Source organism: Pelophylax lessonae (genome assembly GCF_965119305.1).
Source record: "Pelophylax lessonae genome assembly, chromosome: 3".
In the NCBI taxonomy this organism is placed as follows: Eukaryota; Metazoa; Chordata; class Amphibia; order Anura; family Ranidae; genus Pelophylax; species Pelophylax lessonae.
In genome coordinates, this window is record NC_138770.1 from 414778879 (window position 1) to 414850967 (window position 72089).

At 40.1% G+C, this 72089-nt stretch overlaps 2 protein-coding genes across 2 annotated transcripts; both read left to right on the forward strand.

Annotated features, from left to right (window-relative positions):
- The first annotated feature begins 21360 nt into the window (after nt 1-21360).
- GJA1 (gap junction protein alpha 1) lies at nt 21361-30198 on the forward strand. Its single transcript, XM_082252115.1, has 2 exons — nt 21361-21498; nt 28680-30198. The coding sequence occupies exon 2, from the start codon at nt 28696-28698 to the stop codon at nt 29836-29838; it is 1143 nt and encodes a 380-aa protein (XP_082108241.1). The 5' UTR covers nt 21361-21498; nt 28680-28695; the 3' UTR covers nt 29839-30198.
- A 23252-nt stretch (nt 30199-53450) lies between these two features.
- LOC309549314 (gap junction alpha-1 protein-like) lies at nt 53451-60658 on the forward strand. The gene is made up of 2 exons (XM_082249507.1): nt 53451-53577; nt 59164-60658. The coding sequence occupies exon 2, from the start codon at nt 59180-59182 to the stop codon at nt 60320-60322; it is 1143 nt and encodes a 380-aa protein (XP_082105633.1). The 5' UTR covers nt 53451-53577; nt 59164-59179; the 3' UTR covers nt 60323-60658.
- Nucleotides 60659-72089: the final 11431 nt, after the last annotated feature.

The window sequence follows — 72089 nt, forward strand, 5'->3', positions numbered from 1 at the left end:
TCTTTGTACATGATTAGGTATTCTTTAAAAAGTGAAACTTCCCCACATTCAGTAAGCTCTGGGGCACATTCAGTGAGCTACTGAAACAAACTGATATACAGAGCAATTGCGTTAGGACTTGTTTGCACTTTCTTCAACTTTAACACACATTAAAACATCTACCGCTTCAACTTGCTTTTTTTATGTGTTTTAATGTGTTTGTGATGCTTCTGTGATGCTTTAATGAATCTCAGCAAAAGCCCTCTGTGTGTGTTGATTTTCTATTTGTTTTAAAGGGGCCCAATAGAAACCCAACTCATTAGTACTCCCATTCAGCAGATTCCCAGCTCACTACTATCCCCGTTAAGCAGATCCCCAGCTTATTAATACCCTCATTCAGCAGATCCTTAGCTTGTTAGTAACTTCCTTCAGCAGATCCCTTGCTTAGTAGTGCCCCCAACTCTGCTGATGCCCCATTCAGTAATACTCCCAGCTTTGCTAATCCTTCGCTTAGTAGTAACCCCCAGCTCTGCTGATCCCCCACTTAGTAGTAAACCCAGCTCTTCTGATCTCCTGTTCAGTAGTAACCCCAACTCTGCTGATCCCCGACTCAGTAGTAAACCCCAGCTCTGTTGATCCTCCGGTTTTCTGATCCTTCTCTCTCTCCGATCCCACTCACCAACTATATTTCTCCCATGCTGTGCACTGCTCTGCTGATCCTCCGCTGCTCAGTCTTCACTCTTCAGTCCAGTTCACCTTCCGCTATAGCGTTCCCATGTTGCACACAACATGTGCCATCTGCTAGTTGCTCACGCTGCACACCAGTTGTGACGTCTGCACCAGACACTGCCAGTATATATGCATATGAACTGGAAGTGACTGCTGATGACGTCTTTCTGGTTCACTTGTTGGTTCCCCAGTGCATCCTGGGATATCTCATACCTTCAATACCTTCAAAACAAAGCTATCTCTGAATAAAATCCTCTCAAAAGCTGCAGGTGCTGTTGGCAAGTGTTTTCATAGACTTCTATAGAGGCTTTAGAGGCACCAAGAAAGTGAGATGGGGTATAACTTTTGAAACAAAGCAAACACAACGCGTAAACAGGATTGTAAGCTCACCATTTTATTTAGTGACAGGTGCTTTGATTGGCATTCAGAGTGCTTTAAAAAGCATGTCAAATGCCACATTTTTAAGCAAGTGTAAACAAGCTCTTAAAGTCTGAAAGTTTTCAAAATGTACTTTTATCTGTTGTTCTGTTCAGCGCAAGCATAGAAAGCTCTACAGGGAAAAGGGAGGGAAACAGGGGTATATCTACTGAACCCTGTGCTGCCTAAATTCCCCTGCATTCGTAACCAATCACAGATTGAGACAAGGTCATTTCAATGCAATTTGTGGCTGTGATAAATTGAGACTAGTGCTGATATTTTTTAATCTGACTTTCTGTGTGTAAAAGGCAAAATGTAGGGTGTTCTAGTATGACTAGCAGATGTGTTCCAGGATCCCCAGATTACAGACAATAATTACATGGGTGGACTGATTTAATGCAGCAATATCCAAATAAAGAATAGAACTACTAACAAAGTAGGCTTTGCTTCCTGCATGTATCTCAATGTTTACTGTTCAAATATGGCTAGAATTTACCTTTAAAGGAGTTGTAAAGTCAGAAGGTTTTTTTTATCCTAATGCATTCTATTCTTAAGATAAAAAGCCTTCTGTGTGCAGCAGTCCCCCTAATACTTACCTGAGCCCATCTCTATCCAGCGATGTCCACGAATGCCTCAGCCATCCCGGGACTCTCCCTCCTGATTGGCTGAGACATAGCAGCGACTCCATTGTCTCCCGCTGCTGTCAATCAAAGTCAGTCAGCCAATGAGAAGAGAAAAGGGGCGGGCCTGGCCCCAGCTCCATGTCTAAATGGACACAAGGAGCTGAGACTCCGCTTGGTTTCCCTCATAGCACGCTGCTTGCTGTAGGGGCCCTCACCAGGAGGAAGGCTCCAGGAGAGCAGAAGGGGGACCCGAGAAGAGGAGGCTTTGGGCAAATCCACTGCACAGAGGAGGTAAGTATAACACGTTTGTTATTTTTATTTAAAAAAAAAAAAAAAAAACAAGAGGAAGAGAGTACTAACGGAAATCTGTATTTTACCTTTCAAGTTAACTTTGCCATTTTTCATGCTTCAAATTAATATTATTGGCCTAAAAAAATTATCTAAAGAAAGCAAAAAACTGTATTTAAAAAAAAAAAAAAATAGAGCACCTATTGAATCAAAAGGTATGTTTATAAAGCATATACTGAAATGTATTCAATATGATGTAATGTAATGACAAAATAACATTTTATAATATAAAATACAATCTAATCTTCAAAGTTTTATCGAAATATAAATTATGAGAGTTATATATTAAATATTAAATTATATATTAAATATATATTAAAAGGTAAATATAATTAGTGATTTTTTAAGAGACTTTTAAGATCAGTAGACATATACATCAAACGGATAATCAATATTACTTTTTTTTTTTTTATAAAAACAGTGGCCTGGAAAGTGATGAACCTATTTAGTTCAATAACTGCCTTTGAGAATAGGAAAAGCAATGAAAATGTAAAGTGGTATTAAGCCCAAAAGCAAACATTTATTATATTGCAGCTTACTAATTCTTAGAAGTGATGGCTGCATTAATTTTCTTTTTTTTTACTTTCTTTCTTTCTTCAGTGGTGATCCAGCCTTTAGGTCTGTTGTTATTCAACAAAGCAAGGTATTCCACAGATATAGAAGTTAGATGTTTGAGACATACTATTTACCACTGACAGTGATCAGCTTTCATTTATGTAAAACCTTTATTCCAACAAGAAAAAAAAAACTGTTGCTGTAACTGTTCATAAAGTATTTAAATCTGTTTGTGCATCTAACACTACCCTCCCCCTAGACTAACAATGCTGCTGCCCAAGGGTGTTTCTATTGCTCCTTCATCCAGAGTGGGGCACTCTAATACGGGTGTGTTACTAACCAGATCACCTGGTGAAAACAGAGTCTAAAAAAGAAAATGAATGCAGCCACCACATCTAGTGATTAGTAAGCTGTAATATATTACATTTTTAGTTTTGGTATTAATACCAATTTAAAGAACAACCTATATCAGCCAATAATATTTGAATTCTGCATTGGTTAGTACAGCTAGAACAGAGGAGGAATTTACATCATGTGCTATGCATTACCACTTGCAGCATACTACCTTTTCCACAATGGTGCAGTGTCAAGAACTAAAAAAGATTTAATCTGCACATGAAAAAGCTGTTACAGTGGTATTATCAGCATTATTTATTACATCAATCCAGATATATAGCTACGATACTTCCCTTATTTCCGTAGTGTATGGACATTCTCTTTTTGTACAGAAGATGGAGCTACAAGCAAATTTATATACACAGTTTATGTTTTGGAAATGTAAAGAAATTTAAATGTGTAGGGCTTTTTCTTGATGATTAGGTATGAATGACTAGTATATAATGATCAGCAACATTTTATGGGCTTATTTTAAATGTGGTAGGTCTAATGTGGTAGGTCTAATTAAAAAAAAAAAATGGAGGAAAAAATGTGTTGTAGCATCCATTCAGATCCCAGGTGTTTTTTTTAAGGTGGCTTAAAAATAAAACCAGACTTCTGTTTGGATGCTTTTGGGAAAAAAAAAAACATTTTATTTCAATAGTTTTGATAGGTCTAAGCCATTGCATTAAGAATGCACAGTGGCACTACTGCCTGGTAGCACTTGGGTCGTCAGTGGGAATCCCAACCATGACACTACTTGCATGGAGTTTGCGTGTTCTCACTTGATTGCTTGGGTTTTCTCACACACTTCAAATAAATGCTAGTGGGAAAATTGGCCCCTGTCTAAATTGGCCCTTGTATGTGTATGTATGAATGTGAGTTAGGAATCTTAGATTGTAAGCTCCTTGAGAGACAGGACTGGTGTGAATGTACTATATATTATATATGTAAAGTACTACATACATTGCCTATGTTATATCAATACATAATAAAATTATACATTTTAATGCTATGCTAAATAAAAAACAGTGGTACGGTGCTAAATTCTATTTTTTTACCATCCCGGCAAGTTGCACCCTAGATCAGGAACAGCAGAGCCTGATTTCTATCATCATAGGTGCAAAGCCATTGGTGTCCAAAACTAAAATCCTGTGTGAGAATTCTACTTTTACCTAGAACATTTTTTAAAGAAAAAAGATTGGGACTTTAGATGAGTTGCGTGAGAACAACCAGCCCTAAGTAAACCATACTCACCGACCTGTCTGCTAACAAACCGAATCAACCTGTCCAACAATATAGGTTAAAAACAGGGGTTTAGTTAACACACATTTGCAAACGCATGTGTAAGCTGCAAGGCCCCTTCACAGCACCCTGTATTACTTGCAGTCCTAACACTACTAATTTATAAGTGTCTCCACAGTGGGAGCACATGCTAGCTAATGGATAGATGAGGGACAGGTGGGCATGGAGGTAGCCCAAGCATCCCCCAACCTGCCCCCATGACTGGCCTTCAATGTATATTACAAAATCACAAGTAAATACAATCCAATGGCTATGTGATAGCCTTAGGGTTGAAACTAAGAATGACCAGCTGAGGAGCACCTCCATCCCTGATTGTAGGTTAAGTATGGGCAGTTTTGGGACATTGAAAGAGACACAAGCCGGGGAAGGCTCTGCGTCTCCATCCCTGTGATGGAAATTAAGGAAAATAGATTGGGACTTTAGATGAGGTGCGTAAGAACAACCAGCCCTAAGTAAACCTACTCACCGACCAGTCTGCTAACAAAGCAAATGAACCTGTCTAACAATATAGGTTAAAAACAGGGGTTTAGTTTACACATATTTTCAACGCTTAGGGCTGGTTGTTCTCACGCACCTCATCTAAAGTCCCAATCTTTTTTCCTTAATTTCCATCACAGGGATGGAGACGCAGAGCCTTACCCAGCTTGTGTCTCATTCAAAGTCCCAAAACTGCCCATACTTAACTAGAACATTTTTTGTTTTACTGGTCCTACTCCTAACTTCCCTGATTGATATAAAGATTAGGTCCAGTTTATTAGTGCTTAATGTATAAGCTTAACAATATTTAGCCTTTCAAAGGGACCCTGTCACACTGGGGCTCCCCTATATGAGAAACAGTTTCTCCTATGGCAACTTTCACTGTTAACACTAGATCTGAATCATGCTTTTCATAAAAAAAAAACTACAACACAGCCCAGGGTTGCAGCTGTCAAGAAAGGATTAAACTTGCTTCTTCCACAGGTGAACTCTATTATAACAAAGTCCTTTTAATGAGATATCGATGAAATATCAAAGAACTATACTTCCCAAGACATCCTCTTGTGTTCTACTCAGCAGGGCCGAAATCAACTCCTTCTAAAAATCAGAAAGTATAATATATGTCTACGTATCCCAGCTGTGCCAGGAAAGTCCTTCCAATTCATTCTCCTAATATTTCACAAGGCTAAACACCAAAACTTTCCAGAAAGATTAGGACAGTAAGCCAAGAGTATCTGTGTTTTGACAGAGCTTTCCTGAGAATTAGTAGAGAAGAGAATTAGTTCATCAAATAGCTTTAGCAAATTTATTACAGCTGGATCCCGTAGTAAAATATGTACTTATTATATTGTGTGATATTTGGCCTATCAAATAATGCAGTACTTTGCTAATAAATGTATCCTTGTAGAAGACATGTTGTTTTTATAAAATCCATTTAATCGTGTACTGGTATCTTAAGGGTTCCCTTCGAATTTTAGGTACTGTATACCAGACAAATATATTTTAAAAACAAAGGCTGAAAGGTCTTTGAACTGTTCTCTTCAGGGACCATACACTATAGATAGATGCTCTGAACTCTAAACACAGAAATGACCAAGTTCGCTTGGATGTTATGTATGGATACTGAACGTATGCATTGTTTTGTATTGCAAGGGCACGGATTGCAGCCAAGGGCATTATTTCATCCACTGGTGTGTGTGACAGTGCTGACCTCCATTATATGATGTCTCTGTCCACCATGGAGGCTATAGCATAAAGAAAAGGAACATAGTTCCTTAGCGCTAAAAACTGTGGATCATGCGTTGATGTATGGCAACCAAAAAGTTATAATTTATCCAGAGCCAGTGCAGCTGACCAAAAACATATGGGAGGATGTAGCATAAAGGAAGAATACTGGGAGACAGCGCTCAGTGGACTGAATATGAAAATGGTAAAAAAAAGTAAATTAGGCCATAGGTAAAGAATGTTTTATTCCATCAATAAACAAAGTCATGGATAAACCATTAAAATGAAAATAAAAAGAGCCAACGATACCACTATGGATCCAATGGGTTAACACCATCTGAAGGGCCAGCTGGTGGAGCATGGAGGTGTGCCAATGTCCATGTTGTAAAAGATGAAAACCTGGTCCGGGGGAAAAAAACAAACCTGCTCATCCATGTCTTTATGGACCTTGCTTGAGATAGAGGAACTTGACTGGCCTGCACAGAGTCTTGACCTCAATCCAATAGAACACCTTTGGGATGAATTTGAGCGGAGACTGCGAGCTAAGCCTTCTCGTCCAACATCAGTGCCTGACCTCACATGCGCTTCTGGAAGAATGGTCAAATATTCCCATAGACACACTCCTAAACCTTGTGGACAGCCTTCCCAAAAAAGTTGAAGCTGTTGTAGCTGCAGAGGGTGGGTCAACTCAATATTGAACCCTACGGACTAAGACCGGGATGCCATTAAAGTTCAGGTAAAGGCAGATGTCTCAATACTTTTGACAATATAGTGTATGTGGCATATGTAGACATGTGGATCCTAAAATTTACTAATTGTTAAAAAGGGATTAGAAGGTGTCATACAAAGGTGTTATACATATACATGAGCAGTCATTTTTTAACTACCGCTTTGTCTGTCTGTTATCCATTCAAATATAGATTGGCCTCAAAGACACTCAATTCAATATCCCATTTAATAAATATTATATTTTAAAGTGCTTAAAAAATATAAAGTTAATATATAATAGCTCACCACAAGTTGTCTACTTCTAGCTTTATCATTCAGAAAATCTTTATTTGCCTGCCTTTGAATATCCTGGCTTTGAGACTAAATCCTGTCTGATTGCCCAGTAAGAGCATTCAGTGTCAAGTAGGTGGATGGGCTTTGCCCAGACATGAGAGTAGCAGGGCAAGATCTAGCCTGTCTGATATGGGGTGCTGTAAATAAATGTTAGGGGGTAGAGGATGGGAAGTCAGCAGGGCAGTGTTCAAAAGTCAGTAGGGTGTACAGGGGGTCAGCAGAATAGAGGACAGGGGTCATCAGTTTGTATGGTTGTGTACAGTGGTCAGCAGGGCAGAGGTATGGAGTCAGCTGGGCAGAGGCCAGGGGCCAGCAGATCTGGGGATAGGGGTTAGCAGGACAGAAGACAAGGGTCGGCAGGGTATAAATGATTGGTTCAGTAGGGCAGTGTACAGGGGGCAGCAGATCTCAAGATAGAAGTCAGCAGGGCAGAGGATAGGGGTTCAGCAGATCCAAGAATAGGGTCAGCAGTGCAGAGGACAGGCTCAGCAGATCCAAGGATTGGGGTCAGCAGGGCAGAGGACAAGATTTACCAGAGCAGAGCACAGGGGTCACCATTTCAGAGGACAGGGGTCGGCAGTGCAGACGAGAGGGGTCAACAGGACAAAGGACAGAGGTCAGCAGGGCAGAGGACAGGGGTCCATAGGACACTGCACAGAGATCAGCAGGGCATTGTATAGGGTTCAGTAGGACGCTGTACAAGGTTCAGCAGAGCTCCTCCTGCTCACATAATTAATATTCACTTACAGACATAGCCTTGATCTGCACAGTGTGTAGCTGGCTACAGCAGCTGCACTGCCATTCTGAATTGGAAATTTCACAGGTCAGAGCTTCAACATAGTGGCCAACTACACGTTGTGCAGATTGAGACTGTGTCTGTAGGAGAATTTGATCTTTGTTATGTGCTGTGTGGAGAGAAGGAGCTCTGCCACATGCTCTGATGCCGGTCTTTGTGCAGTGTGGGGATAGGAGAAGGAACTTAGCAGGCCAGGCACAGCGTCTATGGGAGGGCACATCTGAAATCTTCGGGACACAGCCCACCCCAGCAGGCCCCTGTAATTTGGGAACACCTAATTACTTAAATATTAACTCTACCCAATACCACAATATCAAGAAATGGTGGATTTTCTACTGTAGGATTATACTTCTACTTAGGGCTGAATTTCCATCACTAAAGTATATAGGTACACAATCTTAGGTGCCCAAAGTGATACCACCTTGTTGAGACCAACTCTTTATCTTGTTTTTGATTATTATGACAATGCATAACACTAAGACCCGTTTCACACTAGCCCGACTTGTCAGGCGACTTGGTCGCGGTGGGCCGCCTGCCATAGATTAGCACAGGACCCGTTCTAATTGGAGCGACACAAGTCGCTCCGACTTAGAAAAAGGGTCCTGTACTACTTTGGGGCGACCTGGAGGCGACCTGCATTGACTTCAATGATATGAAGTCCGTGCATGTCGCCCCGAGGTCGCGGTTCACAGGTTGCCCCAGCAAGTAGCGTTATGTCATTTTTATTGTTTTCTTTTTTACTAGTAATGGCGGCGATCTGCGATTTTTAGCAGGACTGTGACATTGCGGTAGACAGATCGGACCCCTCACTGACATTTTTGACACTTTTGGGAGGACCAGTGACATTACTGCAGTAATCAGTCCTAAAAATATGCACTGTTACTGTAATAATGACATTGGCAGGGAAAGGGTTAACACTGTGGGTTAAATGTGAGCCTAGGGAGTGATAATAATTGTTGGGGGGCATGGCTTGTGAAATGATCACAGAGACCTGTGATCCTATATAGAAGGATCACAGGCACTCTGTGATCATTCCAGGGAGAAGAACGGTCAGCTGCGTTTACAACAGCTGCCCATCCTTCTCTCTCAGCGAGGAACGATCGCAGGTGTCAGGCAGCAATCAAAGCCACCTGCCCCGTGCATCAGAGTCCCCGCTGCCAAGTGGGGGCAGGAGTGCACCACCGGCGGCGTGCGCTCGCCCCCTAGCTGTAGGCGTGCGACCGACGTATACCTACGGCGGTTTGTGCAGGAGGGCCAGCCTGCCGCAGTATAACCTTAAGTGGTTAAACATTCTCTTCCCAGTAGTCATTTTAAGAATAGAAAAGAGGATTCCATTTTCCCTAAATTCTGGAGTTCTAACCTACCTTATTGGCCATATGACACTAGACATCATCTAGATAATGACAAATTACCAGAAAAATGCCAGAAAATGTGCAAGATTTCACAGTGCATACATGAGATTTCCCAGGAAGGCACTGAGTGAGGTGACCTTCCCAGAATGCATCTGTAAGACCCTGGCCACATCACCATTGCCTCTAGAATCAAGGAAGTGCAGTGTAGTCAAATGTAAATAACAGATGAATTCCTTTTTTTACCATGGAAACTAGGACTAAGGTGGTTTGATATCAGCATGCAGAGCTGCGTGCAACACTGATTTGTTTTTCAATAATAGGCGACACAGATAGGTGGCACTTATAGGTGGCACTGATGGGCACTGATGGGTGGCACTGAAAGGCCGCACTGACTGGCATCACTCATGGGCACTGATTGGCATCCCTGCTGGGCACTGTTGGGGCTGCACTGATCATCAGTGCCCTGATTATCTGTGAAGGTCTCCCCTATGAGGAAAGGCCAATGATCGTCTCTCCTCTCCTCACACGCTGTCATAGTGAGAAGAGGAAAGCAGATAACCAGCATTTCCTTGTTTACATGTGATCATCAGCTGATCACAAGGGTAAAGAGCCACATCATTGGCTCTTTACCGAGATTGGGGATGCACCGTGTCCCAGGGACACAGCACACCGCAGATAGCCACGCTGTGCGCTCCTGTAGGCCTGGCAAGAGTGGGACAAGGTATTATGATGTTGTTCCAGAATATGTGAGCCAATCCGCTGCCATAATTTGTCTATAAGGCGAGTGGGAGGTGGTTAAAATGACTTCCTCCTTTGCCTATTAAATCCCAGTAAACCCTGTCACTCTCTGGACACCAGATGAAGAGCTTTTTGAGGCACTCAATGTGAAATCCCATGGACCTAGGTGTGCTAATGGGACAGCATTTCCCAAAAAGAGCTTGGATATGTAATCTGTGTTATAGGTGGTAACAGGCTGGGTTGAACTGTAGGCCAGATTCACCATCTCTAGATAAGAACTACAAGGTGATGATAAATAGACCACTTACCCCGCTCACATAGAAAGCAGAGGTGATGGGTCATCATACAGCACTTTGCAAAGCCACTTTGATGCTGCAAGAAAATAAAAAATAATAAATATGGGTAAGCAAAGGCATTGCTTAAACAATAGTCTGATATTTCTGATGACCCAAATTCTGCTTCAATATCCTCTTAACAACTTGGGTCTTCATGTATAATGTTTAATATCTCAAAGTGGTGTGAATGTCATATTTGGGGGGACATGCACCTTTTTGCTGCCTATTTGCAAGTGTAGAAATATTGAAAATATTAAACTTAAAAGATGCATCAATAAAGTAAAAGAGATTTGCTTATATATGTAAACAGGGCTTTTTTTCTCAGACAATAGGTGCAGAAACTCCCCTTTCACCCCTTGTCTCTGCCCCCTTACCCACCTCCTGCACCATTCCTTAGTTCCACCCCCCTAAGTACTGCTCCTTTTAGAGAATACAGAACCACGTAACAGTTGTGGTACTAAGTAATTTGTATGGAATTTGTTAATTATAACAAGAAAAACAGTAAACTAGATCACATGCGCCAGCAACAATAGATCCCCTAAGCAACAATGAACCACCCGGAAGGAAATACCCCCTCCCCCAGCAACAAAAGATCTCCAGCAGCAATAACAGCTCTCCCTGCTGCCAGCACCAATAGACTCTCCAGCAGCCAGCAGCAATAGACCCTCCCCCAGCAACAATGTATCACTCGCAACAAAATACCCACTCCCCTAGCAACAATAGACCCCCAGCAGCAACAACAGATTTCCCTGCAGCCAGCATTACTAGATCCCTCCCAGCAACAACTGACTCCCAGCAACAGTGGAACCCCCACCAACAACAATAGACCTCCTGAGCAACAGTAGACGCCCCTCCCCACCCCGCAACAGTAGATCTCCTGCAGCAAAAATAGATCCCCCCAGCAGCTAGCATTAATAGACCGTGAACCCCTTGCCATTACATACAGTCAGTGCTGGAGGTGCCGGAACTGCATTCCCCAGCGTTCCCCCGCGTTCCCGCTGAAAAAAAGCCCTGTATGTAAATATAAGAGAAGGGTCCAACAGTATTAAGAATATTTATCAAGATGAAGCATAATGCAAAGATGACAACAAAACATGAATTTAACTGTTGTATGTCATTATATTTTAATTTATTATAGACACATCAGTGGCAGATACATTTTTATGGTTTACTAGGTTATTGCTCTCTGTCTTGCTGAATAAGCCTCTATATACACTATTTTACCAAAAATATTGGGACGCCTGCATTTACACACACATGAACTTTAATGGCATCCCAGTCTTAGTCTGAAGGGTTCAATACTGAGTTGACCCACCCTTTGCAGCTATAACAGCTTCAACTCTTCTGGGAAGGCTGTCCACAAGGTTTAGGAGTGTGTCTATGGGAATGTTTGACCGTTCTTCCAGAAGTGCATTTGTGAGGTCAGGCACTGATGTTGAAGTGAAGGCCTGGCTTGCAGTGTCCACTTTAATTCATCCCAAAAGACACACTCCTAAACCTTCTAAGCAGCCTTACTAAAAGAGTTGAAGCTGTTATAGCTGCAAAAGGTGGGCCAACTCAATTTTTAACTCTACAGACTAGGACTGGGATGGCATTAAAGTTCATGACTGTGTAAAGGCAAGCATCCCAATACTTTTTATAATATAGTGTATTTGCTAAAGAACCCTTTACAGATAAGGAGATTAGGAAAAGTTAACACCAATTCCTTGGTGGCAAGTACTTTCACTGTCATGCTTCAGCTGACATTGAAGTAAACTCTTATGTGTCTTAAGATATAACACTCAGCTAAATCCTAGTAAAAACTTTTGTTGGCTGTCAATATAAACTGAACCAGGCATGTGGGAAAATATTTCAAATAAGCTTGGTTTACCTTTTGTTGTTATGAATGCCTTTAAGTGCAATGTGTGTTAAAATGGCAAAGTATTTAACTCTCTTAACAGTTCACATGAAACTATATTAATACTTTCACACATTGCATTAATGATTTCATGCATGGCACAAATAAATAGACCATTTTTTTAAAATATATTTTAATTATAAAACTATCTTAGGTATAAAATTTAAAACTAATGTGTGTATTGTATGTTCCTCTGTGCATCCTTGATCCTGTGAAATCTTCAGCCCCTCTGACACTCAAGGTTCAGACACAATGTGTATACCTTTAAATAAGACACCCACACAATGCAAAACTAATTTAGCCTTTTAAGTTTTTACTTAGTCAGAAAAAGAGGCCAAATAAGAGTGTCAAGTCAGCCAAGTAATGAAAACAGCAATCAAGACTCAGTTGAAGCAAATCTCAGATCAGTGGAATGAAAATAGCAAACACAAGAGGATGACAATAGTATACAAAATGACAGACAGTACAAGCATTAAGCAAATGGATTTTCAAAGAGTCCTTAGTTGATGTCAATACCACCACTAATACTAAAAGGGGAACCCGGGGCCGGCCTATAGTGCCTCTAATCCTAATAAGAGACTGAGTATTATAGGTACCAGTAATGCGTCCCCTTTAAGAGCAAAAGGATAGTGTTCTGAATACAAGGCCTTGCAATTATCATCAATTGGAGCTCAGAGAAGCAAAGGATCCTTAAGTATGGTAAAAGTAATTGACAATCAGTGCAAGGATACTTGATATAACTAATGACATGTCCTATTGACAATCCAAATCTGTAATGTCTGTATATAGTGTTCAAAGTGGAGTGCTAGTGGCTGGCAATAGGACTTTCTATTGGACTCACCAATCCTGATGACACAGCGATTATACTGCAAACTATTCAAGTCTGTTCTCCATCTGATGATCAGGTCGAGACAGCTGCTTGGTCGGTTGGATCAGTGGTCTGTCTGCCACCTCTGCTGTCAGTGATGTCACTAGGAGACCCTTGGCGTGGCAGAGCAAGGTTCGTCCTAGCTGGGCTAGAACTGCGGCAATGGTGAGAGGCATCGTAGGCCGCAATCGACCAGATGGAGTGGTGGACTGATGCTCACTTGATGGACCCCAGGAAGCAAGAGAGCTTAGGCCTGTTCAGCATATCCATTTAAAGCCTCTCCCATAATTCTCCCTCGGAGAGCATGGCCTGCAGGAAAGAGTCGTTCATGGATAGTTTAACAGTTCAGCGATGGCTCATATGGTGCTCCACTCTAGGCTCAGAAATGCAATGCAGATAGTCAGAGCCCAACACTAGAGGGATACAGAAACAGTCGGAAGAATTGGAGGATGTTTGCAATGTCAGGTAAACGTAGTCCGCTCCCAAATACACTAACATTTATTTTGCTTATATATCACTGTCCCTGCCACTCCTCTACTCCAATTAACATGCAACATTTTTTAAATACAACTTTTTCATTTTCATTACATATATTTTCGATCCAATGACCATCTCTGTGTGTTTCATTGCAATGCATGTAGATTATCACTGGTTGGAGCGAGGTGCTGTACATCGCTTCCTGAAAACATTACAGCACCCAAAGTAGTGCGCTAATTTTTGGAAGGAGTTATGCAAATATCAAAATGCTAATGGGTAGATTTTAGTCTACAGGAGTAGGCACTCTTAGGCAGACTGCAATTGCTTGTAGACCATCTTAGATAATGTTCATGTGTAATGCTGAGTCTTCATGACTAAAATAACTAAAACACAATGAATGAATGGGGCAGACCAGGGATAGTAAGCCTTGGAAGGAAAAGGCTAGATGATGCTGGATGTCCTTAAATATAAAGTTTGGGTTTGCCACTGCCATGGGTTTGAGGCAAATCTTGCAAGTTTAAAATTTGCAGTCCAGGAAAACCTATGTGCAGATTCACTCAGGAGAATCTTCTTTTTAACCATAATGCATTGCATGGTCTTTGAACTATCTCCAACAGACTTAGGAGAGCCAGTAAGGGTGTTTTCCATTACGATAGCCCCCTTACTATAAAATGTTTGCTAGCTCTTTGGGCAGTCTCATCTATAGAAAACTTTTTTTTTTTTGCTGCAAGGCTTCTTAAAAGAAAATACCATTTTCAGGAGTAGTATTTTGGGGTTTATATTGTTTTGAGGTGTTTTATCTTTATTTTTGTTGATAGTACCTTTGTTAAAATTCAGATGCCTAAAGTATAGCACTCACTTGTTAATGACTATCTGTTGTTGGAGTTGCCTTTTTTTTCAACATGCCACTGCATTGTTTGAAAGAACAAAGATAAGAATAGTGTGTGTGCATCTCCTCACATTGTATTACTCACCTCCTATACCCATCGATAAATTATAAGTTGGGCACACACCAGTTTAGCCTATTATCCCTGAATAAAACTGTCCTGCTTCTAGTCAGTTTTACACTGCTGTGTCATATGCAGTCTTAAAAATGTTGTACTCTTTTTCTCTAGTACATTTTAGCTAATTCTCCCTCAATAAAAATGTCCTATTGCTGTATCATCTGTGGTCTCCCATTTCTTAATAAAAGCTTGATAGAGATCAGCCAGCAGCAGGATAGTTTTTGCATCAGTGAGATACTGGGACAGCTTCATTGAAATAATGGCCAATATCTATCAGCCAGTCAAAGCAGATCTATTAAACTCTGATGAAAATGTATGTGTTACTGCTAAAGCTACCTAAAAAAAATCCCTTTTTTCCCCAAATAAAAACAAATGAGACTGCAGTGTTACTTCTGTATTTAAGCTAAGCTATTTGTTAGAAAAGAAAAAATCAACTACACAGCCAAATTTGCACTGCCAGTGTACACTGTTGCTGAGGCTGTCAGCAGAAATTATGCTTTTCCGTAACACCCCTTACAGCTTTAAGGCCTGGTTCACACCTATGCATTTTTCACTGCATTTTCAGTTTTGCAGAAATGCTCTACAGTCCATTTAACATGGTTTCCCAAGGCATCATGTTTACAACTGTGCATTATCCACCAGTGCATTTTTTGGAAAGGGTAATGGAGCTTTTTTCTCACAGCAGGTTGTGTGCTTGATTCCATAGACTTCAAAGCGAATGCAGAGGAAATGATCAAAAACGCATTAAAAACGCGTAAAAAATGCATATGAAAAAACACAAAACGTACCAGGAAAATGCATCAATCGCAACCTGCATAAATGTAACCAGATTTAAGGCATCCCCAATCATCTAATTTAAAGGATTAGTATAATTTTAATGCTGGACTTGGTGCATCATGAAAAGACCTTCTCCACACTGCACTGTATTTTTTTTTCTCTGCATTGCCACATTTTCCCCATGGCAGTGCTTGGCTTCCTTTACTTTTTTTATAGTAGTTTTCCAATTAGAATAAATTTATTTCAAGAGTCACCCCCCTAAATTTCATTGGAATCCACCACTAGGTTTGGGTTGACTGCGTTTCGAACATAATTTGCTGAACCCTTGAGGAATTGAACTTGGCCAGATTTTCCTGCCACTATATACAGTATATAAGGTAGGCTCTATCTGGCTTCTAATGCACACTATCAAAAGCTCACATCTTGCAGTGAAATGAGATTCAGTAAATTCAGGACAGGAGATGAGCCTGTAGAAATTTGCAAGACTGAAGGTAAGGCTGGCCATCCATGTTCAATTTTCTTGTACAATTCTCTGTTAGATTTACCAAAATTCATATAATACTAAACTAACTAAAACTAAACAACACTTTCAATTGTATCCAATTAGGCAGACCTTTATACTACATAATTGAAGGTAAATCTAAAGAAAATTGTGCAGAAAATTGTAAGAAAATTGTATAATGTATGGCCAGCCTAAGGCTGAAATTCATCTTTTAAGTGTATGCTCTACAAACAATTTTCTTAGTTTTAGATGACATGGGGAAGCATTAGAACCACTGTCAGGTTTTTACTTCTACCTGGGGCTCGGTTAGATAGATTTTCCTTTCATGGTGACATTTTAGCAAACAGGAAGTGAGGATAACTCTTCAACAGCAAAACAGTCAGAAATAAAAATGCTTTTCTTTATGATTGTGGGGAAAGACTTGAACCCCTGTTCAATTTTCATGTCTGTGTCCCTGTTGCAAATTTTCCCTTAAAATCCTGCAAGACCTCAAAAAGGCTCTCAGCACATAGCGTTCAAACTCAAAGTAATGAAATCTCCAGTAATTAATAGCCTGGAAAAATGTTAGACAAAATCTATAAATATATGCATTTAAAGATCTTTTAAGAGTAGCACTGGATTGTTTAACTGGACCCTGTTTTGGGGGCCTGACATAAAGCTTAAAGAGACCCTGTCACCACAATAAAAATCGCTAGTTTAAAATTACCTTTCAACCCAGTACATTTTATATTCACAGGCATGCCAATTTGGTTGCAAAAACAATTTGCAGCTCTATTCACCATAATCTTCCAGGCTATATAATTGTTGGTTCCCTAAACCCTACTCCATAGAAGCCAAAATTGCCATCCACTGCACTAATGAAGGCCAACTAACAGCTGTATCAAGTTTTGATCAAATGGCTCTATACAATTTGGCTACATCTCTGCTGTAAACCATAGATTTTGCACGTGCATTCCGTCTAGGGCATAGAGAAAAAAATTTGCATAATGAGGTATAAATCTCTTTTTTTGGGGGATTTGTAATGGAATTGAGGACATGAAATACCTTCTATTTTACTTTACTCTCATTGAGCCAGGGATAGCAGGTAGATGAAGCATAGCTTGTGTCCAAAGTTAAAGCAAAAAGATGTTAGCTATAAAGTGAAACCACCATTAGAAGGGCCCACATGTAAATAAACAGACTCTAAATCCTTTTATTAGTTAGTACCTTACCCCTACATTTATTTTGCATTGAGAAATGCATTAAATAATGCAGCAACAAAAGTAATGCAAATGTGTAAAGTGCTGTGGACCAACTCTTTGAATGGGATTGTATAGGCAATTATACAACTATATATATATATATATATATATATATATATATATATATATATATATATATATATATATATATATATATATATATAAAAATATAAATAATTTATTGTCACTTGCAGGTAAAAGATTTTTTAGCATATGCAGAAAGCTAGAAAGTTATACAAAATTCCATGGAATACATTGTGTATAAAGTACCAGAACCTGACATAGTATGCTACATAGAATGAACAGAAATAGTGGTGTTTCCCTACTTACGACTTGGCTCCATCAGTAGGGATAGTAGCCAAGATGACTCCAAGTAAATGGGGAGTATCCAATGCATTTCAAGTACATACAAAAAACTTCTTCTTCAGGGATATCATAGCCACTATCTGTAACATAGAACAAACTGACTTTAAACACAGAAATAGATAAGAATATAAATTCACTTCAAATTGTTTTCTGCAAAGTGTGCTGACCTCAGCTCAAGTACTCCCAGAGCTTTATAAAGTCACTGTATTCTCAATATTTCCAAGGCACAATGATGAACCCGCCATACAGGACCACTGGATAATAATCCAAACAAGGTTTTGACACCCCAACTATGGAAGAAGGAAAGGGGAGTAGCTAACTTGGGGGAATTGTAAATATTTCAATCTAAGCTGCCCCTCTATAAAGAACCACAACTTAAAAGAAATGGGTAAACTTACATACAAGGATATGCCCATTGTCCACCAATGGTGCAGGAAAAAAGAAATCAGTTTTTCAATATGAAGTTCCCACAAGTATTATATAGGTGGGCTCTCCAGAAAAGTATGTCTGACTTCACCCAGCATGTGAATGAAGAAAATGTCGTCAGAGTGCAGTCCATGGCGTCCCAACCATATAGCGCATTGCGCATCGTAATGACGTCATGCGTAACTGTAATGGAAAAGCGCAACTGCGTCACTTCCAGTACGGGAGTGTCCGGAGACCAAGAGCGTCATGTTGGAGATTAAATGTTTTGTAACACAATGTGGACATAAGTGTTGTAACACAGTGGTTCTCAAATCCGGTCCTCGGGACCCACCAACAGGCCAGGTTTGCAAGATAACTAAATTACATCACAGGTGATCTCATTTGCTTCTCAGTGATTGCAGTATTCTAGTCTGCATCCCCCAAGGTAATACTTAAAATCTGGCCTGTTAGTGGGTCCCGAGGACCGGAGTTGAGAACCACTGTTGTAACAGATTGAATAGGAACCAGTCAGAAAGCGTATCTTAATTGATTAGACTTCAGTATTCTGAATTGTGATTCAGTTCTGGAATACTGCACTTTGTTGCACAAACCTTACTGATCAAGACCTATTAAATGGGAATAGGTCAGTCAAACTCCACAAAGAGGAAATATAGAAGAGATGCCTCTTGAAGAAGATTCCTAAAATTAGAAAAGACTCCCCACCAATGTAAAATAGTACCCTGACCTTTTTTTATTCCTGTAGTTATGTGGTACCTACATACTTTGTGGTGCTGAACAGAGTACATGTAACTATACTCTTCATATAAGTCCATACTCCAAAAAGGGTTTAAAGTCTAAGTTGGGCATCATTCAACAGAGAAAACGGCAGCATCTTGTGGTGGAAAGGAATTACCAAGACCATCTCAAGAATGAAGGTTAATATTGCACCAAAAGCCTTGTTAATAATTTTTAAATAGTTTTTACCTAGAGTTCCGCTTTAAAGTGGAGTTCCACCCAAAAGTGGAAGCTCCGCTTATCTGTCTCCTCCCCCCCCTCCAGTGCCACACTTGGCACCTTTTGAGGGGAGCGGGTGCCTGTTTTTGTCAGGTACACATCCCCACTTGCGCTGGACCTCCCTGCGGCAAGGTATGTCAGAAGTTCTGCCCCCTTCCTCTTTCCCTGCAGCCAGACCATTCAAAAAGAGCAGCACACTTTACGGATGCACAGTAGTGAATCGGCTGTGAAGCCACAAGGCTTCACTGCCAGTTTCCCTTACAGGAAATTCATATGTTGCCTAGAGCACTAGGATATACTGTATATAACTCCCACATCACTACTGTTCCAATATTGGAACAAGAGGCATTAATGGCTTATCCATTTTCCACTCTATCCAAAACTAAAATGTAAAAAAATTGGATTGATATTATCTGTCACTAAAATAATGCATAAACATATTTCAACCAAGGCCCCTTTTACATTAGTTCAGATCTGCCTGTAAGTTTTTCAGGTGGATCTGAACGGATGCCCCGTGCATCTCTATGGGGCATCGGATGTCAGCAGAGACATGTCTGCTGACATCCGATCCGTCAAATCTGAATGGATGGAAACCCTATTTTCCATCCGTCCAGAGGATCGGATCGGTTGAGGACGGACAGGCGGTCCGTTCTCATCCGATTCCCCCATAGAGGACAGCGGGGTCCTGACAGCTCTATCTCTGCACACAGCGCGGAGACAGAGCTGTCATCCGCATGCTCAGCGGGAGATCGACGGATCGATCCCCCGCTGAGAAAAACTGAGTCTGCCGACGGACTCCAAGTGTGAAAGGGGCCTAAGGGTTATGGTTTTAAGTTTAATGCTACAATGTAATGCACATCATTCTATATTAACCAATTTCAGCAAAGATGTTCATAAAATGGCACCATGCCTGCTGATTCTCCACTTCTGGATCAGAAATAGCATTATGGAATTATTAAAACAAAACAGTGTCCATGATATGTCTGTCTGCCATACAGCACTCCGCTCTAAACACATGTGTAATAGGGTCCCTTTAAATCAGGGGTGGGGAACCTACGGTTCGGGGGCCGTATGCGGGCCCCGAAGTCATCTGGTCCGGCCCCCCATGCAGCTGAGAATGTGTCTCTCAGCTGATCTGTCAGAATGGAGCCAATGCTTCCTGTATAGTTCCTGCTCCGTTGACAGTCTGAGTGAGTCACAGGCGGAGTGATATCAAATGCACTCCGCCTATGACCAATACAGGAAACATCACCTCTGCCTCCAGCATGGCGCTGCTACACTTCTCCTAGCCAGCATTTCCCGCCAGCAGCACACACAGCAGTACCAGCGAGCCAGCAGTACCAACAGCAGTACCAGCAGTACACACAGCAGTACCAGCCAGAACCAGCAGTACCCACAGCAGAGCCAGCAGTACCAGCCAGAGCCAGCAGTACCAGCCAGAGCCAGCAGTACCAGCCAGAGTCAGCAGTACCTACAACAGTACCAGCCAGCAGTACCTACAGCGCAGTACCCACAGCAATACCAGCCAGCAGTACATGCCAGCAGTACCAGCCTGAGCCAGCAGTACCCACAGCAGTACCTGCCTGAGCCAGCAGTACCAGCCAGCAGTACCCACAGCACAGTACCAGCCAGCAGTACCAGCCTGAGCCAGCAGTACCCACAACAGTACCCACAGCAGTACCCCCAGCAGTATCAGCCTGAGCCAGCAGTACTTACAGCACAGTACAAGCCAGCAGTGCCAGCCTGAGCCAGCAGTACCCACAGCAGTACCAGCCAGCTGTACCCACCAGCAGTACCAGCCAGCTGTACCCACCAGCAGTACCAGCCAGCTATACCCACCAGCAGTTCTTTTCAAAACTTACCACCACAAAAAAGTCGACTGCGCTCCAGACTGACCGACGCAAACCTGGAAAACCTGTTGCGAGTAGCAACATCATCAATACCAGCTAACATCACACATCTCACCAAAGAGAAGCAGTTGCAGCCATCATATCAGGGGTGAGTTAATTAAATTTTTGACCAAATATAACAGGCAAATTTTTAAGGTGATCATTTTGTACGGCCCCCGAATGGTTTTATAAATACCCAAATGGCCCTTGGCAGAAAAAAGGTTACCCACCCCTGCTTTAAATGATCACCTAAGCACTGATATTTTACATAATGCCTTGTATATTTAAACTTTGGGCTCTACATACATTAGGCATGAACAGTTTACTTTTTTTTTAGAAAAGTATACAAACTTCTGTTTAGTTTTTTTTTTTTTTTTAATCATTGTATTGTTTAATCAATAAAGTTCATCCAAGTATATATAATTTTCTCCAAACTTCTTATCTCATTAATCAGAAAAAAAAACCTGATCATTCTTTCGAAACTTTAATATTGTTCACTTCTTTCCTTCTTTCCTCCTCCCTTTCTGTCCAGGCTGTCCATCCTGTAGGTGGAGTTGAACATTGCAAACTTTTTAAAAGCCTTGATAGAGTCAGCTGAAAAAAAAAGTTCAACAGCTTCTTTGGGAGAAGGAAGTCTGGAGTCAGCAAAAGGCTTTTAAACTTTTAAAAGACACGCTGTCACTTTTTCACGCTGCTTTCCAAGGGCTCCCTGGAGTTTGTTTTCAGCACTTTGGACAAGAAAGGTATTGTGCGGCTCCTATAAACCCCTGTCTTTACGTTAGTTGACTTTAAATGAATTGATTTATATTTAGGGGAGAGTGAACCACTTATCCAGAAAGCAACTATTCCTTCAGCAAAGACTTTTGCTACAGTGTACATGGCAGTGCTGAATATAAATACTGGCCATTTACAGTCTATGGATGTAATGGACCAGTGAAATTCACTTCATTTCTCTGATTGCTCAGGATTAAAGGGATTTGTCTTTTCCCCCCTGGGTGCTACCAATGCTGGCGTAAAATACGTTGTACTTGTCTGAGAATGTAGATTTAACATGACATTGTAAAAGATATAGAATAACTGTGTCAAGCTATGTTCTTAGTGATCTATATCGCCATGGTAGTATATATGTGGTATGTAGGGCATTCTGTTTGTGCCAGCTGCATTTTGTTGTTGGCTGTTTTGTATCCTGGCAGTCATCAACCACATCAGACTGCCAACTACTGATGATGCTACAAACAGCTTTGCCAAGGGAAGACTACTATACAAGAAAATAAACCAGTAACTTGTAGCTCTGCTGTTCTGCATAGGAAAGCTACATGTTGTTTGCATAGCTTTCTACTTTTAAACTAATAAGCAAATTTGCTTTTAGAAAGTAGATTTAATTGTGATATTTACTATTTTTCTGAGATTGCATCTTTTCATCTTAACAATTTTGCATGGATAATATATTCCTATGGAAAAAACAATAGCAGATTGTAACCCATAGCAACCAGTTAGACGCCTGCTTTTATAGTAACTATACTGCCTAAAGCTGGCATTGTGTGCTGCTATTGGTTACAGCACTCTACTCTTCTCTTTGCCTCTAATTAAATAAATAGGTTCATATAAACTAGGTTAGTCTCAGGAACAGTTACAAAAAGTTTTCTCAGGTAATACGCCAATGTTTTTTTTTTCCAGATCATGGCTACAGTGTGGTTTCTTTTACTCTATTTAAAGCTATATGCTTGACCTACTGTGTGGTTTCTCCTACTCTGTTAAGAGCTGGATGCTTGCCTTACTTTGTACGGAATTAGATTTTACCAGCTTTAAAACTGGGACAAAACAAAACAGACGTACATGTTTTGCTGTTGTACAGCAGCTTTTTAACAAATCTGATCCAGGTTTATAGATGCCTGAAGTGAGAATATGCATAAGTTGGAATTTTTATATTACTGTGTTCAGGCACTAATTGTCGGTAATCCTGCTGAGTAAGATTTAGCAGTTATTAAGTTCATTGTGCGGTGGCTGTCATGCCCACATTTCCCTGCTGTCCTGGGTAATGAGAGAGGAGACCCAAAGCTGCCCATTGCAAAACACATATCCTCTGCTTCCCTTTTACCAATCACAACTTTTCTCTGTGCTTTGTCATTATAACATCTGTTAAGCATACTTTGCTTTTCAACTACTGAAACTTCCAGACTTTTACCGTGTTTATAAATTTTTTTTTTCTTAGAAAATCAAAAATCTAAATATTGACCCATTTCCATAGAGCCCCTGAGCCTTGGTAATAAACTGGTAGCTATAATGCATTGGGCAATGTAAAATTTCAAACATGCCTACGACCTACCTGAAATCTGAATAAATGTTTAACAAGCACATAATCACAAGGATTTGTCCTGGCAAACTGCAACAGTGCACTGCATATGTACATATGATCAAGTGTTACATTGTCATTATTAGATAAGGTATCATCATCTTATCCTCTCCTAATATCTATCTATCCATCTATCTATCTATCTATCTATCTATCTATCTATCTATCTATCTATCTATCTATCTATCTATCTATCTATCTATCTATCTATCTATCTATCTATCTGTCTGTCTGTCTGTCTGTCTGTCTGTCTGTCTGTCTGTCTGTCTGTCTGTCTGTCTATCTGTCTATCTGTCTGTCTGTCTGTCTGTCTGTCTGTCTGTCTGTCTGTCTATCTATCTATCTATCTATCTATCTATCTATCTATCTATCTATCTATCTATCTATCTATCTATCTATCTATCTATCTATCTATCTATCTATCTATCTATCTATCTATCTATCTATCTATCTATCTATCTATCTATCTATCTATCCATCCATCTATCCATCTATCCATCTATCTATCCTTTCTGTTGTACGTGGCAGTCCTCCTGGCTATCAGCAGTGGAGTAATTAGTTCAGTCTGATTTCAGACAGTTGTTTTCTTTGAGGGAAGCACACAGTATCATCCTTAAATACCACAGGAGATAAATAAAGGAGACTAATATACTGTAAGCTGTATCTTTTGATTTAAGGGAGAATGTAACAATTTTCCTATATGGCGGTCCTTCTACTGAACTAAATCAAAGTTTTTGTGTTTGGTGACCCATTAAAGCAGAATTAAACCCCAAAAGCAAATGTTTATTATATTGCAGTTTATCAATCCTTAGATGTGGTGATTGCATTTGTCTTCCTTTTTCGACTTTCTTTCCTTTATTTTCAACCTGGTGATTCAGCCAGAAAGTCTGTTGTTTTTGAACAGAACAAATGTATTATTTAGAGGCCATTCACATTGAGGCGACACGACTTCGGGGGGCGACCTGTGAAGTCGCGTGCACCGCTGTGCACCATGACTTCGGTGCGACTTGCAGAGACTTCACATAATGGAAGTCTATGCAAGTCGCTCCGAGGTCGCCCCAAAGTAGTACAGGACCCTTTTTCTAAGTCGGAGCGACTTGTGTCGCTCCTATTAGAACGGGTCCTGTACTACTCAATGGACCGCGACATACCGCGACTTGTCAGGCTGACAAGTCACCTGACAAGTCGCGCTAATGTGAATGGGCTCTAAGAGTGTTGAGATGAACCATTCACCACCAACAGGGGGGGCTTGCATTGATCAGCTTTTATTTGTTCATGTAAAACCATTGTAAATGCATTGTGAGCTGGAGTTTGGCTTCAGTTTGTTAATGTATCTAAATCTGATAGTTCATCTAACACACCCCTCCCCCAGACTGACAATACTGCTTTCCAAAAGGTGCCTCTGTGCTCCTTTATCCAGAGTGATCACCAGGTAAAAACAGAGAGAAAAAATCCAAAGAAACGAATGCAACCACCACATCTAATGATTGGTAAGTTGCAATATACAAAATGTTTAGTTTTGGGTTTAATAATGCTTTAACTTAGTGCTTGTTTGTGACTCGTATAGATCTTCATTGTGGTTTAAATAGCACAGAATGTGAGATGCATGAAAATATTTTAGCTCATGCATACCGAGTTCAATTCATTTTTTACCATGGTAAAGTGATATATTCATATAATATGTAAGAAATAGAATCTACTGATCTTTTCATTAACTAATACTATAATGAGGATACTAATGTGATCCCTAGAGTCCTAAGGTCAACAACATAATCTCAAAGAGAAAACTCAGCATTCTTTACTTCATTATTGAATCTTTCTTTTGGAGTTATTGGAGCAGTCATCCATACATGAGTCAAAGATGCAAGCGGCATTTCTTAGTGAACAAAGAAACATGCCCTAAATGTTTCTCGTGTGCTCAAAAGATGCTTTGAATTCATGCATAAAATATTTGGAATGACAGATTTCCTACCCCTCCTCCTTTACTTGCCCACTCCCCCACACTTCTTTCCTTCTTACCCATTTTTCTCTTTTGAACACACTTTTTTTATTCCCTCTTGTCCATCTCCCTTCTCTAACCCACCTCTTTTCTGTCCCACTCTCCTCCTTTCATGTCCCCTTCTCTTACCCATTGCCTCTCTTCTAACATCTCTGCTCATCTCAACCACTCTCCTCCCTTTCCCTTACTTCCACTATCCTGCCCTCTCCTCTAGCCTCCAGTGCTCTCTCCAACTTTCTTCTCATCTCCTCTCTCCCACTCTCCTCTCCCCAAGTCTGTACCCCTCTCCTCTCACCCCTTCTTGTCTATTCTCATCACCTCTTCTTCACCCTCCTTTGCTTTCCCCTCTTCTCTCTTCCCCTCCTCCTTTCCTCTCACCTCCACTCCTCTCCTTTTGTCCTCTGTTTTCTTTTCTCTCTCTACCTCTCTAATTTTTCTCACTTCTGTTCCCTCTCTCTTTTTATTATCTATCTTTTTATCTTTTCTTGGCACACCTCTTTACTTTTAGGACTCATGCACACTGCAGCTCGAAAAAAAAGCTGCTTTTACAGACATTTAGGCTTTTATTTCTCTGCCTAAAAGCTTAAAGAAGCTTGTGCTTTTTGTGCTATTTTGCTAGTTTTTATTGAGCTTCTTCAAGCTTCTTTGAGCTTTTTTGAGTATAAGCTTTTTTTTCCCACAAACCTTTCCCTCAGCTCATTTTAGTTTTTTTTGTGCATTTTCAAGCTTCTTTGAGCTGTTTTGAGCTCTCTCACACCTTTCTATGCTTTTTCATGCAGTTTTTGGGCACTTAGAAGTCTTTTTTGCTCGAAAGCTCCTCTCACAAACACGAGTTTGGTGGGGGGTTTTTTCTGCCTGTAAGAGCATATGCCAGTCAAATTGTGAAAAAGCCATAGTGCGCATATTGGTTAACTTTGAGGGAAATTTCAAGGCAGAAAACAATGAGAGCTCAAAAGAGCTCAAAAGTCTGTAGGAGCAGTTTCTTTGTGCTTCTTTGAGCTGCAGTGTACATGAGCCCTAAGAGCATATGCCTGTAAACTCCTGAAAAAGCCATAGTGTACATGGACACATTGGCTAACATGGAAGGGAGTTTCCAGGCAGAAAACAATGAGAGCTCAAAAGAGCTCAAAAGTCTGTAGGAGCAGCTTCTTTGAGCTGCAGTGTACATGAGCCCTAAGAGCATATGCCTGTAAACTCCTGAAAAAAGCCATAGCGTGCCCGGTCACATTGGCTAACATAGAGGGGACTTTCCAGGCAGAAAACAATGAGAGCTCAAAAGAGCTCAAAAGTCTGTAGGAGCAGCTTCTTTGAGCTTCTTTGAGCTGCAGTGTACATGAGCCCTAAGAGCATATGCCCGTAAACTCCTGAAAAAGCCATAGCGTTCCTGGTCACATTGGCTAACATAGAGGGAACTTTCGAGGCAAAAAACAATGAGAGCTCACAAGAGCTCAAAAGTCTGTAGGAGTAGCTTCTTTGAGCTTCTTTGAGCTGCAGTGTACATGAGCCCTAAGAGCATATGCTTGTAAACTCCTGAAAAAGCCATAGTGTGCCTGGTCACATTGGCTAACATAGAGGGGAGTTTCCAGGCAGAAAACAATGAGAGCTCAAAAGTCTGTAGGAGCAGTGACAGCTCAAAAGAGCTCAAAAGTCTGTAGGAGCAGCTTCTTTGAGCTGCAGTGCACATGAGCCCTAAGATCATATGCCTATAAACTCCTGAAAAAGCTATAGCGTGCCTGGTCACATTGGCTAACATAGAGGGGAGTTTCCAGGCAGAAAACAATGAGAGCTCAAAAGAGCTCAAAAGTCTGTAGGAGCAGCTTCTTTGAGCTTCTTTGAGCTGCAGTGTACATGAGCCCTAAGAGCATATGCCTATAAACTCCTGAAAAAGCCATAGCGTGCCTGGTCACATTGGCTAACATAGATGGGACTTTCCAGGCAGAAAACAATGAGAGCTCAAAAGAGCTCAAAAGTTTGTAGGAGCAGCTTTTTTGAGCTGCAGTGCACATGAGCCCTAAGAGCATATGCCTGTAAACTCCTGAAAAAGCCATAGCATGCCTGGTCCCATTGGCTAACATGGAGGGGAGTTTCCATGCAAAAAACAATGAGAGCTCAAAAGTCTGTAGGAGCAGCTTCTTTGAGATTCTTTGAGCTGCAGTGTACATGAGCCCTAAGAGCATATGCCTGTAAACTCCTGAAAAATCCATAGCGTGCCTGGTCACATTGGCTAACATTGAAGGGGGTTTCCAGGCAGAAAACAATGAGAGCTCAAAGGAGCTCAAAAGTCTGTAGGAGCAGCTTCTTTGAGCTTCTTTGGGCTGCAGTGTACATGAGCCCTAAGAGCATATGCCTGTAAACTCCTGAAAAAAGTCATAGTTTGCATGGACACATTGGCTAACATAGAGGGGAGTTTCCAGGCAGAAACAATAAGAGCTCAAAAAAGCGCAAAAGGCTGTAGGAGAAGCTTCTTTGAGATGCAGTTTGCATGAGCCCTTACTTCTTCTCTCTTTATTTATCTATTAGTTATCTTTTTTCACCATCTTTTTATTCATCTCTCCCCTATTTCATCAAACCTACTTTCTCTTTTCTTTCTCTTCTTCTCTCCATGTTAAATGTTCTCTAATTCTTCACTGCCACATATTCCTTATTCCCATTTACTTACTCTAATCCTCTGTCTAAGTGTCTTTGATCTATCCCCTCTTTTCTCCCATTCCCTTTCTGTGTCTTTCTCTCTGACTACGAAAATCATTACCTGTTGTATGATAATCCTATTGATTCTGCCTGCCTATATTTAAGAAACATAGGCAAAAAAAAAGTTAAGTAGTTGCATGCAAACTGTAAGAGTCCTCACAGGCTAACTCCTCAGTCTTTTCAGTCTTCCAGCCTTAAGGCCCGTACACACTTGACGGAAATCAGACGAAATATCTTCCGATTTTTCTCTCTCTTGCTCAGCATTCATTACCGTTTTTAGTTAACATTGCATAAATGTTAACAAAATTTCTCGTCCGATTTTTTTTTTTTTTTTGGGACATTTGTTCCTAGACTTCCGGGTAGTCAGCAACTTCAGATCATGCGCGGACTTTCCTATCCAATTTTTTGCGGACATACTGCATACACATTAAATGAAAATTGGTCGTCTGGGGACGGACGATAAAAATTTTGGTGTTTGTCCCTCCGTTTTTTTTCATTGAAAATGTCGGCATCGGCTGCTGAAAGTTGTGTACACACTAGCCGAAAATCGTACGATTTTACCTTGGACAGGAATTTTTGGCAGATTTTCTACTAGTGTGTACCCCAGTTTACAGTCCTTTTTACATTGCAGATGCCCTATAATGAATATAGTTTACATAATTCACAATATAAACAGAACAGGTGAACATCCTTTCAGTTTTTAAGCACTTGTCTTTTCTCATAAGAACTTGGTATTCATTTATTAACTGTATCTTGTTTGGTCTATTCAGAAGTTGATCAGATTAAACATTAAAAAAATATTTTCAGAAGGCAATTGAAAATAAATACTGGGATTTTACACATACTATTACTGCAAGTTATTTTTTTTTTCTTTTTTCTTTTAGGTAACGGCTTTTGAGGATGGGTGACTGGAGTGCCTTAGGAAGACTCCTTGATAAGGTGCAGGCCTATTCCACTGCTGGAGGGAAAGTGTGGTTGTCAGTCCTGTTCATTTTCAGGATCTTGTTATTAGGCACTGCAGTAGAATCTGCGTGGGGTGATGAACAATCTGCATTCCGATGCAACACTCAACAACCTGGTTGTGAAAATGTCTGCTATGACAAGTCCTTTCCAATCTCTCATGTACGATTCTGGGTTCTTCAAATTATATTTGTCTCTACACCTACGCTCGTATATTTAGCACATGTGTTTTATTTGATGCGTAAAGAAGAGAAACTAAACCGAAAAGAAGAAGAGCTTAAAATTACCCAGAATGATGGAGGAAATGTGGACATGCATCTCAAGCATATTGAAATAAAGAAATTCAAATATGGCTTGGAAGAACATGGAAAGGTCAAGATGCGTGGTGGTCTACTTCGTACTTATATAATAAGCATTCTGTTTAAATCATTTTTTGAGATTGCTTTCCTAGTTATTCAGTGGTACATCTATGGGTTCCGTTTAGAAGCTATCTATGCCTGTGAAAGATTTCCATGCCCTCATAAAGTTGACTGCTTCCTTTCTCGTCCCACTGAGAAAACCATTTTTATCTTGTTTATGCTAGTGGTGTCTTTAGTATCACTTGGTTTAAACATTATTGAGTTGTTCTATGTTGGTTTTAAAAATGTCAAGGATGGCATTAAAGGAAAGAGGGACCCCTATGCCACCACCACAAATGATACAGTGAATCCTGCCAAGGATTGTGGCTCCCCAAAGTATGCTTATTTTAATGGCTGTTCTTCTCCAACTGCACCTATGTCACCACCAGGTTACAAGCTTGTTACTGAAGACAGAAACCCATCTTCTTGTCGTAATTTTAACAAACAAGCAAGTGAACAAAATTGGGCTAATTACAGTGCAGAACAAAACAGGATGGGCCAAGCTGGAAGCACGATTTCAAACACTCATGCTCAGCCATTTGATTTTTCAGATGAACACCAGAATGTCAAAAAAATGCCAGCAGGGCATGAAATGCAGCCTCTCAGTATACTGGACCACAGACCATCAAGCAGAGCAAGTAGCCATGCAAGCAGCAGGCCCAGACCCGATGACCTGGAGATTTAATTCATTCTCATAGCTTATCAGAACAAAAGCAGAGATTTCTAAGACTGAAAGACTTTTTTTGTCAAGTACTTTTTTTATGTTGGAGGTACATATTGATGTCTACGTAGTGGGTTGCATTCCTTACAGTACTAAAAGACTTCAAGAGCAGGAATAGCATAGGTTTCAGTAGATCATGAACATGTCTTGTATTCGTCAACACAAGAAGAACTGTTCATGTAATAAGTGGTATCACAGCCCTGATTGGTGGCTACTTTCCTTAGAATAAGAAGAGGGATATCTTGTGAGCAAGATAAATAATACTCTGACTGTCTGGAAGAGTTTCGGCCATATTGTGGTTGAAACAGAGCCTAGGACCACTATGAGGAGTTTTTTTTTTAGCGGTGATTTTTCAAGGTGTCTAGTGTTAGTGATTTGTTTTTTTAAAAAAATTAACCAAAGCACACCATTATAAATACACTTAGCTGGTGCACAATGACATCTTCTAGAAATAGCACCTTCAATTTGACACCGAAATGTTGACCTACAAAGTATACATTGCACAAGTTGCCTTGATTACCACTATCTGGAATTACTAAGACAAATATTTTTTTTATCTTTCAAGGAATTAGCAGAATGTTTTGCTTGAATTTAATTTTCACATGTTCTGTCCCTTTTTTTCTGCAACAGTCACTTTAGTTTTAGCCATCACTGTGAACAAGTTACTGAAAACAGTTGAAATGTCAATGTTTTAGTAGCTGTTATCATGATCCCTATTTCCTTAAATGTGAACCCATGTACTTAGTAAAATCCGTAAACATTCCTTTGCCCTTAAAAACATAAATTTGAAAGATTTATCTCACTTTAGACAAAAAATGGATTCCAACAACAGACCCCTTTAAATAGCTACATGGGGGTTTCCCTTAAGGGCTAGGTTTACACTGTTTCCTAAGTATAAATTGTACATGTTCCTGCACCCGCAAGCACTAAAACTGCACCGCTCTTTTTCAGATGCGTGGGGGTGCCATTAATTCTTAAAGGAGATGTACAGCCAAAGCTCGTTTGGCTGTACATCTCCTATGGATCACAGGAGTGCAATTAATTTTGCACTCCTGTGACCCGTTTTCAGCAGAGAGCGGGCTGAAGTCTGCTCTCTGCTGACGTCACAGAAGTCAGTCCAGGTACTGCGTCATCACGACAATGGAAGTCAGGATCTGCCTCTCAGCGAGCCACTGAGAGCCTGAGCCGGCCGCTCCCCGCCCCTCCACAGCCCAGGGCTCCAGTGAGTGAGGAGGGGGCAGAGCAGAGAGCTGCTGTCTGACAGTCAGCAGCTCTCTGCTTACAGAGCTGTAAGAAGCGAGTGATCAGCGGTGTTCAATAACACGGTTCTCAGTGCAGAGGCGCCGGGGGACAGATGCAGCATCAGACTGAAGGCGCATCCACCTAGGTAAGTATAACTGGGGAAAAAAAATAAAGCCATACATCTCCTTTAAAAGCACCACCCACGCATTGGAAAATGCATGGCAGTTCCATGCGGCCACATTTTAAAATTAGAGTCAGCCCATTCAAATGAAGGGCTGTTGTGCCAGTGGAAATAGAAGCCACAAAATCCACACAGATGTGAACCTAGACTAAGTCAATTTTTTTACCAGGCCAGGAGCTGCAACTAAACAATTTATCTGCTGAACTGCTGCAGGTAGAAACTGGTATAATATCTAACCATTCTGACATAATGCAATTTAATTGGTTCCTTTTAAAAGATGTAGAGTGAAAAAAAAGACATATCCCTCATTAATACATATAGGGAGTATAGGATGTAAACCGTGCATATTACTTTATAAAGTTATGTGCAACAGGGGCACATTTTTATTTTAATGCTTTAAAGAGTCCAACTTTAAATATGCTGAGGGTTATTTACTAATATGAACTTGATTGTTAAGTTAGAAAATGAAATACATTAAATAATTTCTAGCATTATGGTGTAGGAGTTAAACATATCTGGTGCCCACTGTAAAAGATAACCTAGGGTCCCATGTCATGTCCTCATGGCTAATTAAACCTGTCATTATTGCCCAACTACTCCTCCGTAGCATAATGAGGGGAAGAAAGAGAAACTTTCTTCAGTCCAAGTCTGAGCTGCCTACCTAACAGGACCAAGAATACTGCATCTGATGTCCCTGTTGTTGCGCTCCTAGATATGGTGAAAATTGTTAGTCCTATTATGGTCAAGTTTCTAAACCTTTCACTTGAGTTTGTTCTTATGCACCCTATTATCTCTAAACAAACCACATATTTCAGTTTCATGCTTATGTTCTGGACTGATAACACTACTTTGACAGCAGTAGCACAAAAGGAAATTATTCAGAATATGATCCTTTGGTTTTTGAATTTATTTCCTGCTGTGCATTCTCAGATAAGTCTCAGATTAGTTCTAGTGATACATTATATTTAATTTTTGTGAAAATTAATTATGTATATATGGTTTTCCTTTACTTATACACATTCTCTACATATCATTACTGATAGTGACCAATGTAATTAAAGTGATCATAGACAAGTGCCTGCACTAATTATCGATAGTTGTAAAGATGCCAAACATATTAGCAGGTCAAAATGAGGTACGATATAGGTCTATAAAATGCTGTATGAAGTGTTTTTTTTCTTCTGATACCTTTTTTACTTTTTCATACCACCATGAAAATAAATTGGATTCATTAAAAACTTGAGTCAGAAGACTTAGGTTTGCAGAAACTAGGATTTAGTTAACATTATATTACCGAAACTCATGTTAACTAAGCTAACACAGCTCTTCGATGATGCCTTCTTGCTAAGTGCCAAAAGACAACTTAAAGTAAACATGCACTATGGATTAGCTTGTCAAAGTAGGAATGATACATTAAAGCAACATCATAAGGTGCCTACACTTATCCACATGGTTTCTGATTCTTCCATACATAGGCACACTTTTGTACCCCCTTTACATGTTAAATTTTTGTGTTTGGTGCCCAAGTGGGAAGTTGCTATACTTGTACACTGTTCAGAGGAAATGAAGAGGTAGCAAGTTATATGCAAATTCCAATTTTTCAGAAACTTAGCTTTTGCACAGTCCTATTGGGAGAGACAAGGACATGAGTGAAAGGGACAGAAAGAAAGCACCTTGTAATGTGTGCTGTACTGTGTTACTCTTACTTTGATTGGGATATCCTTCATATAGGTTTACTTTAAGCTGCCAGTCATGGTGGCACACTGGCTTGCCAGTCTTTTTGTTGAAAAGAGAGACCTGTAACCCCAGTAGGCCTTTCTTAGCAGTGAGACCCGCTATGTGTATGTATAGTGGCGCTCACAGAGTATTTATGGTTTGTTAAAACCACTTAATGCTTATTTATGTCAGGGTTACCATACATATAAAGATTTTTATTACATGAAATAAGTCTTTATCTGACCCACTGTAAGCAGTCATACTCAATTGACTTTACATACCATAGGGCAAAAAACTGTGATATTCAGTAACCCTTAGAAACCAGTCAGAGGTAATCTTTTTGCAATCTTCCAGAATAATGAAAGATGATTTCTGAATGTGTGCTGTGGGTTGCCGACTTTGGTCTTTGCACTTAGAATGTAAAGGCCCTTTTTTCACGGAACAAAGCTCATCATTAAATACCAGATACAGCACAGCTATTTTGTACTATATGATTAGATTTTGTTTAAGAGAGTTTTGCATGCTTGATAAAGCAATGTGTATCTCAGAGAAGAGTTGATGATATGGTGTTTACCCTAGTGTGCCATTGAAGCATTTGTTTATTGCTTGTTTAGTTTTAATTTTCATTATTCAGAATCATATTTTTTTAATGTATTCTATTTAGGATACGAATGATTGGCATGTGGTATTTTAATGTTGCTCTTTTATGTGTCTTTAAATGAGAGAAATAGATTTATGTCTTAAATGATTTCATTTTTAATAAGTAACCAAAAGATGCTTGAATAATAGAGATAGTGTAGTACTGAATACCTACTTTAGGTGTTTTCTATGTGAGAAATTTAACAATAATGCTTAGCGCTGGAACATTTTGTTTAGCTAGATGGACCTTTAGGGGGAAAATATGACTTTCTAGATGCTGATAAATATATATCAGTATGGCATGAACAATAAAATCTACCAAACGTGGCTATTTTTCAAAATATGTAATAGGCACAAATCTACTTTATTGGTGTACTACGTTGGTCAGTTAACCCACCTTTTGAAAAGCATAGGAACCACTAGTTCCAATACAAATAATATGTTTCATAATATATTGTGGTTCATCTTCTCTCTGTTTGCAGATAGGATGGCAATCCAACATGTTAAATATATCATACACAAATGCTTACAGATCTATATTTTTAAGCATGTTAGCTTAGTGTCAACCTGCCTTCCTATTTACACATAGGTGTTCCTTTTTTTCCCTAAATTTGCTGGCAGATTTGTGACTCACAGTCAGCTGACATTAGTTCAGAGTGGACATTGGAACCCACAAATACTGGTTCAAATGTTTAAGTCTTGCATGGCAGATGGAAGCCCCATTTCCTCTTTCATGATTCTCAGTCATTTGGACTACCATCTCAAGCCCTTACCTTGTTGTGTGCACTAGTTTCAGTGGTACATGATCGACTGATATCAATATAAGAAGGTCTATTCATTCAACAGTTTTATTTAGCCTGGGTGGAGCCTGCTAAGATAAGTCAGCTCTTACGCTTCTCAAAAGTCTTGAACCTAATTCGGGCCCTAGCTTTTTCAAGAGCAGGATCCTGCCATAATTCCCGACTCTGCTTTTCTGTAATATGAAATCTTAAGGCATCAAACAGGGAAAGAAGGAACCTCTTATAATCACAACAGCAGGTATGCAGACCCAGGAACTCAAGCACAAAAAAAGAGAGACATAAGAAACCCAGATTACTCTTTCCAGCATCTATGAGCTGGTCCTTTATCCTTTGTTATAGCCTGTGCAAAAAAGTAAAAAAAAATATTTAAGCACTAAAATGGCTAAAATGCAACATCAACCAAGAGATGAGACATTAAGCAACAGAGAGATGGAGATGTGAAAACTGGAGTGCAAATCTGATCTTTGTAAGGTAGCTTTTGTAATGCAGAGTATTCTGGTTGCACTAGATGTGATTCATGTAATCATAGTTACAAAATATGCAGATATTGGTTATAAGGGGTTCGATTTATGGCAGAAAGGGTAGTATACTCTTCAAACCTGACCCCTTTATCAGCTGTATAGCCTACAATGGAGACATGTTCTACAATATGGTAGGTAATAGTTGTGGAACATTCTTGTGCAAGTTACGGCATACTGATATATGTTTAACAATAACAATTTAGAAGGTTTTCTTTCCCTCTTAAAGAGCCCACAATTGTGAAATATGTTGCAATCCTGTACTGTAAACTAAAATTCATTACTCCTAAAAGACTAATTGCGTTCATCTTATTATGGACTGGTTACTGCAACCATTGTAATATTTGCACTGGGATGTTTTTGGAATGCAAGCAAGTCTGGAATTATACTTGTCTATCAAAACACCGAGAACGTATTTATTTAAAAACATTGCATCTGCTAAATTTGCTGTGTGAACGATTGCACAGCACCCGGGGTTAACAATCTCTATTGGAAAATTACAGTGCCATCTTCTAGTGATGAGATGCAGATGTAATGTTTTACTATAAATAATTATGAAAAAAAAAAATGATTTACCATACAAACAAAAAAAAAAAACCTATGTATTTTCTGCCAAGTACAACTACTGTTGATTTCAGCTTTATTGCATGTATGCAGTCATGGTTTATCATCAACATATGGTTTCCAAAGTTTTTAATTTAGACAGTAAAATTCTTCTTTAGTAATATGTGTTCTTGAGTTGTGTTTTTTTTTCTTGCAAAGTTCAATAAAATAAAAAAAACATAATTTAGTGCTTCGAGTACTTAAAAGGGAACTCCACTCCACCCCTCCAGAGAACCTGCTTTAACTTTCACTGAACAGCAATAGAAGAGGGTATTTACCCACTGACCACTAGGGATAAGCAAATTGGCCAGGGATCAATTCATTTGGGGAACCCATCGTATAGTCTGAAACTTTCAAACTTTAATCCAAACCCCACTGAAGTCTATGAAGAGCAAAACAATTCTTGCCACTTTCAAGATGAATTATTTAGAAAATGTATTGTCTAAAAAAAGGCAAAAGGAGCTTAGCACTACAATGGGGGATATATACTAATACCAAAAAAACATTTTAAAAAATACTGTACACCAGGCAAAGAGTCCTTCTTTTTAAATGACTTTGAGGGTGGCATGGAAAAAACACTGTTCCTTTCTAGTACATGCTTAGGATGTAGCGATTCATTTAAGCTGTATGTGGTGTTATGGAACGGCATGATTCTCACAGACGGTACCAGCGATATCGTATGTCTGGCATTACATATATTTTTTTTAGCTTTCACATTTAGCTTGGCTTAAATGGAGCAACAGCACCCCAGTTTGATTAATTTTATAGGCAGTTTTGGCTGCAACACCTGATTTTACAACATACAAAACTGAACCAGTATTTGTGGGCTCCAACAGATCTAAAGCCCCCAACTACATACAAACTGGCTACTTGCAAAATTTCTTCATAGTATAGAATAGTATAATTTCTAAGCTACTTATTTCATAATACCACACTGCATTGTCCTAAACGTCTAGTAAAGTCTTATAAAAGTGTCACCCTTTTATTACTCCTTCTCAAAGGCATATAGCAGTCATTGTTAGGAGGACTGCTAATGTGTCCTTTTAATCCTCCTTCTCTTCTGCTAATATGGCCATAAGATGAGGAGGGATAGCGTGCTGTTGGTGAGTAGGAGGGATCTGGTTCTGGCATTGAGGGGGAGAAATGTAGATAAAATAAAGCAGGCTGCTAGCCGTTCCACATTACAGTAGGAGAAGGGGAAGCAGCATGAAGGAAAAGGGGTAAATCATATAGCTAGGAGGGAATTTATAGCACCAAAAATTTGGTGTAAAATCCTGTGACTATAGGCTGGCCCCCCTTTTCCAAATCTTCCTTCATTGCGCAAATGGACAGGAGGAGTCTGAATTGGACCGTCAGTTGTCATTGACTAGACTGGTTAGCATTATAATGGTAAATGAGCACTTGGATGGGCTGCAAATAGAAAGAATATTGCAGTGTGAGCTGTTTTTTTTTTTTTTTTTTTTTTACTACTGTTGTGGTCATCAGCCTCTGTGTGAAGCTTATTAGCCGTTGTACAAATAACAGCTTTTGGGATAAAATGCATGAGGAACCACACAGTTCTCACCACAGAGCTAGGCTGGAGCATCACCTCCTTTAGACAAGTTGGCAGCAAAGGGCATGCCCTTATCCATGCTCAAGGGTGGTTCTAATGCACCATTTTACTGTTTTACTTTTCTGTTCCCCACTTTCTTTAGAGTACTGCTAGTGCTCCCTTTTTCTTCCCCTCCTCCTCAAGGGCGTGTAGCAGCCATTTTATTTTGAGGAGGGAAAAAACAGCACTTTCTAAGTGTAGTATGTAAGGACAATACATTTCTTCTGAAGGTGAACAACATGTAAAAGATCTTGAGTATAGCATGTCAGTAAAATGATCCCGCTGTGTCCCTGGTCAGTCTTGCTGTGTCCTTAGGTTAGCCTCAGGAAAGCCAGCAAGGGGCTGGGTAGGCAGCTGGACACTGACACTCCAGTGACAGCTTAGACATGAACCTGGAAGTGACGTCAGGGGAGTGTGCTGTGCATTTAGAGCATGCATGCTCTTTCCTCCGGCCGTGAAGCTGCCATGTCCAGTGCACAAAGCAAGGTCCATAAAGACATAAATAAGCAAGTTTGGGATAGAGGAACTTGACTGGCCTGCAGAGAGTCCTGGCCTCAACCCGACTGAACATATTTGGGATCAATTAGAGCAGAGACTGTGAGCCAGGCCTACAGGTCCATCATCAGTGCCTGACCTCACAAATGCGCTTCCTGAAGAATGTTCGAACATTCCCATAGACACACTCCTAAACCTTGTGGACAGCCGTCCCAAAAGATATGAAGCTGTTATAGCTGCAAAAGGTGGGCCAACTCAATATTGAACCCTACAGACTAAGACTGGGATGCCATCAAAGTTCATGTGCGTGTAAAGGCAGGTTTCCCAATACTTTTGACAATAGAGTGTATATATGGTGATATAAATATATATATATATATATATATATATATATATATATATATAAATAACACTTTTTTACTAAGATTTATATAGAAAGGACATATGTAAACAAAATCTATGTAAAAACACTTAATTATGTGAAGTATAGCATCATACTGATATATGCCTACAGTATGTACATGTGTAGACTATTTTAAAAAAAACAGTAAGTAAACGGAATTAAATAAAATAAATTGTATAGAATAGATTGTAATACAATTATAGCAATAAAACTATTATGGATAAGGTGATGGTAAACATTATAGGAGGGAGGGACTTCCTATACTCTCCCAGAGAAGGAATATATGAGGTACTATAAAGGATGTTTAATACCAATATTAGTATTAATACATGAATACGAATATATTACTCTATATGAAAGGTAAAGTGGATTGGGAAAAAAGGATGGGAGGGGATGGAAAAAAAAAACTAAAAAGGTATAGACTTATACACCTATGTATATGTATATGTACACATACAAATGGCATGCTTATATTATAAGATGGAATGAACCTCCAGTTCTTCATTGAGGCCCCTTGGAGCCGTAGTGTCAAGGGTATAACTGTAAAATGTTTCCCTCTGGCAGAGGTGCTTGAAACGCTCGGCCCTAGGGAGACATCGGGAAATTCATTCTACAACCCAAACACTCAGCTCAGCTAAGGATTTTTGGTGGAAGTCCAAAAAATGCTTGGTGACACTCCGCTTGTCAGTACCATCCTCTACAGAGCAGGGATGCTCTCCAAACCTTTTCCTGAGGGTTGTTATGGTACGTCCAATATAAATGTTTTGTTTTACACAAAACATTTTTATTATTCAAACAGTATTTTGTATTTAGATATTTACATTTTTTATTTCATATTTTTCTTTTTTATTGTCTTGTCATCCCTGCCATGTTAAATTTAAGTCTGCAAGCAAGGCATCTAGCTCAGACACTAGCCTCACAGAGGTGATGATGGCGAACTCAAAGAACCCAATTAAGAGTACAGGAAATAATAACACATAAAACAGAGTAGAAAAACAGATTAATAAAGAGATTTTTGTTATTGAAGCAATCAAATAAAAGCTATATTTCCACTGCTGAATTGAAAAAAAAAATCACAAAAATTTGCCAGAAATATTGTACATTCAACTGACAGTATATAAGCAGATTTGTTAGGATTAGTGTTGAGCGAACACGGACTGTATTATTCGTGTTCGTACCGAATAATTGGATTTTTGTTACCTGAACACGGACCCGAAAACTTTACTGTATGTTCGGGTAAAAATCTGTGTTCGGTCATTTTATTTCCGGGTTTGTATGTATTGGTGTGCTTTTAATGGCGGGCTTTCAACAGCCAATCAACAAGCGTTTAACTGGTGTGCCTTAAGCCATCCTAGCCATGCCTACAAATGTATTAGTAGCTGTGATTGGCCATCTGAAGCATGTGACCAAGTCTTTATAAGTTTGAGACCGAGCGCCGCTGCGTCATTATGCTGTAGTACAGGGACAGAGCACACATCATACGTGCTGGCTGCTGATTAGGGACAGACAGGCAAAAAATCATATTGTGTCCGAAAAGAATTGAGGGACAGGTCGGAGTGCTGCAGGCAGGGCGAGATATAGGCATTTTAGGGCGAGGCTGGAGATATTTAGGGTCAATGTTCTACAATCGATTTTGCTGTGTGGGGGGGGGGGGGGTTTGCAGTGCCGGCAGTGACCGATCTTATCAATCCTTTTAGGGAGAGGCTGGAGATATTTAGGGTCAGTGTTCTACAATCGATTTTGCAGTGTGGGGGGGGGTTTGCAGTGCCGGCAGTGACCGATCTTATCTATCCTTTTAGGGAGAGTCTGGAGATAGGCAGGTGTCAGTGGTCCAAATCGATTTTGCTGTGTGTGGGGTGGTGTGAACACAATCTTTTTGCCCACTGAGGAGGAGGGAGAAAAAAGTATTTTTTATCAGTCAGTTGTGTGCAGCGTTTTTCCTTCAGTGCTGCTGTGCTGACTGTGATAATACACTGCTGTGTTCACACATGTGCTATTATTGAGTGATTTCAAAAGTTATACACTTTTTTCTATTCCACTATTCAATATACACCCTTGGGTTAAAAAAATTAAAATGTGGCATAGTCTGTACTAATCTAGTTAAAAATTACAAACTTAAAAGCTGAATTTTCTTTTTTTTTTCCCTCCATAGCCTGCAGCAGAGCTGACTGATATAAGACACTGCTGTTCACATGTGCTATTGATAAATCACCAATTTTATATCATCTTTTCTATTCCGCTATTCAATCTACACCTTTGGGTAAAAACAATTAAATTGCGGGATAGTCTGTATCAGTACGTGTGAGATAAACCTTTCCAATTTTTGGGGCGCATCTCATACTGCCGAGGATTTGAGGGTGCTGCATGTTCCAAACTCCTCCTACTCCTCATCCTGCCTTTGGGGGTACAAAAAATAGTAATTTGGGCCTAGTCTGGGTCTCTACGTGTGAGATACATACACCTTTTGATATCATATTTTCTATTCCGCTATTCAATCTACACCTTTGGGTAAAAACAATTAAATTGCGGGATAGTCTGTATCGGTACGTGTGAGATACACCTTTCCAAATTTTGGGGCGCATCTCATACTGCCGAGGATTTGAGGGTGCTGCCTGTTCCGAACTCCTCCTACTCCTCATCCTGACTTTGGGGGTACAAAAAATAGTAGTTTGGGCCTAGTCTGGGTCTCTACGTGTGAGATACATACACCTTTTGATATCATATTTTCTATTCCGCTATTCAATCTACACCTTTGGGTAAAAACAATTAAATTGCGGGATAGTCTGTATCGGTACGTGTGACATACACCTTTCCAATTTTTGGGGCGCATCTCATACTGCCGAGGATTTGAGGGTGCTGCCTGTTCCGAACTCCTCCTACTCCTCATCCTGCCTTTGGGAGTACAAAAAATAGTAATTTGGGCCTAGTCTGGGTCTCTACGTGTGAGATACATACACCTTTTGATATCATATTTTCTATTCCGCTATTCAATCTACACCTTTGGGTAAAAACAATTAAATTGCGGGATAGTCTGTATCGGTACGTGTGAGATACACCTTTCCAATTTTTGGGGCGCATCTCATACTGCCGAGGATTTGAGGGTGCTGCCTGTTCCGAACTCCTCCTAATCCTCGTCCTGCCTTTGGGGGTACAAAAAATAGTAATTTGGGCCTAGTCTGGGTCTCTACGTGTGAGATACATACACCTTTTGATATCATATTTTCTATTCCGCTATTCAATCTACACCTTTGGGTAAAAACAATTAAATTGCGGGATAGTCTGTATCGGTACGTGTGAGATACACCTTTCCAATTTTTGGGGCGCATCTCATACTGCCGAGGATTTGAGGGTGCTGCATGTTCCGAACTCCTCCTACTCCACATCCTGCCTTTGGGGGTACAAAAAATAGTAATTTGGGCCTAGTCTGTGTCGGTACGTGTGAGATACTTACACCTTTTGATATCATATTTTCTATACCGCTGTTCAATCTACACCTTTGGGTAAAAACAATTAAATTGCGGGATAGTCTGTGTCGGTACGTGTGAGATACACCTTTCCAATTTTTGGGGCGCATCTCATACTGCTGAGGATTTGAGGGTGCTTCAGTGTGCCTCCTGCCTGTTCCAAACTCCTCCTACTCCTCATCCTGCCTTTGGGGGTACAAAAAATTGTAATTTGGGCCTAGTCTGGGTCTCTACGTGTGAGATACATACCCCTTTTGATATCATATTTTCTATTCCGCTATTCAATCTACACCTTTGGGTAAAAACAATTAAATTGCGGGATAGTCTGTGTCGGTACGTGTGAGATACACCTTTCCAATTTTTGGGGCGCATCTCATACTGCCGAGGATTTGAGGGTGCTTCAGTGTGCCTCCTGCCTGTTCCGAACTCCTCCTACTCCTCATCCTGCCTTTGGAGGTACAAAAAATAGTAATCGGGGCCTAGTCTGGTTCTGTACGTGTGAGATACATACACCTTTTTTTTGATAATATTTTCTATTCCGCTATTTAATCTACACCTTTGGGTAAAAACAATTAAATTGCGGGATAGTCTGTATCGGTACGTGTGAGATACACCTTTCCAATTTTTGGGGCGCATCTCATACTGCCGAGGATTTGAGGGTGCTGCCTGTTCCGAACTCCTCCTAATCCTCATCCTGCCTTTGGGGGTACAAAAAATAGTAATTTGGGCCTAGTCTGGGTCTCTACGTGTGAGATACATACACCTTTTGATATCATATTTTCTATTCCGCTATTCAATCTACACCTTTGGGTAAAAACAATTAAATTGCGGGATAGTCTGTATCGGTACGTGTGAGATACACCTTTCCAATTTTTGGGGCGCATCTCATACTGCCGAGGATTTGAGGGTGCTGCATGTTCCGAACTCCTCCTACTCCACATCCTGCCTTTGGGGGTACAAAAAATAGTAATTTGGGCCTAGTCTGTGTCGGTACGTGTGAGATACTTACACCTTTTGATATCATATTTTCTATACCGCTGTTCAATCTACACCTTTGGGTAAAAACAATTAAATTGCGGGATAGTCTGTGTCGGTACGTGTGAGATACACCTTTCCAATTTTTGGGGCGCATCTCATACTGCTGAGGATTTGAGGGTGCTTCAGTGTGCCTCCTGCCTGTTCCAAACTCCTCCTACTCCTCATCCTGCCTTTGGGGGTACAAAAAATTGTAATTTGGGCCTAGTCTGGGTCTCTACGTGTGAGATACATACCCCTTTTGATATCATATTTTCTATTCCGCTATTCAATCTACACCTTTGGGTAAAAACAATTAAATTGCGGGATAGTCTGTGTCGGTACGTGTGAGATACACCTTTCCAATTTTTGGGGCGCATCTCATACTGCCGAGGATTTGAGGGTGCTTCAGTGTGCCTCCTGCCTGTTCCGAACTCCTCCTACTCCTCATCCTGCCTTTGGAGGTACAAAAAATAGTAATCGGGGCCTAGTCTGGTTCTGTACGTGTGAGATACATACACCTTTTTTTGATAATATTTTCTATTCCGCTATTTAATCTACACCTTTGGGTAAAAACAATTAAATTGCGGGATAGTCTGTGTCGGTACGTGTGAGATACATACACCTTTTGATATCATATTTTCTATTCCGCTATTCAATCTACACCTTTGGAGTAAAAACAATTAAATTGCGGGATAGTCTTTGTCGGTACGTGTGAGATACATACACCTTTTGATAATATTTTCTATTCCGCTATTTAATCTACACCTTTGGAGTAAAAAAAATTAAATTGCGGGATAGTCTGTGTCGGTACGTGTAAGATACATACACCTTTTGATATCATATTTTCTATTCCGCTATTCAATCTACACCTTTGGGTAAAAACAATTAAATTGCGGCATAGTCTGTGTCGGTACGTGTGAGATACACCTTTCCAATTTTTGGGGCGCATCTCATACTGCCGAGGATTTGAGGGTGCTTCAGTGTGCCTCCTGCCTGTTCCGAACTCCTCCTACTCCTCATCCTGCATTTGGGGGTACAAAAAATAGTAATCGCGGCCTAGTCTGGTTCTGTACGTGTGAGATACATACACCTTTTTTTTGATAATATTTTCTATTCCGCTATTTAATCTACACCTTTGGAGTAAAAACAATTAAATTGCGGGATAGTCTGTGTCGGTACGTGTGAGATACTTACACCTTTTGATATCATATTTTCTATTCCGCTGTTCAATCTACACCTTTGGGTAAAAACAATTAAATTGCGGGATAGTCTGTGTCGGTACGTGTGAGATACACCTTTCCAATTTTTGGGGCGCATCTCATACTGCTGAGGATTTGAGGGTGCTTCAGTGTGCCTCCTGCCTGTTCCAAACTCCTCCTACTCCTCATCCTGCCTTTGGGGGTACAAAAAATAGTAATTTGGGCCTAGTCTGGGTCTCTACGTGTGAGATACATACCCCTTTTGATATCATATTTTCTATTCCGCTATTCAATCTACACCTTTGGGTAAAAACAATTAAATTGCGGGATAATCTGTGTGGGTACGTGTGAGATACATACACCTTTTGATATCATATTTTCTATTCCGCTATTCAATCTACACCTTTGGGTAAAAACAATTAAATTGCGGGATAGTCTGTGTCGGTACGTGTGAGATACACCTTTCCAATTTTTGGGGCGCATCTCATACTGCCGAGGATTTGAGGGTGCTTCAGTGTGCCTCCTGCCTGTTCCGAACTCCTCCTACTCCTCATCCTGCCTTTGGGGGTACAAAAAATAGTAATCGCGGCCTAGTCTGGTTCTGTACGTGTGAGATACATACACCTTTTTTTTGATAATATTTTCTATTCCGCTATTTAATCTACACCTTTGGAGTAAAAACAATTAAATTGCGGGATAGTCTGTGTGGGTACGTGTGAGATACATACACCCTTTGATATCATATTTTCTATTCCGCTATTCAATCTACACCTTTGGAGTAAAAACAATTAAATTGCGGGATAGTCTGTGTCGGTACGTGTGAGATACATACACCTTTTGATAATATTTTCTATTCCGCTATTTAATCTACACCTTTGGAGTAAAAACAATTAAATTGCGGGATAGTCTGTGTCGGTACGTGTGAGATACATACACCTTTTGATATCATATTTTCTATTCCGCTATTCAATCTACACCTTTGGGTAAAAACAATTAAATTGCGGGATAGTCTGTGTCGGTACGTGTGAGATACACCTTTCCAATTTTTGGGGCGCATCTCATACTGCCGAGGATTTGAGGGTGCTTCAGTGTGCCTCCTGCCTTTTCCTGAACTCCTCCTACTCCTCATCCTGCCTTTGGGGGTACAAAAAATAGTAATCGCGGCCTAGTCTGGTTCTGTACGTGTGAGATACATACACCTTTTGGTAATATTTTCTATTCCGCTATTTAATCTACACCTTTGGAGTAAAAACAATTAAATTGCGGGATAGTCTGTGCCGGTACGTGTGAGATACATACACCTTTTGATATCATATTTTCTATTCCGCTATTTAATCTACACCTTTGGAGTAAAAACAATTAAATTGCGGGATAGTCTGTGTCGGTACGTGTGAGATACATACACCTTTTGATATCATATTTTCTATTCCGCTATTCAATCTACACCTTTGGGTAAAAACAATTAAATTGCGGGATAGTCTGTGTCGGTACGTGTGAGATACACCTTTCCAATTTTTGGGGCGCATCTCATACTTCCGAGGATTTGAGCGTGCTTCAGTGTGCCTCCTCCCTGTTCCGAACTCCTATTACTCCAAATTATGCCTTTGGGGGTACAAAAAATAGTAATCGGGGCCTAGTCTGGGTTTGTACGTGTGAGATACACCACTGTTTTGTAAATTTTTTCCTATTTCGCTATTCTATATACACCCTGTTTGAGTGTAAAAAATTCAATTACGGCATAGTCTGTATCGGTACATGTGAGATACACCTTTTTAAATTTGTTTGGCGCATCTCCTTCCACCGCCGAGGATTGCAGGGCGCTTCAGTTTGCCTCCTGTTCCCAACTCCTCCTACTCCTCTTCCTCATTCTGCCTTTAGGGTACAAAAAATAGTAATCGGGGCCTAGTTTGTGTTTGTACGTGTGAGATACACCATTTTGTAAAATGTTTCCTATTCCGCTATTCAATATACACTCTGTTTGAGTGTAAAAAATTAAATTACGGCATAGTCTGTATCGGTACATATGAGATACACCTTTTTAAATTTGTTTGGCGCATCTCCTTCCACCGCCGAGTATTGCAGGGCGCTTCAGTTTTCCTCCTGTTCCCAACTCCTCCTACTCCTCTTCCTCATCCTGCCTTTAGGGTACAAAAAATTTTAATCGGGGCCTAGTCTGTGTTTGTACGTGTGAGATACACCGTATTATAAAATTTTTCCTATTCCGCTATTCAATATACACCCTTTTGGAGTGTAAAAAATTAAATTACGGCATAGTCTGTATCGGTACGTGTGAGATACACCTTTTAAATTTGTTTGGCGCATCTCCTTCCACCGCCAAGGATTGCAGGGCGCTTCAGTTTGCCTCCTGTTCCGAACTCCTCCTACTCCTCTTCCTCATCCTCCCTTTAGGGTACAAAAAAATGTAATCGGTGCCTAGTCTGTGTTTGTACGTGTGAGATACACCGTTTTTTATCCTTTTTCCTATTCCGCTATTCAATATACACCCTTTTGGGGTAAAAAAATTTTAATTGCGGCATAGTTTGCATATTTGACTGTGAGATACACCCATGCGATACTGTTGTTGTTTTGTTCCGCTATTCAATAAACACCTTTCTAGGGCAAGATCATAAATTACAGAAATATGAGGAGACCGTCAAATAGGGGCCGTGGCCTGGGTCGTGGTGCTGCTGTTAGAGCTCCTGTCGCAAGGAGAGGACGTGGTCGATCTGTGCCAGCTACACGCACAAGTGAAACACCTTCCTCAAGTGTGAGTAGGCGACAGAACCTGCAGCAGTATTTGGTAGGGCATCATGCGCCTCTAGAAGTGATGAGGCCAGAACAAGTAGAGGCGATAGTAGATTGGTTTGCTGCTGACAGTGCCTCCAGTTCCTTCACATTGTGTCCCACCCAGTCTACTGCAGAAAGGTCAGAGTTGGCACCTGCAGCCAATGTCCAACCGTCTTTCACCTCACCCCCTTGCAAATCAGGCAAGCAGTCTGAGCCCCAAGTCATACAGCAATCTCTTCTTCTTTTTGAGGACTCTGTCAGCAGGGTTTCCCAGGGCCATCCACCTAGCTCTGCCCCAGAAGTGGAAGAGATTGAGTGCAGCGATTTTCCCTAAATTCTGGAGTTCTAACCTACCTTCTTGGCCATATGACACTAGACATCATCTAGATAATGACAAATTACCAGAAAAATGCCAGAAAATTTGCAAGATTTCACAGTGCATACATGAGATTTCCCAGGAAGACACTGAGTGAGGTAACCTTCCCAGAATGCATCTGTAAGACCCTGGTCACATCGCCATTGCCTCTAGAATAAAGGAAGTGCAGTGTAGTCAAATGTAAATAACAGATGAATTCCTTTTTTTTACCATGGAAACTAGGACTAAGGTGGTTTGATATCAGCATGCAGAGCTGCATGCAACACTAATTTGTTTTTCTGTTGGGGTTAATGTTTCACTTAAAGGGAAAATAAACAACTGATAGGCTTCTTAACGTGCACATTGTTCATTGTTTAGAATTTTTATACTGCTTTCTTTTTCTTCAAACCTATAGTATATAGCTAAAATACTTTGCTTGAAGCTGAACTCTGGGATCACTGCCCCCCCCCCCACCCTTGAACATGTGCAAACTAAAATAATGTTTAACTGATTTAATACTTGGCACTTTCACCTCCTTCCTGCCCAGGCCAATTTTCAGCTTTCAGCACTGTCACACTTTGAATGACAATTACACGGTCATGCAACGCTGTACCCAAATGGCATTTTTTATAGACAGATAGAGCTTTCATTTGGTGGTATTTAACCACTTTCCAACTGCCGACAGTAATCCTACTGCGGCAGTGCGGCTCCCCTGAGTCCAGCGACGTAGACCTACGTCGCTGGACTCCTAGTGGTCTCGGCGGCTCTGAGTTTAGACACAACGGGAGTTGGGTGGAGGAGGAGAGGTGACGATCGCCGCCTCCTTTCCCCGATTGTTGGGGAAAGTGTGAGAAGACCCACCTGCTTATGTAAACAAAGCAGGCGGATCTTCTCAGTGACAGACAGGGAGAGATCACAGAATTCAGGGTAGCTGAACCTGCAATCTCTGTCTGTGTCACAGACCCCCCCCCCCCACACACACACACACACACGTCAGTAGGCATGAGGCATACATTTAACTCTTTGATCACCCATAGGGTTAACCCCATCCCTGCCAGTGTCATTATTACAGTAACAGTGCATATTTATAGCACTGATTACTGTAGTAATGTCACTGGTCCCCCCAAAAGTGTCCAAAATGTCAGTTAGGGGTTTGAGCTGTCCGCTGCAATGTTTCAGTCCTGCAAAAAATCGCAGATCGCCACAATTACTAGTAAAAAAAAAAAAAACAATAAAAATGACATAAATCTTTCCCGTAGTTAGTAAACGCGATAACTTTTGTGCAAACCAATCAAAATACGCTTATTGCTATTTTTTTACCAAACATATGTAGCAGAAAAAAAATTGGCTTACAATGTTAAAAAAATGTATTTTTTGGGAATGTTATAAAGCAGAATGTGAAAAATATTGTTTTTTTTTTTTTTTCAAAATTGTCGCTCTTTTTTTGTTTATAGCGCAAAAATAAAAAATCGCAAATGTGATCAAATACCACCAAACTAAAGCTCTATTTGTGGGGAAAAAAAGGATATCAATTTTATTTGGGTACAGTGTCGCATGACCACGCAATTGTCCGTTAAATTAACACAGTGCCGAATCGCAAGATAGGGCCTGGTCAGGAAGGGGGGCAAATCTACCGGTCTTAAAGTGGTTTATAATCACAGGGTTTTTTATGTTCTGCTAAAAAACAAAAAAAGATCGGAAATTTTGAAAAAAAAAGGTTTTCTTTATTTCTGTTAAAAAATTTTGTAAATAAGAAATGTATCACCTTCACCGATGTGCGCTGATGAGGCTGCACTGATGGGCACTGATAGGCTGCACTGATGGGCACTGAAGAGATGGCATTGAAGGGCACTGATGAGGTGGCATTAATGAGGAGGCACTAATATGCAGTACTGATGGGCACTGATAGGCGGCACTCATGGGCACTGATAGGTGGCAATTATGGACAATAATAGGCGACACAGATAGGTGGCACTGATGGGTGGCACTGATGGGCAGCACTGATGAGCAAGCACTGATAGGCACTGAAAGGCAGCACTGACTGGCATCACTCATGGGCACTGATTGGCATCCCTGCTGGGCACTGTTGGGGCAGCACTGATCATCAGTGCCCTTATTAACTGTGAAGGTCTCCCCTATGAGGAAAGGCCAATGATCGGCTCTCCTCTCCTCACACGCTGTCATAGTGAGAAGAGAAAAGCAGATAACCAGCATTTCCTTGTTTACATGTGATCAGTTGTGATTGGACACAGCTGACCACAGTGCTGTATCTTGACCTAGGCCAACAAGGCCCAGGCCTAGGGCAGCACTTTGCAGGGGGGGGGGGCAGAAAAAACCTGCACCCTGCACAAAAAAAAACAGCCTCCTCCTGGCTCGAAAAGGGTCCCCGCTGGCTTGCGCTACACTTTTTGTATAGTGCCAGTCTTATGTGGTGAATTGGGCCGGAGGGCACAGTCCAGGAGGCAAATCAGTCTGGTACCCCCATGAAGCGGTCACACTGCTACCTACCAATATAATAATACCAGCCGGTCAGGACATTCGGACAGTCTGCAGGCCGCCAACCACACTTAATACAACTGGCCCGATGGCCGCCACTGCTAATAAGTGTGGCACTGCAGCCAAATGCTCAGCCTACTCTCCTCTGCCCCCAGGCAATGATGGGCACTCATATGCTGCACTGATGGGCACTAATAGGCTGTACTGATGAGCACTAATATGCTGCTCTGATGGCCACTAATGAGGTGACAATGGTGGGTACTGATAAACTGCACTGATGGGCACTAATGAGGCTGCACTGATAAGGCAGCACTAATATGCAGCACTGATAAGGCTGAACTTATGGGAGCTGATGAGGCTGCACTGGTAGGTTGTGGTTGTTGTCTGTGGTATACAGATGACATGGCAGGTCAGAAACAGGAAGGGGTGTGGCCTTTACAGGAAGGGGTGGGTCACATTTAAATTAGGGGGTGCACAAGTTTAGTCAGGCCTAGGGTAGCACAAAACCTAAATACGCCAGTGGTTGATCACACGGGTAAAGAGCCACGTCATTGGCTCTTTACCGAGATCGGGGATGCACCGTGTCCCAGGGACACAGCACACCGCAGATAGCTGCGCTATACTTTCCTGTAGGTCTGGCGAGAGTGGGACAACGTTATATGATGTCGTTCCAGAATGAGAGAGCCAACCCGCTGCCATAATTTGTCTACAAGGCGAGTGGGAGGTGGTTAAAATGACTTCCTCCTTTGCCTATTAAATCCCAGTAAACCCTGTCACTTTCTGGACACCAGATGAAGAGCTTTTTGAGGCACTCGATGTGAAATCCCATGGACCTAGGTGTGCTAATGGGACTACATTTCCCAAAAAGAGCTTGGAAATGTAATCTGTGTTATAGGTGGTAACAGACTGTGTTGAACTGTATGCCAGATCCTCCATCTCCAGATAAGAACTACAAGGTGGTGGTAAATAGACCACTTACCCTGCTCACATAGAAAGCAGAGGTGACGGGTCGTCATAAAGCACTTTGCAAAGCCACTTTGAAGCTGCAAGAAAATAAAAAAATAATATATATGGATAAGTAAAGGCATTGCTTAAACAATAGTCTGATATTTCTGATGACCCAAATTCTGCTTCAATATCCTCTTAACAACTTGGGTCTTCATGTATAATGTTTAATATCTCAAAGTGGTGTGAATGTCATATTTGGGGGGACATGCATCTTTTTGCTGCCTATTTGAAAGTGTAGAAATATTGAAAATATTAAACTTAAAAGATGCATCAATAAAGTAGAAGAGATTTGCTTATATATGTAAATATAAGAGCCGGTTCACACTGAGGCGATCCGACTTCGGGCGGCGACCTGTGAAGTCCACCGCGACTTCGGCACGACTTGCAGAGACTTCACATAATGGAAGTCTATGCAAGTCGCTTAGAGGTCGCCCCAAAGTAGTACAGGACCCTTTTTCTAAGTCGGAGCGACTTGTGTCGCTCCTATTAGAACGGGTCCTGTACTACTCAATGAACCGCGACTTGTCAGGCTGACAAGTCGCCTGACAAGTCGCGCTAATGTGAATGGGCTCTTAGAGATGGGTGCAACAGAATATTTATCAAGATGAAGAAAAATGCAAAGATGACGCCAAAACATGAATTTAACTGTTGTATGTGATTATATTTTAATTTATTATAGACACATCAGTGGCAGATACATTTTCATGGTTTACTGAGTTATTGCTCGTCTTGCTGAATAAGCCTCTATATACACTATTTTACCAAAAATATTGGGACGCCTGCATTTACACGCATACGAACTTTAATGGCATCCCAGTCTTAGTCCGAAGGGTTCAATACTGAGTCGACCCACCATTTGCAGCTATAACAGCTTCAACTCTTCTGGGAAGGCTGTCCACAAGGTTTAGGAGTGTGTCTATGGGAATGTTTGACCATTCTTCCAGAAGTGCATTTGTGAGGTCAGGCACTGATGTTAAAGTCCTGGCTTGCAGTCTCCGCTTAAATTCATCCCAAAAGACACACTCCTAAACCTTCTAAGCAGCCTTACCAAAAGAGTTGTAGCTGTTATAGCTGCAAAAGGTGGGCCAACTCAATTTTTAACTCTACAGACTAGGACTGGGATGGCATTAAAGTTCATGGGTGTGTAAAGGCAAGCATCCCAATACTTTTGATAACATAGTGTATTTGCTAAAGAACCCTTTACAGATAAGGAGATTAGGAAAAGTTAACACCAATTCCTTGGTGGCAAGTACTTTCACTGTCATGCTTCAGCTGACATTGCAGTAAATTCTTATGTGTCTTAAGATATAACACTCAGCTAAATCCTAGTAAAAACTTTTGTTGGCTGTCAATATAAACTGAACCAGGCATGTGGGAAAATATTTGGAATAAGCTTGGTTTGCCTTTTGTTGAATGCCATTAAGTGCAATGTGTGTTAAAATGGCAATTTATTTAACTCTCTTAACAGTTCACATGAAACTATATTAATACATTGCGTGAATGATTTCATGCATGGCACAAATAAATAGACCATTTTTTAAAAATATATTTTAATTATAAAATTGTCTTAGGGATATATATTTAAAACTAATGTGTGTATTGTATGTTCCTCTGTGCATCCTTGACCCTGTGAAATCTTCAGCCCCTCTGACACTCAAGGTTCAGACACAATGTGTATACCTTTAAATAAGACAACGACACAATGCAAAACTAATTTAGCCTTTTTAGTCTTTACTTAGTCAGAAAAAGAGGCCAAATAAGAGTGTCAAGTCAGCCAAGTAATGAAAACAGCAATCAAGACTCAGTTGAAGCAAATCTCAGATCAGTGGAATGAAAATAGCAAACACAGGAGAATGACAATAGTATACAAAATGACAGACAGTACAAGCATTAAGCAAATGGATTTTCAAAGAGTCCTTAGTTGATGTCAATACCACCACTAATACTAAAAGGGGAACCCAGGGCCGGCCTATAGTGCCTCTAATCCTAATAAGAGACTGAGTATCATAGGTACCAGTAATGCGTCCCCTTTAAAAGCAAAAGGATAGTGTTCTGAATACAAGGCCTTGCAATTATCATCAATTGGAGCTCAGAGAAGCAAAGGATCCTTAAGTATGGTAAAAGTAATGGACAATCAGTGCAAGGATACTTGATCTGACTAATGACATGTCCTATTGACAATCCAAATCTGTAATGTCTGTATATAGTGTTCAAAGTGGAGTGCTAGTGGCTGGCAATAGGACTTTCTATTGGACTCACCAATCCTGATGACACAGCGATTATACTGCAAACTTTTCAAGTCTGTTCTCCATCTGACGATCAGGTCAAGACAGCTGCTTGGTCGGGTGGATCAATGGTCTGTCTGCCACCTCTGCTGTTAGTGATGTCACTAGGAGACCCTTGGCGTGGCAGAGCAAGGTTCGTCCTAGCTGGGCTAGAACTGCGGCAATGGTGAGAGGCATCGTAGTCCTTTAATCGACCAGACGGAGTGGTGGACTGATGCTCACTTGATGGACCCCAGGAAGCAAGAGAGCTTAGGCCTGTTCAGCATATCCATTTAAAGCCTCTCCCATAATTCTCCCTCGGAGAGCATGGCCTGCAGGAAAGAGTCGTTCATGGATAGTTTAACAGTTCAGCGATGGCTCATATGGTGCTCCACTCTAGGCTCAGAAATGCAATGCAGATAGTCAGAGCCCAACACTAGAGGGATACAGAAACAGTCTGAAGAATTGGAGGATGTTTGCAATGTTTTTTTTTTAGAAAAGTATACAAACTTCTATTTAGTTTTGTTTTATCATTGTATTGCTTAATCAATAAAGTTCATCCAAGTATATACAGTATTATAAAGTATGTAATAAATACAGTGATTCATTTTCTCCAAATTTCTCATTAATCAGAAAAAAACCTGATCATTCTTACGAAACTTTAATATTGTTCACTCCTTAATCACCTCTTTCCTCCTCCCTTTCTGTCCAGGCTGTCCATCCTGTAGGTGGAGATGAACATTGCAAACTTTTTAAAAGCCTTGATAGAGTCAGCTGAAAAAAAAAAGTTCAACAGCTTCTTTGGGAGAAGGAAGTCTGGAGTCAGCAAAAGGCTTTTAAACTTTTTAAAAGATACGCTGTCACTTTTTCACGCTGCTTTCCAAGGGCTCCCTGGAGTTTGTTTTCAGCACTTTGGACAAGAAAGGTATTGTGCGGCTCCTATAAACCTCTGTCTTTACGTTAGTTGACTTTAAATGAATTGATTTATATTTAGGGGAGAGTGAACCACTTATCCAGAAAGCAACTATTCCTTCAGCAAAGACTTTTGCTACAGCGTACATGGCAGTGCTGAATATAAATACTGGCCATTTACAGTCTATGGATGTAATGGACCAGTGTAATTCACTTAATTTCTCTGATTGCTCAGGATTAAAGGGATTTGTCTTTTCCCCCCTGGGTGCTACCAATGCTGGCGTAAAATACGTTGTACTTGTCTGAGAATGTAGATTTAACATGACATTGTAAAAGATATAGAATAACTGTATCAAGCTATGTTCTTAGTGATCTATATCGCCATGGTAGTATATATGTGGTATGTAGGGCATTCTGTTTGTGCCAGCTGCATTTTGTTCTTGGCTGTTTTGTATCCTGGCAGTCATCAACCACATCAGACTGCCAACTACTGATGATGCTACAAACAGCTTTGCCCAGGGAAGACTACTATACAAGAAAATAAACCAGTAACTTGTAGCTCTGCTGTTCTGCATAGGAAAGCTACATGTTGTTTGCATAGCTTTCTACTTTTAAACTAATAAGCAAATTTGCTTTTAGAAAGTAGATTTAATTGTGATATTTACTATTTTTCTGAGATTGCATCTTTTCATCCTAACAATTTTGCATGGATAATATATTCCTATGGAAAAAACAATAGCAGATTGTAACCCATAGCAACCAGTTGGAAGCCTGCTTTTATAGTAACTATACTGCCTAAAGCTGGCATTGTGTGCTGCTATTGGTTACAGCACTCTACTCTTCTCTTTGCCTCTAATTTAATAAATAGGTTCATATAAACTAGGTTAGTCTCAGGAACAGTTACAAAAAGTTGGAATTTTTATATTACTGTGTTCAGGCACTAATTGTCGGTAATCCTGCTGAGTAAGATTTAGCAGTTATTAAGTTCATTGTGCGGTGGCTGTCATGCCCACATTTCCCTGCTGTCCTGGGTAATGAGAGAGGAGACCCAAAGCTGCCCATTGCAAAGCACATATCCTCTGCTTCCCTTTTACCAATCACAACTTTTCTCATTGCTTTGTCATTATAACATCTGTTTAGCATACTTTGCTTTTCATCCACTGAAACTTCCAGACTTTTACTGTGTTTAGGATTTTTATTTTTCTTAGAAAATCAAAAATCTAAATATTGGCCCATTTCCATAGAGCCCCTGAGCCTTGGTAATAAACTGGCAGCTATAATGCATTGGGCAATGTAGAATTTCAAACATGCCTACGACCTACCTGAAATCTGAATAAATGTTTAACAAGCACATAATCACAAGGATTTGTCCTGGCAAACTGCAACAGTGCACTGCATAGGTACATATGATCAAGTGTTACATTGTCATTATTAGTTATGTATCATCATCTTATCCTCTCCTAATATCTATCTATCTATCTATCTATCTATCTATCTATCTATCTATCTATCTATCTATCTATCTATCTATCTATCTATCTATCTATCTATCTATCTATCTATCTATCTATCTATCTATCTATCTATCTATCTATCTATCTATCTATCTATCTATCTATCTATCATATCAATTCTATTATACATATTCTTTTTATCTATCTATCTATCTATCTATCTATCTATCTATCTATCTATCTATCTATCTATCTATCTATCTATCTATCTATCTATCTATCTATCTATCTATTCTATTATATCTATAAAATCTATCTGATCTATCTATCTATTCTATCTATCGATCCATCCATTGATCCATCCATCCATCGATCCATCCATCAATCCATCCATCCATCCATCTATCCATCTATCTATCTATCCTTTCTGTTGTACGTGGCAGTCCTCCTGGCTATCAGCAGTGGAGTAATTAGTTCAGTCTGATTTCAGACAGTTGTTTTCTTTGAGGGAAGCACACAGTATCATCCTTAAATACCACAGGAGATAAATAAAGGAGACTAATATACTGTAAGCTGTATCTTTTGATTCAAGGGAGAATGTAACAATTTTCCTATATGGTGGTCCTTATACTGAACTAAATCAAAGTTTTTGTGTTTGGTGACCCATTAAAGCAGAATTAACCCCCAAAAGCAAATGTTTATTATACTGCAGTTTATCAATCCTTAGATATGATGGTTGCATTTGTTTTCCTTTTTAGACTTTCTTTCCTTTATTTTCAACCTGGTGATTCAGCCAGAAAGTCTGTTGTTTTTGAACAGAACAAATGTATTATTTAGAGTGTTGAGACGAACCATTCACCACCAACAGGGGGGGCTTGCATTGACCAGATTTTATTTGTTCATGTAAAACCATTGTAATATCTATGCAAGTCGCTCCGAGGTCGCCCCAAAGTAGTACAGGACCCTTTTTCTAAGTCGGAGCGACTTGTGTCGCTCCTATTAGAACGGGTCCTGTACCGCACAATGGGAGCGTGACGGACTGCGACTTGTCAGGCTGACAAGTTGCGGTCCAAGTCGGATCAGTGTGAATGGAGTCTTATCCAGAGTGAAGGCACTCTAATTCAGGAGGTTTGTTAATGACCAGATCACCAGGTAAAACAGAGAGAAAAAATCCAAAGAAACGAATGCAACCACCACATCTAATGATTGGTAAGTTGCAATATACAACATTTTTAGTTTTGGGTTTAATAATGCTTTAACTTAGTGCTTGTTTGTGACTCATATAGATCTTCATTGTGGTTTAAATAGCACAGAATGTGAGATGCATGAATATATTTTAGCTCATGCATACCGAGTTGATATTATATGTAAGAAATAGAATCTACTGATCCTTTCATTAACTAATACTATAATGAGGATACTAATGTGATCCCTAGAGTCCTAAGGTCAACAACATAATCTCAAAGAGAAAACTCAGCATTCTTTACTTCATTATTAAATCTTTCTTTTGGAGTTATTGGAGCAGTCATCCATACATGAGTCAAAGATGCAAGCGGCATTTCTTAGTGAACAAAGAAACATGCCCTAAATGTTCCTCGTGTGCTCAAAAGATGCTTTGAATTCATGCATAAAATATTTGGAATGACAGATTTCCTACCCCTCCTCCTTTACTTGCCCACTCCCCCACACTTCTTTCCTTCTTCCCCATTTTTCTCTTTTGAACACCCTTTTTTTATTCCCTCTTGTCCATCTCCCTTCTCTAACCCACCTCTTTTCTGTCCCACTCTCCTCCTTTCATGTCCTCTTCTCTTACCCATTGCCTCTCTTCTAACATCTCTGCTCATCTCAACCACTCTCCTCCCTTCCCCTTACTTCCACTATCCTGCCCTCTCCTCTAACCTCCAGTGCTCTCTCCAACTTTCTTCTCATCTCCTCTCTCCCACTCTCCTCTCCCCAAGTCTGTTCCCCTCTCCTCTCACCCCTTCTTGTCTATTCTCATCACCTCTTCTTCACTCTCCTTTGCTTTCCCCTCTTCTCTCTTCCCCTCCTCCTTTCCTCTCACCTCCACTCCTCTCCTTTTGTCCTCTGTTTTCTTTTCTCTCTCTACCTCTCTCATTTTTCTCACTTCTGTTCCCTCTCTCTTTTCATTATCTATCTTTTTATCCTTTCCTTGGCACACCTCTTTACTTTTAGGACTCATGCACACTGCAGCTCCAAAAAAAAAAAAAAGCTGCTTTTACAGACATTTAGGCTTTTATTTCTCTGCCTAAAAGCTTAAAGAAGCGTGTTCTTTTTGTGCTATTTTTCTCGTTTTATTGAGCTTCTTCAAGCTTCTTTGAGCTTTTTTGAATATAAGCTTTCTTTTTCCCCACAAACCTTTCCCTCAGCTCATTTTATCTTTTTTTGTGCATTTTCAAGCTTCTTTGAGCTGTTTTGAGCTCTTTCACACCTTTCTACGCTTTTTCACGCAGTTTTTGGGCACTTAGAAGTCTTTTCTGCTCAAAAGCTCCTCTCACAAACACGAGTTTGGTGGGGGTTTTTTTCTGCCTGTAAGAGCATATGCCTGTAAACTCGTGAAAAAGCCATAGTGTGCATATTGGTTAACATTGAGGGGAGTTTTCAGGCAGAGAACAATGAGAGCTCAAAAGAGCTCAAAAGTCTGTAGGAGCAGCTTCTTTGTGCTTATTTGAGCTGCAGTGTACATGAGCCCTAAGAGCATATGCCTGTAAACTCCTGAAAAAGCCATAGTGTACATGGACACATTGGCTAACATGGAAGGGAGTTTCCAGGCAGAAAACAATGAGAGCTCAAAAGAGCTCAAAAGTCTGTAGGAGCAGCTACTTAGAGCTGCAGTGTACATGAGCCCTAAGAGCATATGCCTGTAAACTCCTGAAAAAAGCCATAGCGTGCATGGACACATTGGCTAACATGGAGGGGAGTTTCGAGGCAGAAAACAATGAGAGCTCAAAAGAGCTCAAAAGTCTGTAGGAGCAGCTTCTTTGAGCTTCTTTGAGCTGCAGTGTACATGAGCCCTAAGAGCATAGGCCTGTAAACTCCTGAAAAAGCCATAGCGTGCCTGGTCACATTGGCTAACATAGAGGGGACTTTCCAGGCTGAAAACAATGAGAGCTCAAAAGAGCTCAAAAGTCTGTAGGAACAGCTTCTTTGAGCTTCTTTGAGCTGCAGTGTACATGAGCCCTAAGAGCATATGCCTGTAAACTGTAAACCCATTTACTTACTCTAATCCTCTGTCTAAGCGTCTTTGATCTATCCCCTCTTTTCTCCCATTCCCTCTCTGTGTCTTTTTCTCTGACTAAGAAAATCATTATCTGTTGTATGATAATCCTATTGATTCTGCCGGCCTATGTTTAAGAAACATAGGCGAAAAAAAAGTTAAGTAGTTGCATGAAAACAGTCCTCACAGGCTAACTCCTCAGTCTTTTCAGTCTTCCAGCCTTAAGGTCCGTACACACTTGACGGAAATCAGACGAAATATCCTCCGATTTTTCTCTCTCTTGCTCAGCGTTCATTGCCGTTTTTAGTTAACATTGCATAAATGTTAACAAAATTTCTCGTCCGTTTTTTTATTTTTTTTTTGGGACATTTGTTCCTAGACTTCCGGGTAGTCAGCAACTTCAGATCATGCGCGATCTTTCCTATCCAATTTTTTGCGGACATACTGCATACACATTAAATGAAAATTGGTCGTCTGGGGACGGACGATAAAAATTTTGGTGTTTGTCCCTCCGTTTTTTTTCGTTGAAAATGTCGGCATCGGCTGCTGAAAGTTGTGTACACACTAGCCGAAAATCGTACGATTTTACCTTGGACAGGAATTTTTGGCAGATTTTCTACTAGTGTGTACCCCAGTTTACAGTCCTTTTTACATTGCAGATGCCCTATAATGAATATAGTTTGCATAATTCACAATATAAAAGGAACAGGTGAACATCCTTTCAGTTTTTAAGCACTTGTCTTTTCTCATAAGAACTTGGTATTCATTTATTAACTGTATCTTGTTTTGTCTATTCAGAAGTTGATCAGATTAAACATTAAAAAAATATTTTCAGAAGGCAATTGAAAATAAATACTGGGATTTTACACATACTATTACTGCAAGTTATTTTTTTTATTTTTTCTTTTAGGTAACGGCTTTTGAGGATGGGTGACTGGAGTGCCTTAGGAAGACTCCTTGATAAGGTGCAGGCCTATTCCACTGCTGGAGGGAAAGTGTGGTTGTCAGTCCTGTTCATTTTCAGGATCTTGTTATTAGGCACTGCAGTAGAATCTGCGTGGGGTGATGAACAATCTGCATTCCTATGCAACACTAAACAACCTGGTTGTGAAAATGTCTGCTATGACAAGTCGTTTCCAATCTCTCATGTACGATTCTGGGTTCTTCAAATCATATTTGTCTCTACACCTACGCTCGTATATTTAGCACATGTGTTTTATTTGATGCGTAAAGAAGAGAAACTAAACCGAAAAGAAGAAGAGCTTAAAATTACCCAGAATGATGGAGGAAATGTGGACATGCATCTCAAGCAGATTGAAATAAAGAAATTCAAATATGGCTTGGAAGAACATGGAAAGGTCAAGATGCGTGGTGGTCTACTTTGTACTTATATAATAAGCATTCTGTTTAAATCATTTTTTGAGATTGCTTTCCTAGTTATTCAGTGGTACATCTATGGGTTCCGTTTAGAAGCTATCTATACCTGTGAAAGATTTCCATGCCCTCATAGAGTTGACTGCTTCCTTTCTCGTCCCACTGAGAAAACCATTTTTATCTTGTTTATGCTAGTGGTGTCTTTAGTATCACTTGGTTTAAACATTATTGAGTTGTTCTATGTTGGTTTTAAAAATGTCAAGGATGGCATTAAAGGAAAGAGGGACCCCTATGCCACCACCACAAATGATACAGTGAATCCTGCCAAGGATTGTGGCTCCCCAAAGTATGCTTATTTTAATGGCTGTTCTTCTCCAACTGCACCTATGTCACCACCAGGTTACAAGCTTGTTACTGAAGACAGAAACCCATCTTCTTGTCGTAATTTTAACAAACAAGCAAGTGAACAAAATTGGGCTAATTACAGTGCAGAACAAAACAGGATGGGCCAAGCTGGAAGCACGATTTCAAACACTCATGCTCAGCCATTTGATTTTTCAGATGAACAGCAGAATGTCAAAAAAATGCCAGCAGGGCATGAAATGCAGCCTCTCAGTATACTGGACCAAAGACCATCAAGCAGAGCAAGTAGCCATGCAAGCAGCAGGCCCAGACCCGATGACCTGGAGATTTAATTCATTCTCATAGCTTATCAGAGCAAAAGCAGAGATTTCTAAGACTGAAAGACTTTTTTTGTCAAGTACTTTTTTTATGTTGGAGGTACATATTGATGTCTACGTAGTGGGTTGCATTCCTTACAGTACTAAAAGACTTCAAGAGCAGGAATAGCATAGGTTTCAGTAGATCATGAACATGTCTTGTATTCGTCAACACAAGAAGAACTGTTCATGTAATAAGTGGTATCACAGCCCTGATTGGTGGCTACTTTCCTTAGAATAAGAAGAGGGATATCTTGTGAGCAAGATAAATAATACTCTGACTGTCTGGAAGAGTTTCGGCCATATTGTGCTTGAAACACAGCCTAGGACCACTATGAGGAGTTTTTTTTTTAGCGGTGATTTTTCAAGGTGTCTAGTGTTAGTGATTTGTTTTTTTAAAAAAATTAACCAAAGCACACCATTATAAATACACTTAGCTGGTGCACAATGACATCTTCTAGAAATAGGACCTTTAATTTGACACCGAAATGTTGACCTACAAAGTATACATTGCACAAGTTGCCTTGATTACCACTATCTGGAATTACTAAGACAAATATTTTTTTTATCTTTCAAGGAATTAGCAGAATGTTTTGCTTGAATTTAATTTTCACATGTTCTGTCCCTTTTTTTCTGCAACAGTCACTTTAGTTTTAGCCATCACTGTGAACAAGTTACTGAAAGAAGTTGAAATGTCAATGTTTTAGTAGCTGTTATCATGATCCCTATTTCCTTAAATGTGAACCCACGTACTTAGTAAAATCTGTAAACATTTCTTTGCCCTTAAAAACATAAATTTGAAAGATTTATCTCACTTTAGACAAAAAATGGATTCCAACAACAGACCCCTTTAAAAAGCTACATGGGGGTTTCCCTTAAGGGCTAGGTTTACACTGTTTCCTAAGTATAAATTGTACATTTTCCTGCACCCGCAAGCACTAAAACTGCACCGCTCTTTTTCAGATGCGTGGGGGTGCCATTAATTCTTAAAGGAGATGTACAGCCACAGCTCGTTTGGCTGTACATCTCCTATGGATCACAGGAGTGCAATTAATTTTGCACTCCTGTGACCCGTTTTCAGCAGAGAGCAGGCTGAAGTCTGCTCTCTGCTGACGTCACAGAAGTCAGTCCAGGTGCTGCGTCATCACGACAATGGAAGTCAGGATCTGCCTCTCAGCGAGCCACTGAGAGCCTGAGCCGGCCGCTCCCCGCCCCTCCACAGCCCAGGGCTCCAGTGAGTGAGGAGGGGGCAGAGCAGAGAGCTGCTGACTGACAGTCAGCAGCTCTCTGCTTACAGAGCTGTAAGAAGCGAGTGATCAGCGGTGTTCAATAACACGGTTCTCAGTGCAGAGGCGCCGGGGGACAGATGCAGCATCAGACTGAAGGCGCATCCACCTAGGTAAGTATAACTGGGGAAAAAAAATAAAGCCATACATCTCCTTAAATAGCACCACCCACGCATTGGAAAATGCATGGCAGTTCCATGCGGCCACATTTTAAAATTAGAGTCAGCCCATTCAAATGAAGGGCTGTTGTGCCAGTGGAAATAGAAGCCACAAAATCCACACAGATGTGAACCTAGACTAAGTCAATTTTTTTACCAGGCCAGGAGCTGCAACTAAACAATTTATCTGCTGAACTGCTGCAGGTAGAAACTGGTATAATATCTACCCATTCTGACATAATGCAATTTAATTGGTTCCTTTTAAAAGATGTAGAGTGAAAAAAAAGACATATCCCTCATTAATACATATAGGGAGTATAGGATGTAAACCGTGTCCAACTTTAAATATGCTGAGGGTTATTTACTAATATGAACTTGATTGTTAAGTTAGAAAATGAAATACATTAAATAATTTCTAGCATTATGGTGTAGGAGTTAAACATATCTGGTGCCCACTGTAAAAGATAACCTAGGGTCCCATGTCATGTCCTCATGGTTAATTAAACCTGTCATCAATGCCCAACTACTCCTCCGTAGCATAATGAGGGGAAGAAAGAGAAACTTTCTTCAGTCCAAGTCTGAGCTGCCTACCTAACAGGACCAAGAATACTGCATCTGATGTCCCTGTTGTTGCGCTCCTAGATATGGTGAAAATTGTTAGTCCTATTATGGTCAAGTTTCTAAACCTTTCACTTGAGTTTGTTCTTATGCACCCTATTATCTCTAAACAAACCACATATTTCAGTTTCATGCTTATGTTCTGGACTGATAATTCTACTTTGACAGCAGTAGCACAAAAGGAAATTATTCAGAATATGATCCTTTGGTTTTTGAATTTATTTCCTGCAGTGCATTCTCAGATAAGTCTCAGATTAGTTCTAGTGATACATTATATTTAATTTTTGTGAAAATTAATTATGTATATATGGTTTTCCTTTACTTATACACATTCTCTACATATCATTACTGATAGTGACCAATGTAATTAAAGTGATCATAGACAAGTGCCTGCACTAATTATCGATAGTTGTAAAGATGCCAAACATATTAGCAGGTCAAAATGAGGTACGATATAGGTCTATAAAATGCTGTATGAAGTGTTTTTTTTCTTCTGATACCTTTTTTTACTTTTTCATACCACCATGAAAATAAATTGGATTCATTAAAAACTTGAGTCAGAAGACTTAGGTTTGCAGAAACTAGGATTTAGTTAACATTATATTACCGAAACTCATGTTAACTAAGCTAACACAGCTCTTCGATGATGCCTTCTTGCTAAGTGCCAAAAGACAACTTAAAGTAAACATGCACTATGGATTAGCTTGTCAAAGTAGGAATGATACATTAAAGCAACATCATAATTTAATAGTGCAAGTGGGGTTGTGAACGGCGCTACCGTATAATTAATACGGTAGCGCCGTTCACAACCCCACTTGCACTATTATATTTCCAACCCAACTTGTTGGGTTTGGTTGTTGGCAGCTTACACCGTTTTCTTCTGCATTCACCCCAAAAAAACCCATAGCGCTGGTCACCTTTGTTTTAATTAACATCATAAGGTGTCTATACTTATCCGCATGGTTTCTGATTCTTCCATACATAGGCACACTTTTGCACCCCCTTTACATGTTAAATTTTTGTGTTTGGTGCCCAAGTGGGAAGTTGCTATACTTGTACACTGTTCAGAGGAAATGAAGAGGTAGCAAGTTATATGCAAATTCCAATTTTTCAGAAACTTAGCTTTTGCACAGTCTTATTGGGAGAGACAAGGACATCAGTGAAAGGGACAGAAAGAAAGCACCTTGTAATGTGTGCTGTACTGTGTTACTCTTACTTTGATTGGGATATCCTTCATATAGGTTTACTTTAAGCTGCCAGTCATGGTGGCACACTGGCTTGCCAGTCTGTTTGTTGAAAAGAGAGACCTGTAACTCCAGTAGGCCTTTCTTAGCAGTGAGACCCGCTATGTGTATGTATAGTGGCACTCACAGAGTGTTTACGGTTTGTTAAAACCACTTAATGCTTATTTATGTCAGGGTTACCATACATATAAAGATTTTTATTACATGAAATAAGTCTTTATCTGACCCACTGTAAGCAGTCATACTCAATTGACTTTACATACCATAGGGCAAAAAACAGTGATATTCAGTAACCCTTAGAAACCAGTCAGAGGTAATCTTTTTGCAATCTTCCAGAATAATGAAAGATGATTTCTGAATGTGTGCTGTGGGTTGCCGACTTTGGTCTTAACACTTAGAATGTAAAGGCCCTTTTTTCATGCATCAAAGCTCATCATTAAATACCAGATACAGCACAGCTGTTTTGTACTATATGATTAGATTTTGTTTAAGAGAGTTTTGCATGCTTGATAAAGCAATGTGTATCTCAGAGAAGAGTTGATGATATGGTGTTTACTCTGGTGTGCCATTGAAGCATTTGTTTATTGCTTGTTTAGTTTTAATTTTCATTATTCAGAATCATATTTTTTTAATGTATTCTATTTAGGATATGAATGATTGGCATGTGGTATTTTAATGTTGCTCTTTTATGTGTCTTTAAATGAGAGAAATAGATTTATGTCTTAAATGATTTCATTTTTAATAAGTAACCAAAAGATGCTTGAATAATAGAGATAGTGTAGTACTGAATACCTACTTTAGGTGTTTTCTATGTGAGAAATTTAACAATAATGCTTAGCGCTGGAACATTTTGTTTAGCTAGATGGGCCTTTAGGGGGAAAAATATGACTTTCTAGATGCTGATAAGTATATATCAGTATGGCATGAACAATAAAATCTACCAAACGTTTCAAAATATGTAATAGGCACAAATCTACTTTATTGGTGTACTACGTTGGTCAGTTAACCCAACTTTTGAAAAGTATAGGAATCACTAGTTCCAATACAAATAATATGTTTCATAATATATTGTGGTTCATCTTCTCTCTGTTTGCAGATAGGATGGCAATCCAACATGTAAAATATATCATACACAAATGCTTACAGATCTATATTTTTAAGCATGTTAGCTTAGTGTCAACCTGCCTTCCTATTTACACATAGGTGTTCCTTTTTTTCCCTAAATGTGCTGGCAGATTTGTGACTCACAGTCAGCTGACATTAGTTCAGAGTGGACATTGGAACCCACAAATACTGGTTCAAATTTTTAAGTTTGCATGGCAGATAGAAACCCCATTTCCTCTTTCATGATTCTTAGTCATTTGGACTACCATCTCAAGCCCTTACCTTGTTGTGTGCACTAGTTTCAGTGGTACATGATCGACTGATATCAATATAAGAAGGTCTATTCATTCAACAGTTTTATTTAGCCTGGGTGGAGCCTGCTAAGATAAGTCAGCTCTTACGCTTCTCAAAAGTCTTGAACCTAATTTGGGCCCTAGCTTTTTCAAGAGCAGGATCCTGCCATAATTCCCGACTCTGCTTTTCTGTAATATGAAATCTTAAGGCATCAAATAGGGAAAGAAGGAACTTCTTATAATCACAATAGCAGCTATGCAGACCCAGGAACTCAAGCACAAAAAAGGAGAGACATAAGAAACCCAGATTACTCTTTCCAGCATCTATGAGCTGGTCCTTTATCCTTTGTTATAGCCTGTGCAAAAAAGTAAAATAAAAATATTTAAGCACTAAAATGGCTAAAATGCAACATCAACAGAGAGATGAGACATTAAGCAACAGAGAGATGGAGATGTGAAAACTGGAGTGCAAATCTGATCTTTGTAAGGTAGCTTTTGTAATGCAGAGTATTCTGGTTGCACTAGATGTGATTCATGTAATCATAGTTACAAAATATGCAAATATTGGTTATAAGGGGTTCGATTTATGGCAGAAAGGGTAGTATACTCTTCAAACCTGACCCCTTTATCAGCTGTATAGCCTACAATGGAGACATGTTCTACAATATGGTAGGTAATAGTTGTGGAACATTCTTGTGCAAGTTACGGCATACTGATATATGTTTAACAATAACAATTTAGAAGGTTTTCTTTCCCTCTTAAAGAGCCCACAATTGTGAAATATGTTGCAATCCTGTACTGTAAACTAAAATTCATTACTCCTAAATGACTAATTGCGTTCATCTTATTATGGACTGGTTACTGCAACCATTCTAATATTTGCACTGGGATGTTTTTGGAATGCAAGCAAGTCTGGAATTATACTTGTCTATCAAAACACCAAGAACGTATAGTGAAGAGATGCAGATGTAATGTTTTACTATAAATAAGTATGAAAAAAAAAAAATGATTTACCATACAAAAAAAAAAAAAAACCTATGTATTTTCTGTCAAGTACAACTACTGTTGATTTCAGCTTTATTGCATGTATGCAGTCATGGTTTATCATCAACATATGGTTTCCAAAGTTTTTAATTGAGACAGTAAAATTCTACTTTAGTAATATGTGTTCTTGCGTTGTGTTTTTTTTTTCTTGCAAAGTTCAATAAAATAAAAAAAAACATAATTTAGTGCTTCAAATACTTAAAATGGAACTCCACTCCACCCCTCCAGAGTACCAGCTTTAACTTTCACTGAACAGCAATAGAAGAGGGCATTTACCCACTGACCACTAGTGATAAGCAAATTGGCCAGGGATCAATTCATTTGGGGAACCCATCGTATAGTCTGAAAGTTTCAAACTTTAATCCAAACCCTACTGAAGTCTATGAAGAGCAAAACAATTCTTGCCATTTTCAAGATGAATTATTTAGAAAATGTATTGTCTAAAAAAAGGCATAAGGAGATTAGCACTACAATGGGGGATATATACTAATACCAAAAAACATTTTAAAAAATACTGTACACCAGCCAAAGAGTCCTTCTTTTTAAATGACTTTGAGGGTGACATGGAAAAAACACTGTTCCTTTCTAGTACATGTCATTGTTAGGAGGACTGCTAATGTGTCCTTTTAATCCTCCTTCTCTTCTGCTAATAGGGCCATAAGAGGAGGAGGGATAGCGTGCTGTTGGTGAGTAGGAGGGATCTGGTTCTGGCATTGAGGGGGAGAAATGTAGATAAAATAAAACAGGCTGCCAGCCCCTCCACATTACAGTTAGGGATGATCGAACGGTTCGGGTCGACCATCGGTTCGGTCCGAACATTGGGTGTTCGAGGTTCGGCCGAATTTAGAACTTTTTGCCCAAAAAGTTCGGAATTCCGCAACCAGAACCGACCAAAATGCAATGGTTCAGGAAATGGGCTTTAAAAGCCTGTGATTGGACCAGAACCATTAGCAAAAGCCAATTGAGGGGGCAGGAGAATGCTAGGAATGTGATTGGAGTGACTAGGGGGTCCCTAGGCCAATCATTAGTGAATACGCCCCCCAGTATATAAGATAGCCCCCGCCAAATTCCTAGCATTGTTATACAGGACATGGAAGAGAGTGGAAGCAGTTCTGTTAATTTTACTTTAAAAGTGTCATTGAGTATTTATTAGTGTGAGGAAAGGGATATCTAGTGTAATTAGAGTGCTCTTTTACACTTTAGTTAGCTTCAAAAATTTAGTTTCTGTAGGGAAAGTGTGAAGTGTCAGGGTGACCGTAGTGTAGTGTAGGGTGAACTGACTGCTATGGCAGGGTGACCAAACCCTTCCATATCAGGGTGACCGTAATGTAGTGTAGGGTGAACTGACAGTGACTGCTATGGCAGGGTGACCAAACCCTTCCATATCAGGGTGACCGCTATAGAGAAAAGCTAGTTTCTCTCAAGTCACTTTCGCTGCAGTAATATGGCTTCGCCCCCGTCAGCATTCTTTTTGGCTGCAGGCATCTATAGTGATTTTTTGAGCACATGTTTGGAGTCAGGCATGACATCTGAACATGTGTATAGGGGGTATATATACACACCCATGTATGTATATATACACCTGCACATATATAGGTGTGAAAGGAGCTACTTGCGCTAATGAAATAATTAACACCAATATAGTTACGCTCCTATCACACCTATATATGTCTAGGTGTGTATATACATATAAGTATGTGTGTATATACACCCGTATACAGAAGTTCAGATGTTTTGCCTGCCTCCAAAGAACCCAAAAAAAATGCCCAAAAAAACGTTAGCGTCAAAAAAAAAAAACGCCCAGGTGTGTTGTTGCAGGCATTTTTTGGGGGTTTTTGGAGGCAGGCAAAACATCTGAACTTGTGTATACGGGTATATATACCACTATACACAAGTTCAGATGTTTTGCCTGCCTCTAAAGAACCCAAAAAAATGCCCAAAAAAACACCTGCTACTAAACCGGAAAGGTGTGAAAAGCGAGAAGCCACTAACCTGTTCTATAATTGCACTAATACAAATGATCTTTTTTATGGTTCTGGACATGCTACAGAGCTGAAACTTCACAGGTACACCTTTTAGACCCCCCAGACACAAAATCACACAAAAAAAGTTCTTAAAAATTGTCATATTTGATAGAGAGCCAATTATTGAAAAAATTAAAAAATAAATAAAAAATTAAAAAAAAAAAAAAAAGTTCTTTGGATTTAGTATCTGGGGGGTCTAAAAAGTGTACCTGTGAAGTTTCAGCTCTGTAGCATGTCCAGAACCATAAAAAAAAGATAATTTTCCAGTAGAGCAGGGATGGTGGTACCCTCCTTTTACACCTATATGATCTTTTTTTTCTGGTTCTGGACATGCTACAGAGCTGAAACTTCACAGGTACACCTTTTAGACCCCCAGACACAAAATCACACAAAAAAGTTCTTAAAAATTGTCATTTTTGATAGAGAGCCAATTATTAAAAAAAAATATAAAAAAAAAATTTCTTTGGATTTAGTGTCTGGGGGGGGGGGGGGGTCTAAAAAGTGTACCTGTGAAGTTTTAGCTCTGTAGCATGTCCAGAACCATAAAAAAAGATTGTTTGTATTAGAACAGTTATAGAACAGGTTAGTGGCTTCTCGCTTTTCACACCTTGCCGGTTTAGTAGCAGATGTTTTTTTGGGCATTTTTTGGGTTCTTTGGAGTCAGAAAAAACATCTGAACTTGTGTATAGTGGTGTATATACCACTATACACAAGTTCAGATGTTTTGTCTGCCTCCAAAGAACCCAAAAAATGCCCAAAAAAAACGCTAGCTAGCGTAAAAAAAAAAAAAAAAAACGCCCAGGTGTTGTTGCAGGCATTTTTTTGGGGTTTTTGGAGGCAGGCAAAACATCTGAACTTGTGTACACACACATACTTATATGTATTTTACACTTAGACATATATAGGTGTTATAGGAGCGTAACCATATTAGTGTAAATGATTTCATTAGTGCAAGCATATATTTCTGCTACTATCACACCTATATATGTCTAGGTGTGTATATACATATAAGTATGTGTGTGTACACAAGTTCAGATGTTTTGCCTGTAGCATGTCCAGATGTTTCGCCTGTAACCTCTGTAGCATGTCCAGAACCAGAAAAAAAAGATCATATAGGTGTAAAATGAGGGTACCACCATCCCTGCTCTACTGAAAAATTATCTTTTTTTCTGGTTCTGGACATGCTACAGAGCTGAAACTTCACAGGTACACGTTTTAGACACCCCATATACTAAATCCAAAGAGATTTTTTTTTTTTTTTAATTTTTCCAATAATTGGCTCTCTATCAAAAATGACAATTTTTAAGAACTTTTTTTGTGTGATTAATAGTCCCTGGGGCATGACCCAGAACCCTAGGCACTTTTTAGGGGCATTTATTGGGTTTTAGGGCTTCAAAATGGTGTTTTTTGATTACCGAAGTTCGGGTCCCATTGATTTCAATGGGGTTCTGAAATCCGGGCCGAACTTTCGGGAAGTTCGAATGTTCTGGCCGAACCAAACTTTTGAAAAGTTCGATCATCCCTAATTACAGTAGGAGAAGGGGAAGCAGCATGAAGGAAAAGGGGTAAATCATATAGCTAGGAGGGAATTTATAGCACCAAAAATTTGGTGTAAAATCCTGTGACTATAGGCTGGCCCCCCTTTTCCAAATCTTCCTTCATTGCGCAAATGGACAGGAGGAGTCTGAATTGGACCGTCAGTTGTCATTGACTAGACTGGTTAGCATTATAATGGTAAATGAGCACTTGAATGGGCTGCAAATAGAAAGAACATTGCAGTGTGAGCTGTTTTTTTTTTTTTTTTTTTTTACTACTGTTGTGGTCATCAGCCTCTGTGTGAAGCTTATCAGCCATTGTACAAATAACAGCTTTTGGGATAAAATGCATGAGGAACCACACAGTTATCACCACAGAGCTAGGCTGGAGCAGCACCTCCTTTAGACAAGTTGGCAGCAAAGGGCATGCCCTTATCCATGCTCAAGGGTGGTTCTAATGCACCATTTTACTGTTTTACTTTTCTGTTCCCCACTTTCTTTAGAGTACTGCTAGTGCTCCCTTTTCCTTCCCCTCCTTCTCGAAGGCGTGTAGCAGCCATTTTATTTTGAGGGGGGAAAAAACAGCACCTTCTAAGTGTAGTATGTAAGCACAATACATTTCTTCTGAACGTGACCAACATGTAAAAGATCTTGAGTATAGCATGTCAGTAAAATGATCCCGCTGTGTCCCTGGTCAGTCTTGCTGTGTCCTTAGGTTAGCCTCAGGCAAGTCAACAAGGGACTGGGTAGGCAGCTGGACACTGACACTCCAGTGACAGCTTAGACATGGACCTGGAAGTGACGTCAGGGGGGTGTGCTGTGCATTTAGAGCATGCGTGCTCTTTCCTCAGGCCGTGAAGCTGCCATGTCCAGTGCACAAAGCAAGGTCCATAAAGACATAAATAAGCAAGTTTGGGATAGAGGAACTTGACTGGCCTGCACAGAGTCCTGGCCTCAACCCAACTGAACATCTTTGGGATCAATTAGAGCAGAGACTGTGAGCCAGGCCTACAGGTCCATCATCAGTGCCTGACCTCACAAATGCGCTTCCTGAAGAATGTTCGAACATTCTGATAGACACACTCCTAAACCTTGTGGACCAAAAGAGTTGAAGCTATTATAGCTGCAAAAGGTGGGCCAACTCAATATTGAACCCTACAGACCAAGACTGGGATGCCATTAAAGTTCATGTGCGTGTAAAGGCAGGTGTCCCAATACTTTTGACAATATAGTGTATATATGGTGATATATATATATATATGAAAAAACTTTTTACTAGGATTTATAAAGAAAGGACATATGTAAACAAAATCTATGTAAAAACACTAGATTATGTGAAGTATAGCATCATACTGATATATGCCTACAGTATGTACATGTGTAGACTATTTAAAAAAACAGTAAGTAAACGGAATTAAATGAAATAAATTGCATAGAATAGATTGTAATACAATTATAGCAATAAAACTATTATGGATGAGGTGATGGTAAACATTATAGGAGGGAGGGACTTCCTATACTCTCCCAGAGAAGGAATATATGAGGTACTATAAAGGATGTTTAATACCAATATTAGTATTAATACATGAATACGAATATATTACTGTATATGAAAGGTAAAGTGGATTGGGAAAAAAGGATAGCAGGGGATGGAAAAAAAAAACTAAAAAGGTATAGACTTATACACCTTTGTATATGTATATGTACACATCATAGGCGTGCGCACAGGGTGTGCCGGGTGTGCCTGGGCACACCCTAATCACCTAGGGCACATTAGCATTATCACTCTGTTTGCCAGTGAGGAGATGGGAAAGATCTCCCTCGGACCTGCTCTGCCATAAGAGAAGTGCCACACACTTCTATTTCACTTTGCCAGCAGGGAGAGTAATGTACCGGGGCCATATACATGTAGGCAAACACATGCATGTGTATTTAAACTTTGGGGTGCACACCCTAATGCAATAGGCTGCGCACACCTATGGTACACATACAAATGGCATGCCTCTATTATAAGATGGAATGAACCTCCAGTTCTTCATTGAGGCCCCTTGGAGCCGTAGTGTCAAGGGTATAACTGTAAAATGTTTCCCTCTGGCAGAGGTGCTTGAAACGCTCGGCCCTAGGGAGACATCGGGAAATTGATTCTACAACCCAAACACTCAGCTCAGCTAAGGATTTTTGGTGGAAGTCCAAAAAATGCTTGGTGACACTCCGCTTGTCAGTACCATCCTCTATAAAGCAGGGATGGTGTTTATTGCTGTATTCTCAAACACAGCTATTGGGAGGCCCCATTATAAATAGACAAAAAGCTGTCAAACCACAGAAATGTGCACAAAATCTACACGGCTTCCACAGAACTATTCACACTAATATAAGAGTACTGAAGTCTTTAGTGGTGCAATTCCAGAAAGTGGAAAGGAAGATAGATGGATGAGAA

What these genes read in the sequence shown, in the direction of transcription:
- GJA1 (XM_082252115.1), top strand. Translation starts at nt 28,696, where the DNA reads ATGGGTGACTGGAGTGCCTTAGGAAGACTCCTTGATAAGGTGCAGGCC.
- LOC309549314 (XM_082249507.1), top strand. Translation starts at nt 59,180, where the DNA reads ATGGGTGACTGGAGTGCCTTAGGAAGACTCCTTGATAAGGTGCAGGCC.